Genomic DNA, 71,547 nt, shown 5'->3' with positions numbered 1-71,547 from the left:
CAAGCTGTAGACCCAAGAACAGGTCCAGCCCACAAGTGCGGGCACCAACCCTGCCATGCTCCCTTCCCTCCTCTGCGTTCCCCATCAACAAGGAGAGAGAGCTAGGCATGGTGGCTCTTGACTGTGATTTTACCAGTTGAGAAGTGGGGGCGAAAGGGTCAGGAGTTCAAGGTCAGCTTCCTCACTTACAGGAGGCCAACCCAGGCTGCACGAGACCCTGTCTCAAAACAGCCAGACCAAGTAAGCAAATAAAAACAATAAAAGGAGCCAGGAGATGGTGGCGCACGCCTTTAGTCTCAGCACTGGGGGTGGGGGAGTGGGGGGAGGGGACAGAAGCAGGCGGATCTACAGGAGTTCTAGGCCAGCCTGGTCTACAGAGTGAGTTCAGGACAGTCAGGTCTACACAGAGAAACCCTGTCTAAAAACAAAAAACAAAAACAAAAACACACACAAAAAAACAAAAGCCAGCCAAACAAATAAGCAAACATTAACAATTTTTAAAAATGAAATAGGAGCCGAGCGTGGAGGAGCACGCCTTTAATCCCAGCACTCGGGAGGCAGAGGCAGGCTGGTTGCTGTGAGTTCGAGGCCAGCCTGGTCTACAAAGTGAATCCAGGACAGCCAAGGCTATATAGAGAAACCCTTCTCGAAAAACCAAAATAAATAAATAAATAAAAATAAATAAAAATGAAATAAAAGGAGCCAAAAGCTGTTCAATTTCAGCTCCTGTAGGCATGGCAGGCCACATACCGAGCCTAAAACACAGAGTAGCCATTTTCTGGGAATTCCAATAGCAGATAACCCTGAGGCCGGGACAGCCACTGCGTTTGAGGCTCACACAAAGCACAGTAGCGTTACTGATGGAGTACCGTGCGCCAAGCCTGTGCAGGGGCTGGGTATACTTGCAGCAAAGCTGTAAGCCAGAAATTATTTTCATTACCATTTATTTCAAGTGGATTCGAAAGACTTACATAACAAGATCACCCACACAAAAATAACAGGGCAAGTTTGAATTCCTTTCATCCTCTGTCTATCCCATACTCTGTGTGTGTGTGTGTGTGTGTGTGTGTGTGTGTGTGTGTGTGTGTGTGTGTGCAAACCTCACCTATCAGTCCTCAGCAACTCCCACCTTGCCTGACTGGCCTGGAACTTTGCCAAGTAGTCTAGACCAGGCAGCCAGGGACCTGCTGCGCCCATCTCGCTGTCCTCGGGATTACAAGCGCAGGACGCATTCACTCTGGTGAACTTAACTCAGGTCCTCATGGGTGCAAGACAAGTCAGTGCCTACCCACTCCTCCTTTTTCTTTCTGTGGTGCTCGGGATCGAACCCAGGGCCACGAACAAGAGACCAGCTTACCACATCCCCACCCACCCACCCCCCCACACCTCAGAGAGGGAATTTGAATCCAGTTCTACTGTTCTTTAAAAAAAAAATCAGGGACTGGAGAGTTGGCTCAGTGGTTAAGAGCACTGTCTGCTCTTCCAAAGGTCCCGGGTTCAATTCCTAGCACCCCTAGCACCCACATGGCAGCTCACAACTGTCAGTAGCTTCAAGATCTGATACCCTCACACCAATGCATACAAATTAAATAAAGATATATCTTTAAAAAAAATCAATTAAAAGCTGGGCAGTGGTGGTGCACATCTTTAATCCCAGCACTCGGAAGGCAGAGGCAGGCGGATCGCTGTGAGTCCGAAGTCAGCCTGATCTACAAAGCAAGTCCAGGACAGCCAAGGCTACATAGAAAAACCAAAATAAATAAATAAATAAAAATAAAAATAACTTTTTTTTTTTTGGTTTTTCGAGACAGGGTCTCTCTGTGTAGCCTTGGCCGTCCTGGACTCACTTTGTAGACCAGGCTGGCCTCGAACTCACAGCGATCCGCCTACCTCTGCCTCCCGAGTGCTGGGATTAAAGGCGTGCGTCACCACGCCCGGCTTATAAAATTAACTTTCTAAAACTTCATTTTCTAACATACACAAAGGCCTCAGAAACTGGTATATGAGTGAACTTACTTACACCCATCACCAAGGTACAATAAACATCACAGGGACTGCTCTTGCCTTGGGCTCTGCCCATCCACCGTCTGTCACCACGCTGACACAGGTACTAGACAGCATGTTATTTCATCTGCAAATAGCTCAGAGCACATCTCCCAAGGGTGAGGACACTCTTCAACCTCTCAGAATTATGATCAGACATGAAATTTACCAAGAAAAGATCCTGTTGTTCTTTGAAACAGAAAGTGTGTGCAATTTCTGTCATCCCGGAGGATGGTGGCTCTGGAGGCAGTTAGCACAAGTGTGGTGGCACAGCCAGTGTCCACTGAGTTCAGGAATGGCCATCTGGCAGCCCCATATCCCATGGCCCTGTCCACCTAGCCATGCAGGACAGCTCTGTCCTTCACGTTATCCCCAGGCAACACTGACCCACCCACAAAGGACAGTCCTTTTACACTGTTGGCTGTGACACCTTCTCAGGTATGCGTGGAGTCACACTGACATTGACTGAACAGATCACGATGTTCCAGACACCGAGCCAGGCACTTCCATACGTGCCAGTAACACAGCCCTTAGGTTTTCAATGTTGATTCAATTGTTGTGGCTTGAGTTTCCACTTGACTAGGAATTTCATCCTACATTGGATTGGAATGCCACGGAAGGCAGTAAACCACTTTGGGGCCGAAACCCTCAATCAGTGTTAAGGAAAGTGTGTGTCTGGATATGCATGCTTCTAAACCGCTCTAGGAATCATCCTGGACAGTGTGACTCTCTCAGGTCTCGGATAGGGTGCCTGTCCTGTATCACCCTACCTCCTCTCAGTAGACAACAGCACCCCAAATCCAACAATCACCTCCCATCTCCGTGCTTCAGGGCTTGAAGACTTGAAAGGGGGTGGGGGGGGGGGGCGCGGCAGGCATGGAGGACAGAGTAGCTCTACAAGGCAGAGGCTAACAACTGGCAGGGCAGATGTGGACCAGCAAGAGCAAGTAAGGGAAGGTAAAAGAGATGAGCAACAGGGGTGGCGTGGGAGGCAGAGCAGTAGGGGACACACAGGAGATTTCCAGGGACTCTGTTCACTCCACAGGTGTGCACATATCTTGGTGTCACACACTTGGCTGCTCTCCAGCTTCTGACCATCACACTGGCCATGGCCTTTGTTGAGGTGGCTGGCTTCGTTCTTATCTACCTTCTTGGACAAGCCCAGGGCGTCCAAGTTCTGGGCCGTCTGCCTCATTGGGCAGGGGTCTTGTTGCTAGAGAAGACACAGCTGGATGTGCTGTGGCAGAGGGTTTGCTCGTTATGGGTTTTCTATTGCCGAGAATGAAAAGGGGATGTCCTGTTGGACAGAAGGGTCACCTCTGCTGGGGACAGACCCACAGTTAGGCTGCTGACAGGCAGCTGTGCCAGCTCTAAGAAGCAAGGTGCAGGGACGGGAATCGGATGTTTTCATAGACCTAGAGGGTGGGCTGTGATGGAGGGTGGGTGGGCTGTGGTGTGTGGTGGGTGGGCTGTGGTGCGTGGTGGATGGGCTGTGGTGGAGGGTGGGCTGTGGTGGAGGGTGGGCTGTGGTGGAGGGTGGGCTGTGGTGCAGGGTGGGCTGTGGTGCAGGGTGGGCTGTGGTGGAGGGTGGGCTGAGGTGGAGGGTGGGCTGTGGTGGAGGGTGGGCTGTGGTGGAGGGTGGGCTGTGGTGCGGGGTGGGCTGTGGTGCGGGGTGGGCTGTGGTGCAGGGTGGGCTGTGGTGGAGGGTGGGCTGTGGTGCGGGGTGGGCTGAGGTGGAGGGTGGGCTGTGGTGCGGGGTGGGCTGTGGTGGAGGGTGGGCTGTGGTGCAGGGTGGGCTGAGGTGGAGGGTGGGCTGTGGTGCGGGGTGGGCTGTGGTGGAGGGTGGGCTGTGGTGGAGGGTGGGCTGAGGTGGAGGGTGGGCTGTGGTGCGGGGTGGGCTGTGGTGGAGGGTGGGCTGTGGTGGAGGGTGGGCTGAGGTGGAGGGTGGGCTGTGGTGGAGGGTGGGCTGTGGTGCGGGGTGGGCTGTGGTGCGGGGTGGGCTGAGGTGGAGGGTGGGCTGTGGTGCGGGGTGGGCTGTGGTGGAGGGTGGGCTGTGGTGCGGGGTGGGCTGAGGTGGAGGGTGGGCTGTGGTGCGGGGTGGGCTGTGGTGGAGGGTGGGCTGTGGTGGAGGGTGGGCTGAGGTGGAGGGTGGGCTGTGGTGCGGGGTGGGCTGTGGTGGAGGGTGGGCTGTGGTGCGGGGTGGGCTGAGGTGGAGGGTGGGCTGTGGTGCGGGGTGGGCTGTGGTGGAGGGTGGGCTGTGGTGGAGGGTGGGCTGAGGTGGAGGGTGGGCTGTGGTGCGGGGTGGGCTGTGGTGGAGGGTGGGCTGTGGTGCAGGGTGGGCTGTGGTGCGGGGTGGGCTGTGGTGGAGGGTGGGCTGTGGTGGAGGGTGGGCTGTGGTGCGGGGTGGGCTGTGGTGGAGGGTGGGCTGTGGTGGAGGGTGGGCTGTGGTGGAGGGTGGGCTGTGGTGGAGGGTGGGCTGTGGTGGAGGGTGGGCTGAGGTGGAGGGTGGGCTGTGGTGCGGGGTGGGCTGTGGTGGAGGGTGGGCTGTGGTGGAGGGTGGGCTGTGGTGGAGGGTGGGCTGAGGTGGAGGGTGGGCTGTGGTGCGGGGTGGGCTGTGGTGCAGGGTGGGCTGTGGTGCAGGGTGGGCTGAGGTGCAGGGTGGGCTGTGGTGGAGGGTGGGCTGAGGTGGAGGGTGGGCTGTGGTGGAGGGTGGGCTGTGGTGCAGGGTGGGCTGTGGTGCGGGGTGGGCTGTGGTGCGGGGTGGGCTGTGGTGGAGGGTGGGCTGTGGTGGAGGGTGGGCTGAGGTGGAGGGTGGGCTGTGGTGGAGGGTGGGCTGTGGTGGAGGGTGGGCTGTGGTGCAGGGTGGGCTGTGGTGCGGGGTGGGCTGTGGTGCGGGGTGGGCTGTGGTGGAGGGTGGGCTGTGGTGCAGGGTGGGCTGTGGTGCGGGGTGGGCTGTGGTGGAGGGTGGGCTGTGGTGGAGGGTGGGCTGTGGTGCGGGGTGGGCTGTGGTGGAGGGTGGGCTGTGGTGGAGGGTGGGCTGTGGTGGAGGGTGGGCTGTGGTGGAGGGTGGGCTGTGGTGGAGGGTGGGCTGAGGTGGAGGGTGGGCTGTGGTGCGGGGTGGGCTGTGGTGGAGGGTGGGCTGTGGTGGAGGGTGGGCTGTGGTGGAGGGTGGGCTGAGGTGGAGGGTGGGCTGTGGTGCGGGGTGGGCTGTGGTGCAGGGTGGGCTGTGGTGCAGGGTGGGCTGAGGTGCAGGGTGGGCTGTGGTGGAGGGTGGGCTGAGGTGGAGGGTGGGCTGTGGTGGAGGGTGGGCTGTGGTGCAGGGTGGGCTGTGGTGCGGGGTGGGCTGTGGTGCGGGGTGGGCTGTGGTGGAGGGTGGGCTGTGGTGGAGGGTGGGCTGAGGTGGAGGGTGGGCTGTGGTGGAGGGTGGGCTGTGGTGGAGGGTGGGCTGTGGTGGAGGGTGGGCTGTGGTGGAGGGTGGGCTGTGGTGGAGGGTGGGCTGTGGTGGAGGGTGGGCTGTGGTGGAGGGTGGGCTGTGGTGGAGGGTGGGCTGTGGTGCGGGGTGGGCTGTGGTGGGGGGTGGGCTGTGGTGGAGGGTGAGCTGTGGTGGAGGGTGGGCTGTGGTGCGGGGTGGGCCGTGGTGCGGGGTGGGCTGTGGTGGAGGGTGGGCTGTGGTGCGGGGTGGGCTGTGGTGGAGGGTGGGCTGTGGTGGAGGGTGGGCTGTGGTGGAGGGTGGGCTGTGGTGGAGGGTGGGCTGAGGTGGAGGGTGGGCTGTGGTGGAGGGTGGGCTGTGGTGGAGGGTGGCCTGAGGTGGAGGGTGGGCTGAGGTGGAGGGTGGGCTGAGGTGGAGGGTGGGCTGTGGTGGAGGGTGGGCTGAGGTGGAGGGTGGGCTGTGGTGGAGGGTGGGCTGAGGTGGAGGGTGGGCTGAGGTGGAGGGTGGGCTGTGGTGGAGGGTGGGCTGTGGTGGAGGGTGGGCTGTGGTGGAGGATGGGCTGAGGTGGAGGGTGGGCTGAGGTGGAGGGTGGGCTGTGGTGGAGGGTGGGCTGAGGTGGAGGGTGGGCTGTGGTGCGGGGTGGGCTGTGGTGCGGGGTGGGCTGTGGTGCGGGGTGGGCTGTGGTGGAGGGTGGGCTGAGGTGGAGGGTGGGCTGAGGTGGAGGGTGGGCTGTGGTGGAGGGTGGGCTGTGGTGGAGGGTGGGCTGTGGTGGAGGGTGGGCTGTGGTGCGGGGTGGGCTGTGGTGCGGGGTGGGCTGTGGTGGAGGGTGGGCTGTGGTGCGGGGTGGGCTGTGGTGCGGGGTGGGCTGTGGTGCGGGGTGGGCTGTGGTGGAGGATGGGCTGAGGTGGAGGGTGGGCTGAGGTGGAGGGTGGGCTGAGGTAGAGGGTGGGCTGTGGTGCGGGGTGGGCTGTGGTGGAGGGTGGGCTGAGGTGGAGGGTGGGCTGAGGTGGAGGGTGGGCTGAGGTAGAGGGTGGGCTGTGGTGCGGGGTGGGCTGTGGTGGAGGGTGGGCTGTGGTGGAGGGTGGGCTGTGGTGGAGGGTGGGCTGTGGTGGAGGGTGGGCTGTGGTGCGGGGTGGGCTGTGGTGGAGGGTGGGCTGAGGTGGAGGGTGGGCTGAGGTGGAGGGTGGGCTGTGGTGGAGGGTGGGCTGTGGTGGAGGGTGGGCTGTGGTGGAGGGTGGGCTGTGGTGGAGGGTGGGCTGTGGTGGAGGGTGGGCTGTGGTGCGGGGTGGGCTGTGGTGCGGGGTGGGCTGTGGTGGAGGGTGGGCTGTGGTGGAGGGTGGGCTGAGGTGGAGGGTGGGCTGTGGTGGAGGGTGGGCTGAGGTGGAGGGTGGGCTGTGGTGCGGGGTGGGCTGTGGTGCGGGGTGGGCTGTGGTGGAGGGTGGGCTGTGGTGCGGGGTGGGCTGTGGTGCGGGGTGGGCTGTGGTGCGGGGTGGGCTGTGGTGGAGGGTGGGCTGTGGTGCGGGGTGGGCTGTGGTGGAGGGTGGGCTGAGGTGGAGGGTGGGCTGAGGTGGAGGGTGGGCTGAGGTAGAGGGTGGGCTGTGGTGCGGGGTGGGCTGTGGTGGAGGGTGGGCTGTGGTGGAGGGTGGGCTGTGGTGGAGGGTGGGCTGTGGTGGAGGGTGGGCTGTGGTGCGGGGTGGGCTGTGGTGGAGGGTGGGCTGAGGTGGAGGGTGGGCTGAGGTGGAGGGTGGGCTGTGGTGGAGGGTGGGCTGTGGTGGAGGGTGGGCTGTGGTGGAGGGTGGGCTGTGGTGCGGGGTGGGCTGTGGTGGAGGGTGGGCTGAGGTGGAGGGTGGGCTGAGGTGGAGGGTGGGCTGAGGTGGAGGGTGGGCTGTGGTGCGGGGTGGGCTGTGGTGGAGGGTGGGCTGTGGTGGAGGGTGGGCTGTAGTGGAGGGTGGGCTGTAATAGAAAGTGAGGGGAGAAATAGCCTTTGGCTTTGGAAAAGCCTGCTGGAGCACTTTGTGCTGAGGACTTGCACTGAGGAAGGGACTGGCAGAACTATCACAGGGTCTAAGCAATGTTTCCCTGGCACAGCAGAGAGCAGGGATTGCAATGGAGGAGCAGTGGAGGCCAGGGAGAGCAGGTGGCAGGCCCTGAGCCGATGCTGCTATAGTCGCTGCTTGCTTCTGGATGGCCCTATTGGAGAGTGAGCCGCTTCCTGGCTCTCGGCATCCTGGGAGCAGCCATGTAGGACAGGGGGATTTTTCATTTCCCAATGCTTGGCACAAAGTAGGTGCTCAGTACATATTTGTTGCTGGAGGCTGTGGAGATGGTTTAGAGGAGAGATAATGGAACAGCTCTGCAGGACAGTGGCAAGTCAAGCTCAGCGGCCAGAGGTGCCTTAATGAGAGCACCCACTTGGCAAGAGGCCGAATATACAACAAGAGCATCTGATGACCAAAAAAAAAAAAAAAAAGACAGGGCCAGCTGAGCGCAGTGATGCACACCTGTGATCCCAGCACTCGGGGAGGCAGAAGCAGGTGGATCTCTGTGAGTTCGAGGCCAGCCTGGTCTATAAAGCGAGTCCAGGACAGCCAAGGCTACACAGAGAGACCCTGTCTTGAAAAACAGAACAAAACAAAAAACAATGACGGGGCCATTAACAGAAGTAACCAGAGCAGGAGAGGAAGTGGACGCGTGGGAAAAGGCAGTGAGCGGATGCTTCCAGGTTCAGACAAGGCCACTAAAAACATCTACCCAGCGGCTGGACGCGCACGTCTCCAGCTCCTCTAACCTTGTGGCCTGGGAGATGTCCTACTTTCATTTCTGTTGTTGTGATAAAAGATTCTGGCAACAGTCAATTTAGGGAAAGAAAAGGCTTATTCATAAGTGTAGTGAATGAAGTGAAATAATCCTTCATTTCAGGAAATTCAGCAGGAGGAGGGTGGGGGGGGGGGCTCGAGACAGGGTTTCTGTGTAGCTTTGGCTGTCCTGGACTCGATTTGTTTGTTTGTTTGTTTTTGGTTTGTTTTTTTTTTTTTTTTTTGGTTTTTTTTTTTTTTTGGTTTTTCGAGACAGGGTTTCTCTGTGTAGCCTTGGCTGTCCTGGACTCACTTTGTAAACCAGGCTGGCCTCGAACTCACAGTGATCCGCCTGCCTCTGCCTCCCGAGTGCTGGGATTAAAGGCGTGTGCCACCCCGCCCGGCCTGGACTCGATTTGTAAACCAGGCTGGCCTCAAACTCACAGAGATCCATGTGCCTCTGCCTCCCTGAGTGCTGGGATTACAGGCGTGTGCCGCCACCACCTGGCAAGGCAGGAATTTCTAAAGTATCACACCCACAGTCAACGCAGAGAGAGAATAAACTGGCCGTGATCTTATTCTTATACAGAATAAGCTCTGGATCCCCCCCACGCCCCAAGCAGAGGATGATGCCTCTCACTGTGGGCAGGGTCTTCCAGCCTCAATCAACAATCAAGGCACCCTCCACAGACAGGCATGTAGGCCAACCTGATCTAGATAATTCTCCAGTAAGGTCTCTTTCCAGAAGTGCTGGAGAGATGGCTCAGCAGTTACGATCCTGCGCTATGTATTACTCCTGCAGAGGACCCAAGTTTTGTTCCCAACACCCGTGTCTTAAAAAATAAAAATGTAAAAGGGTTCGGTCTGAGATGAATCAGGGCTGTGTTAAGTTGAGAGTAAAAACCAGAGCAAGCCAGGTACGGTGGCACACACCTTTAATACCAGCACTGGAGAGGCAGAGGCAGGTAGATCGCTGTGAGTTCGAGACCAGCATGATCTATAAAGTGAGCCTAGGACAGCCAAGGCTACACAGAGAAACCCTGTCTTGAAAAAAAAAAAAAACAGAGCAGGAGGCGTATGTAAAGAGGCACCAGTGGTGTTGGGGGAGGGGGAGGCCACGCAGAGAAGAGCAAAGAGGAGAGGCTCTAGGTGGAGCCTTGAACCAACATTGATGAGCAAAGAAACAAAAAACAGCTGTTGGGGGGAAAGCAAAGGAGAATCAGGCAAGTGCAGAGTCAGAGGAGAAGTGGCTCCAGTCAGGGGATGCCCCAGAGATGCAGGGAGCAAACCTGGGCTACCACCCAATATCAACAAGAGGACCCTGTGACTAGGCTGTGGGATGGGAGGGCAGCATCTAGACTGTTTTGGTCAACAAAGAAGTGGGTGTGAGGGCTGAGGAAGCCAAGGAAAGCACTCTGGGAAGGGCTCTGGCCGGAGGAGGAAAAGAAAAGAAAGTCCCAGTTCCGGTGGAACTGGGGGGTGGAGAGGCAAGCAGGGGTTTGTAAACAGAAGGGAGGGTGAGGTGGGGGTCAGAAGGAGTCAAAGGGTATTTGATGCTGCAGAGAAGGCCAGAGAGCGTGCAGTCAGACTTATGACAGATAGGTTAGCATACGCCTAGTTTATGTCAGAACCTGGGTTTCGTCCCAGAACCGCAACAATAGCATAAAGGCACGCAGATCAAAGGAGCAATTCATTTAGTGAACATAGTAAGCCCTTATATTTGAGAAGCGGAGTGCAAACTACATAGCATTATTGTGTGTTTTATTTTTATTTCCTCTTCATAAAGATCTTATTGTTTTCACTAAAATGCAAGAAAGTTAAGTGGCTCACCCAAGATCACATAGCTTATCAATAGATGAACTTGAGATCGAGGCATCAGTTAAGAGAAGCTCATAGGCTGGACACATAATTCAGTTGGTAGAGCGCTTGCCCAGCAGGCATGAAGCCCTGGGTTGGATCCCCAGTACTGCATAAACTGGGTGTGGTGGCTCACGGCTGTGATCCCAGCACTTGAGAGATAGAAACAAGGAGGATCAGAAATTTAAGGTTATCCTTGGCTATATATTGAGTTAGAACCCACCTTGGGCTATGTGAGACCTGCCTCAAAGAGACAGACAGACAGACGGACGGACAGACACAGACAGACAGGCAGAGACAGAGATAGACAGAGAGAGAGATGCTAGGTGCCAAAGACCCAAAGTGTGCAGGAAGTGGCCTCTTGCTCTCACAGACTCACAACTGAGCTCCGTTCTACCAACAAATATGCTCCAAGACAGAGTCGCTCAGAGGATGTGTCAATAAAAATGTTTGCCAGGTTTACCCTGGGGAAGGGAGAAGATGCAACAGGCGGAGCAGTTCAAGAGGAGGTGACATCTGACCTGGGTCTGGAAAGGCCAGAAGGAAAAAGTTGGCTGGCAAGTGAGCAAACGTTCCCAACAAATAGGATTAATATGCACAAGCCCAAGGCTCCGGGGACTGTGACCAATTCTCTGTTCCGGAACACAGGGTAGGTGTGGCTGGGCACAGGAGAGCAGCAGCCTGCCAAGATGGGGGTGGAGGAAAGTGGCACACTGTGCTGAAGAATTGTTAGGTTTTTCCATTGATGGTCGAGCAAGGAGGAAGTGTGAGGTTTGCATTCTAGGGCAAGAACGTTGCTGGTCCCCTGGGGGGCAGCATGGAGAATGAATGAAAGGAGAATCGTGAGAGTCCAACAAACCTGTGATGATGCAGTATGGCAGCCTAGGCAGGAGCGGACGGACTGGGGCAAAGGCATTTGTAATACAATAGAGAATGGGTATATATATTTATATATGTGTGCAAACACAGTATTTGTGTGTGTGTGTGTGTGTGTGTGATACATATCCACAGTGTGGTGGTTTGAAGGAGGCAGCCTCCCCCCCCCCCCATTTTCTCAGACGTTTGAATACTTGGATCTCAGTTGATGACGTCATTTGGATAGGTTTAGGAGGCGTGGCCTTGCTGCAGGAAGTATGTCACTAGGGGTGGGCCTTGAGGTTTCTACGCCTTGTGCCATGCCCAGTTCACTCGGCTTCCTTCTCGGGGTTCAAGATGTGAGCCCTCAGCTCCCAGGTCTAGCCACCATGCCTCCACTCTGCCACCATGGAATCTTTTTTTTTTTTTTAAGATTTATTTATTATTATGTCTACAGTGCTCTGGTCTACATGTACATCTGCAGGCCGGAAGAGGGCACAGATCACATTAGAGATGGTTGTGGGGCACCATGTGGTTGCTGGGAATTGAACTCATGACCTCTGGAAGAGCAGTCAGTGCTCTTAACCGCTGAGCCATCTCTCACAGCTCCGCCCCCCCCCCCGCCCCGCCCCTCGCCACCATGGAATCTTACACCTCTAGAACTGCCAGCCTAAATAAACCCTGTCCTTTCTAAGTTGTCTTGGTCATTGTGTTTTATCACAGCAAAAGAAATGTAACTGATACACACAGATACTCACGTACATACGAAGCACACACACATATATATGCATATATGAAGAGGCATGTAAGCTGGTATGTGGTAGTTCACTCCTGTAATCTTAGCACTTGTGAACAGAAGCAAAAGATCACACTGAACTCAAGGCCAGCTCAGACCACAGAATGAGATCTTGTTTCAAAACTGACAGACAGACAGGCAAGCAGACAGACAGACAGACAGAGCCTGATTCCCAGGTCTGGCTGACTGAAAGAGAATGGGGACGCGGATAGGAGTGGGGGTTGGGGAGAGATAAGTCCAGGACCTCTGGTAGGGAAGCCTACAGGTACGCCGCCGCCGCCGCCGGAGCAAGCGTCCAGCAGGCGGGCGGGTGGGCGAGCGGGAGCCGGTGGGTGTGAGGACCTAGAACTAACTCACTCACGGGAGAGGCAGAGCAGCACAGGAGTCAGTATCCTAAGGTGGCGATTGGAGCCACTTGTCGGGGGTGGGGGTGGGGGTGGGGGTGGGGGCAGACAGCAGAGGGCCCGCCCACATTCTGAGCAGCAGCGGCATTTTATCCGGTAGGTAGGAAAGAAGAGCCCTGAAGACTGACTGACACGAGAAGGGGAGGCTGAGAGGTGGGAGAGGGAAAGAAGAAAAGAAGTCCTCTGAAACACAGGGATCACACGACAAGGGAGTCCCACGCTCACCTGCTGCCTAAGAAGGGGAGGAAGCAATGCAGTCTCTCCCCTCCCCCCCCCCTTTCTTCTCTCCTCTGGGCTATGTTTGCTTGACTCTTGCTGCAATGAGCAGTACATTCACAGAAAATAAAGCATGGTATTTAACTCAAGGCAGCGAGTAAGATGTTCCAAATGTTTCCACTGTGCACTTCAAGACTAGACAAATGGAGACCATCCAATGTGATCACGCTGTCCTTTAAAAACGTTCCTCTGATAATCATTCAACTGTTCTGTTTACCAGAAATGTTAACAAGGAAAATAAACAACAGAGCCATTTAGGAGAATTCCAAAATTGAGGTTTAAGCCATAAGAGAAAGCAAGAACAGAGAGAGAGAAAAAAAAATTAACTGCATAAACACTGCAGACCTTGGCTGCCCTTGAGTATTTTTCTCTGCCTAACATTACATAAATCTTCATCAGCTATCAGTCTCAGATGCTAAAATTCACAGTGTATGTGTCATACTTAAGGAACAGAATATTGAAAAGAAAACAATACAGCTGGGTGATGATGTCACACTCCTTTAACCCCAGCCCTTGCAGAGACAGATAGGTGCGCATCGAGACAGGCCAGCAGAGTCTACAGAGTGAGTCCCAGGGCTACACAGAGAAACTCTGTCTCGGGGGAAAAAAAAAGAAAGATAGACAGAAAGAAAATCCAGTAATGAAAGGCACATTAACAGAGTAAGAGATTAGGGGAGCCTAAGTCAAAACTGAATAGCCCTTCAAGATGTTTTTAAAAAACATCTCCTTCAGTTCAAGGCCAGCCTGGTCTAAATAAATAAATAAATAAATAAATCTTTAAAAATATTTACATTTTTGTTTCTATGAATGTGTATACCTATCTGCCACCTTTGTGAGGGTGGGTGCCCACAGCGACAGAGGGCATCAGACCTCCTAGTTGAAAGCCACAGTGTGGGTGCTGAAAAGCAAACCCTGGTCCTCAGCTCGAGCTGTATGTAGCCTTTGACAGCTCCCCAGCACCCTTCATAATTCCAAAAGAAATGGAGAAAAACCAGAGGAGGAAGGGAGACAGCTAAGGTTGGAGTGTAGAGGTCAGAGGTCATTTTGTAAGAGGTCCTGGGGATCGAAGGCAGGTCAGGCTCTGCAGCAAAGGCCATCACCTCAGAGCCACCTGCTGGCCCATTATTGATGATCTTTAGAGACACGCCTTTTTTTGTTGTTTTGGTTTTTTTTTTTTTGCTTTTTGGTTTTTTGAGACAGGGTTTCTCTGTGTAGCCTTGGCTGTCCTGGACTCACTTTGTAGACCAGGCCGGCCTCGAACTCACAAGTGCTGGAACTAAAGGAGTATGCCACCACACCCAGCTGAGGCATCACCTTTTTTAAAAAGATAAAAACAGGGACAGTTGAATTTCAGTACTGTGCTGACATCATAACAGCATGGCAAGAGCAACATAAGAGTCAGAATTAAAGAAAAAAAAAGCCATACCTTTTTCCTTTGTTTATTTGTTGTCTTTTGGTTTTTGTTTTTAAAGATGTCTTTATTTATTATTTATACAGTACTCTGCTTGCATGTGTGCCTGCACAACACAAGAGGGCACCAAATCTCATTATAGATGATTGTGAGCCACCATGTGGTTGCTGGGAATTGAACTCAGGACCTGTGGAAGGACAGCCAGTGCTCTTAACCTCCGAGTCATCTCTCCAGCCCATCTTTTCTTTTTTCAAAACAGGGTTTCTCTGTGTAACCCTGGCTGTTCTGGAACTCTCTCTGTAGACCAGAACTCTCAGAGATCGACCTGCTTCTGCTTTTCCAAATACTGAAATTAAAGGCATGTGCCTCCACTGCCTGGCAAAAAAATGTCATTCTTAATATATGACATGGCTTTATAGTGCAGATCTCAAAGAGTCTACGGATATGTTATTGAATAAAATAATTTAGCCAACAAATGTATATGATCAATACACAAAAAGCAAGGAACTGGGGAGGTAGCACGGTGCTAGGGCACCGAAGACTGTGGATTGGACCCTAGTACACATGCATTTTTATATACCATCCATTAATAGAAACTTTAATTTAAAAGAGGTGTGGTTTTTAGACTTATTTTATTTTTTATGTGCATGAATGTTTTGGCTGGATTCCACGGTGCGTGCGCGCATGCGTGGGTGCATGCCTGTGCGTGGGTGCGTGCCTGTGCGTGGGTGCGTGCCTGTGCGTGGGTGCCACCCTTGGAGGTCTGAAGGAGATGTAGGATCCCCTGGAACAGATGTCTATAAACCACCATGTGGGTGATGATAACTGAACCCAGATCCTCTGAGAAAGCAACAACTATTCTTAACTACGGAGCCATCTCACCAACCCCTAAAAGAGGTGTCTTTAGGGGTCTGGAGAGATGGCTCAGTGGTTAAGAACACTGACTGCTCTTTCAGAGGTCCTGAGTTCGATTCCCAGCTACCACATGGTGGCTCACAACCATCTATAATGTGACCTGATGCCCTCTTCTGGCCTGCAAGTGTGCATGCAGGCAGAGAATGTTTACATAATAATAAATTAATCTTTTTTTTTTTTTGAAGGTGTCTTTAAAGCTGGGTGGTGGTGTGGCACACACGTCTAGAACTGCAGATGCTTGGAAGGGTGAGGCAGGAAAATTGCTTTTGAGTCCTGGAGTCCTGGGACAGTGCAGACAACTTAAGAGAGCCTGTCTGGGAAAGTATAGATCCTTTCTAATTGGGTAAGAACTACAAAGTCGTGGCTGAGGATCAGCTCAGTGGTAGAGCATTTCACGCAGCACGCACGAGGCCCTGAGTTTTATTTCCAGTACTGAAAGAAGTGTAATAAAAGATGTACAAAAGCTGGACGTAGAGACTCCTGCCTTTAACCCCAGCAGAAGAAGCAGGTCTACGCCATGCCTCAAAACACTCTAGGTGACGTGGTACACCCCTGTAACCCTAGCACTCAAAAGGAGGGTCAGGAGTTGAGGCCGTCTCTAGCAACACAGGGAGTTCAAGGCCAGCCTGAGCTAGCTGAGACCCAGTACCAAAAGGAAAATGAATGAACTAATTAAAAATAAATTCTGGGGCTGCTGATATGGCTCAGAGGTTAAAAGCACTGCCTGTTCTTTGAAAGGTGCTGAGTTCAATTCCTAGAAACCACATGGTAGCTCACAACCATCTACAATGAGATTTGATGTCCTCTTCCAGCCTGCAGGCACACATGCAGACAGAATATTGTATAAATAATAAATAAAAAAGAACTTTAAAAAATTTTTTAAAAATTTAAAAAATTAATTCTGGAGGCAGAGGCAGGCACATCGCTGTGAGTTCAAGGCCAGCCTGGTCTACACAGCGAGCTCAGGACAGCCAAGGCTAAACAGAGAAACCCTGTCTTGAAAAACCAAAAATAAATAAATAAATAAATTCTGGCTAGGTGGGTAGTGGCTCATACCTTTAGTCCCAGCACTCTGGGGGCAAAGGCAGGTGGATCTCTGAGTTCAAGGCCAGCCTGAACTACAGAGCTAGCTCCAAGAAGGCCAGGGCTACACAGAAAAACCTTGTCTCAAAACTAACCAACCAACCAACCAACCAATCAATCAGTCAATCAATCAATTCCAGGAGTAGTGGCACATGCCTTTAGTCCTAGTATTTGGGAGGCAGAACTCTATGAGTTCAAGGCCAGCCTGATCTTATATAGTGAGTTTCAGGACAGCCAGAGCTATACAGTGAAACCCTGTCTAGAAAAAAAAAAATCCCAAAACAAAAAATAAATAAATAAATAAATAAACAAATGCCAGACACAGTGGTGCAGGCCTGTAATCCCAGCACTTGGGAGGCAGAGGCTGGATCTCTGCAAGTTTGAAGCCAGCATGGTCCACGAGGCGAGTCCAGGACAGCCAGAGCTACACAGAGAAACTCTGTCTCAAAAAATAAAATAATAAAATAAATAAATGAAGATTTCCCAGATCCAGCCTCTTCAGAATAACGACACTGGAACAAGGAGCAATGAATGACAGGCACGCAGTGCCCCATGGCCACTTGAGTCTTGTAATTGAGTGGGGTAGATAGAGGAAATTTTTCCCATAGGGAAATACAATAGGATTGGCACCCTACTTTTCACTGTTCTCCTCCAGGTAAACCGAAGAAGCAAAGGTGAAAAGAATAAGCAGTTTTATCCCTATGTATGCGTGTGTCCATGTGTAGTGTGTTTGCCATCTGTATCTGGGTGCCCAAGGAGGCCAGAAGAGGGGGGTTGAATGCCCAGAGTCACAGGAGGATGTGGACACTAGGAGCCAAACCTGGGTCCTCTGGGAGCAAAGCATGCCCTGTTAACCACGGAACCATCTCTCCAGCCCAGAAAGATCTTAGAAGAGGATATGACGTCAGAGGAGATGAGCAGAGCTCAAACCTGGGGCAGAGGCCTCTGGTTACCAGCTCCCCCCACCCCGGGGTTCTCTCAATCAGGGCAACCTGGTTCCTCCTTCCAAAGGACGTCAGCCAATGTCTGGAGGCATCTTGGGTTGTCACAGCTTGGCCCAAGGTATGCTTTTTGGTATTTAGGAGAGAGGCTGGGATGCTATGAGCTTCCTGCAGTGCACAGGACACCCACCGTCCTATGCATACCAGAGTTAGTCCCACAAATGGCAGGGTTAGCAGGACTGAGAAGTTCTGATGCAATAACCTTCATAGGTGTCTGTTCCTCAGCACAGACCACTAAGAAACTACAGAGTAAAGCTGGAGATGACTCAGTCGGTAAAGTGCTAATTGCTCACGTGTGAGGACCTGACTTCAGTCCCAAGCACCCACATAAAAAGCAAAGCATGGTGGTCACACCTATTACCCCAGCACTAGGGAGGATGAGACAGGAAGATTCCATGGGCTCTCTAGGAAGCCACCTTAACCTAGTCAGAGACCCATAGGTCAGTGTGAGAATCTCCAATGTTAAAAACAAAAATCCAGCGCTGGAGAGATGACTCAGCAGTTAAGAACATCAATTGCTCTTCCAGAGGTCCTGAGTTCAATCCCCAGCAACCACATGGTGGCTCACAACCATCTATAATGTGATCTGATATGCACTGTATACATAATAAATGTATCTTTCTAAAAAAAATTCTCCAAGATGGATAGTGTCTGAGGAACACAAAAGCAAGACTGTGGGCTCAAAACTAGTAAGGCTTTTAATAATAATAATAATAATAATAATAATAATAATAATAATAATAGCAATAATAATAGTAATAATAGCAAAAATAATAACAAAATAATAATAAATCATATTAAGCAAGGCCGTGGTTGGTGCACACCTTTAATCCCAGCAGAGGCAAGGCAGATCTATGAGTTTGAGGCCAGCATGGTCTATAGAGTGAATCCAGAACAGCCAGGGCTACACAGAGAAACCCTGCCTCAAAACAGCAACAACAAAAGTATTTAAAAAGAGTTTAGGAACTGAAGAAAGGGCTCTGTGGTTAAGAGCACTTGCTGCTCTTTCAGGAGGACCTGAGTTCAATTCCCAGCAGCCTCTTCAGGCAGCTCACAACCACCTGTAGCTCCCACTCCAGGGGATGCAACATCCTTTTCTGGTTCTCAATGACACCTACACACATGTGGCATACACTAATGCAGAAACACACACACACACACAATCTTTAAGCAAAGCCGGGCGTGGTGGCGCACACCTGCCATCCCAGCACTTGGGAGGCAGAGGCAGGCGGATCTCTGTGAGTTCAAGGGCAGCCTGGTCTACAAAGCGAGTCTAGGACAGCCAAGGCTATACAGAGAAACCTTACTTTAAAAAAAAATTTTTTAAGCAAACAGAAAGAGAGAGCTGGAAAGAGTCTACAGGAAGTCCCAGTTATTATTAGTGTGTGTGTGTGTGTGTGTGTGTGTGTGTGTATGTGTGTGTGTGTGTTGGGGGGGAGTGCATATACACACCCACTCGTGCTCACTCACGTAGACACATGTGCTATGGCACGCATGTGGAGGTCAGGGAACAACATTTTAGGCGTTGCCGCAGGGCAGAGCATTGAAAGCAGTTAAGATGATGAGGTTTATGTCATGTGTACTTTCCCGCTATAAAAATGGTTAATATAAAACCACAGGCAACAGTCATCTCGGGATAATGGAAGGCGATGCGGCTGCTGATACAGACTCCCGTGACTCCCCAGATGTTGCTGGTGTTTGCTCTCTTGGCTGGCCACTAACTCATTTGTGTTCACTTTACTGCTGGTTTTAAAGCAGTCCTTTGTCTAAGACAAGGCTGCGTAGCCCAGGCTGGCCTGCAGCTCCTGTCCTATTTCCTCCCACCTCTTCCTGCCTGAAATGCGGAGATTACAGGCTTGCCTCACCATGGCCAGCCTTTGCATACCTTTTTTTTTTTCATGTATTGTTCAATATACATGTTGCACTTCTGCTGCTATTTTTGTTTCATTTTAGAGCTTTGGGTTTGTTGGTTTTTTTAATTTTTTTAATTTTTAAAAATTTTTTCGTTTTTCAAAATTAGGGTTTCTCTGTGTAACAGAGCTGGCTGTCATGGACTAGCTTTATAGACCAGGCTGGCCTTAAACTCACAGAGATCTGACTGCCTCTGCCTCCCTGAGTGCTGGGACTACAGGTGTGTGCCACCATGCCTGACTTTTTTTTTTTTTAAAGATTTTATTTATTATGTATACAGTGCTCGAAGGCCAGAAGAGGGCATTAGATCACATTATAGATGGTTGTGAGCTACCATGTGGTTGTTGGGAATTGAACTCAGGACCTTTAGAAGAATAGCAGAACAGTCAGTGCTCTTAACCTCTGAGCCATCTCTCCAGGCCCCCCCCCCCCAGGCTGGCTTTTTACTCACAGGGATCCACTTGCCTTTGCCTCGCAAGTACTGGGGTTAAAGGTGTATGCCTCCATGGCCAACCTATTGCCACCAATTCATTCCCTCCCTCCCTCCCTCATTCATCTAATGTGTGGCTTGCCTGCCTCTGTGCCTTTGCACCACATCTGTGCATGGTGCCTTAGGAGGTCCAGAGAGGCATCAGCTCCCCCACAGGACTGGAGTTACAAACCCACCCAGCGATCTCCGTCCTGCGAAGCCAGAAAAGACATTTTCAATACTATGAGTTGACAGCTCTGTCTATTAAACCAACTCTTCCTTGCTCGTTGCCCTGACTAAAGGAGAACCCATCCTCTGGTGCTCCGTTAGAGTCTCGGGAAGGCTCCCTAGCACTACAAACCGAGCCGCTCTGTCCTCCGGCTGCACTCAGCCCATTTGCTTTCTCTGGGGTTTTTTTTTTTCCATCGATACATAAAACCCAATCACATAAAAAAAACAGCCTGTTATCTTTAACAAGGAAGACATTTCTAGGCTAACGCACCAAATATCTCAGACTCTTATTTTAGAAAGCGAGTGAGGCCTGGTTATCATGGGATCTCACAGAGAGGCCTGGCTGACCCACATAGTCACAACAGGCCTCAAATTGAGATCTTAGCACTTTGGTAATGCCTGAGTGGTACTTTGATTAGCGCACGTAAGGCTGCGCACAAACAAAGCAAAAAAAAAAAACCCTTTAGATAACTGACTATGGTTCTCCTCTTCCCTGGGGGGCAGTTGGACCCCCCACCCCGCCCCCAAGGCAGGAGGTACAAAAGTCGAGGGGCAGAGTTTGGAAGGCTGAAAACACGACAGAGATCGAACGCTCTGGAAACCACTTCAGGGGAGCTATAGCTGAACTTTAGTCAGGGAGCTATACAGTCCCTGGGGAGTGCATAGGGGGTTTCCAGGATAGGTGTACATAATAGGTTGAAACCAAGTGCTTTTAGGAGGCTTTCTTTGCATCTGGCAGCACGCCCCTACCATATGAACAGGAACACAGTAGCTAATCACCCTATAGGGCAGGGAGGGGAGAGCTAGCAGGGAGCTGTGTCAAGGTCTCTATACCATATGTGGTTAGGGGCCTCTGTGTCTAAAGACACTCTCCAGATAGAGTCAGGCAGAGAGCAGGAGGCCCTGCTGGGGAGAGAGAGAGTCCTGCAACCTCAAACAGCAGGGTCCTTCCAACAACTGACCTCACATCCAGTGAGGTTACAACCAAAACAAGCTAAAACAAAGATACTTGTTACACAGACTTAAGGACACGTGCGAATACCAGACCCCACGCTTCCTCTTGTGTCCTGTAGATCAATAGCTGACAAATCGAGCAAGCAGAAATGCAGAGCACTAGGTTAATTTTAATTTCAGGTTTACAAGAAACAAAACAAACAAAAACCATATCATTTAATGATGACTCTCAAAAAGAAAACAGAAGTCAGGAGGCTAAGGAAACAGGATCAATCTGCATTCAAAGCCAACCTGGGGTACAGAGTAGCATTCTGTGTCAAAAAAGCAAAACCAAACCGAGCCAGGCATTGGTGGCGCACACCTTTGATCCCAGCACTCGGGAGGCAGAGGCAGGTGGATTAATGTGAATTTGAGACCAGCCTGGTCTACAAAGCAAGTCCAGGACAGCCAAGGCTTCACAGAGAAACGCTGTCTCGAAAAATAAAAACAAACAAAAAATAAAATAAAAATTAAAACCAACCAAATAAACCAGAAACGGTAGATGAATAGTAGGCCAGATAGGGCTTCCTATTAAGGCTTTATCTCAAAAACAACTAAAACAAAACCAAAGCCAGGCAGCCTCTGCGGGCAGTTTCCTCCTACATTAAGGAGGTTATGTGTCTGAGTTTCCAGCCCTTTGGAGTCCACCCTTCAGGAGAACGTCTTTCCTACGCAGCGCTCTTCTGCCACCTGCTGGACAGGATGCGGCAGCTCCCTCTGATGCTGTGGTCCGTTTATTTAGCGGCTTCAGCCAATCAATGAGAATTTACTGTGTTCCGGGTCTTCCATCCTTCAGCGTTTCTAGTTGGTAACTTGTTTCAAGTGAGTCAAGTCTGAACTTTGGCCATCTGGAAACTTACAGTTTTTCCCACACTGGAATATTTTTCATACTTGGCTGATGTCTTGCAGTGACTATCCTGCCAAGTCGACTCAAAGAATTTGTTCTAATAATCTACAAGAACAAGAAAAAAAAAAGCTGTTTAAATTCTATGTTGTTGTTTTGATGTAGGACTTCACCGGGTGGGTGTGGTGGTGCACACCAGTAACCCCAGCACTTGGGGAGGCAGAGGCCAGCGGAACTCTGTGAGTTTAAGGCCAGCCTGGTCTACAAAGCAAGTTCAGGGCAGCCAGGGCTATCCTGGGAAAACCCCATCTTGGGGAACGGGGAGAAAGACATAGGGCTTCATAATATAGTCCAGGTTGGCCTTAAACTCACAGCAATCCTCCCGCCCCAGCCTCTCAAGCAATGAGATTACAAGCATGCAAATGCACAGCTGTCTTTAACTAAGCTTTGAAAGATTTCTGGAGTTTAGCCTGGTGGTTCAGCCTCTGATTCTAGCATTTGGGGAGCGGAGGAAGGGGAAACCAGAAGTTACAGGCCAGCCTGGGCTACATTGTGAAACTCAACCTCGAGGCCAACAAAAATTTTGGAAATGCGTTTCTGGTTGTTGTTGTTGTTTCTTCTTCTTCTTCTTCTCCTTCTTCTTCTTCTTCTTCTTCTTCTTCTTCTTCTTCTTCTTCTTCTTCTTCTTCTTCTTTTTAAATCTATTTTACCATTTCCTCAAGAGGTTGAGGTAGGAAAATCAGGAGGTTTAGAAAGACTGTCTCAAAACACTAGAAAAGAGGAGAGAGAGAGAGAGAGAGAGAGAGAGAGAGAGAGAATATGAACAAATGAAAGAAAAACAAAAACAAAAAAGACAGACAGAAAGAAGACAGACAGAAAGGTCAAGGCCAAACTGTCTTCCTAAGTGGGAAGATAGCAACAAAGAGAGAGAGAGAGAGAGAGAGAGAGAGAGAGAGAGAGAGACCCTTCCCAGATCTCTGTGAGTTCGAGGCCAGCCTCGTCTACAAAGTGAGTTCAGGGCAGCCAAAGCTACACAGAGAAACCCTGTCTTGGGAGGTTGGGAGGAGGGGGGAAGACCCTTCCTGTTGTTTCCACATCCTCTGGACATTTGTGTTATTTATCAGTGTTTGGGAGTTTGGCCAGTCTAATAGGTGTAAATGTATTTCATTCTCCTGTAGTTTACATTTTCTGTTGCCCCCCCCCCATATGTATAGGGGGGTGTTTTTGTTGGTGGTGTGTGTGCATGTGTGTGTATGTGTTTGTAGAGAATACATGTCAACATTGGGTATCTTTCCTCATCTTTCTCTGTCTTTATTTCCCAAGACGGGGCATCCAACTAGACCTGAAGGGTTGGGCTAGGCTGGGTAGACAATGCTTCAAGGACTGACCTTTCCCCAAGCCCTCATCTCTCATCCCCAGCCCTGGAGATGCAGGCGTGCACTGCACAACGGGGCTTTTCACAAGGGTTCTGAGGGTCCCAACTCAGGTCCTCATGCTTGTAAAGGACACTTTATTGAATGAGTACCTTAAACTTAACATATGATATAGATCATTTTTTCATGTTCATTTGCCATTTATGTATTTTTTTTATTTTTTTTATTTTTTTTATTTTTTTATTTTTCAAGACAGGGTTTCTCTGTGTATCCTTGGCCATCCTGGACTCACTTTGTAGACCAGGCTGGCCTCGAACTCACAGCGATCCACCTGCCTCTGCCTCCCGAGTGCTGGGATTAAAGGCGTGCGCCACCACGCCCGGCTATTTTTTAAAGTTTATTTAATTTTATTTGCATTGGTGTGAGGGTGTCAGATCCCTTCGAACTGGAATTACAGACAGTTGTGAGCTGCCATGTGGGTGCTGGGAATTGAACCTGGGTCCTTCAGAAGAACAGAGAGTGCTTTTAACCACTGAGCCATCTTTCCAGCTTCCCATTTGTGTATTTTTAATGAGATAGGTGTCTGTTCAGGTCCTCTGTCATTTTTAAAAATTATATTGGTCATTTTGTGGGTTTTTTGTTTTGTTTTGTTTTGTTCTGTGTGCGTGTCCTATATGCGTATGTGTGCATGTGTATACAAATGTGTGCTCCTGTGCACACATATGTGGAGACCGGAAGTCAAAGTCAGGTATACTCTACTGCTTTCCACCTTGTTTTCTTTCTTCCTTCCTTCCTTTCTTCTTCTTCTCCTCCTCCTCCTTCTTCTTCAGATTTATTTATTTATTTACTTTTTATTTTTATGTATGAGTGGTCTATCTGCATGTACACCTGCAGGCTAGAAGAGGGCATAAGATCCCAGTATAGAGGGTTGTGAACCGCCATGTGGTTCCTGGGAATTGAACTCAGGACCTCTGGAAGAGCAACCAGTGCTCTTAATCGCTGACCCATGTCTCCAGCCTTCCACCTCATTTTCTGAGTCAGGGTCTCTCAGTGAACCTGGAACTCACCATTTGGGCTGGCCAGCCCCCCAGGATCTTATGGGGTACTGGGAACCCAAACTCAGAATCTTGTGTTTATATAGATAGCAAGTGTTTTACCCAATCAGGCATCCTTGTTTTTGTTTTTGTTTAGGTAGCCTAGTGGCCTTGAGCTCACTATGTAACAGTTTGACTTTGAACTCTTGATGCTCCCGGTTCCACCTTCCAAACGCTGAGGTTACAGGCAGGTACCACTGAAGGGACTCCAGCCCGCCTGAGCGTGGCAGATAGGGCTTTAGCAGGCTTTGCCCTTCTCCCCCAATCCCTCTGCCTCACTAAAAACCATTAGATTGCGTTCCTAAAGCTAGCCACCGAGGTCCATTTCCTTATTTGGCCACTTCCTCCTTCTGAGGCTGACAACCAAGGTCCAGCTATCAAAGTATTGAAGTCCAGCAATCAAAGCCCCCTATGGCTCACCTAATTAACATGCTTAACAAATCAAACTGAAACATCGCATCCTAACTCAGGTTTTCCCCTTTTACCTCTTATAAACTTCTGTTTTCCTATGGGCCACATCTGTCTCATCTCTAACGAAAGACAGATCATGGTAGTTGTCATGTCCCATGTCATGTGTGTCGCTTGTTCGTGTGTGTGTGTGTGTGTGTGTGTGTGTGTGTGTGTGTGTGTGTCCCTCCAGTACCACGTTCCCTTTATCCTCTTGTCCCTTGTCTGCTAGCTCATGTCTTTGTCTCTTATTCCCTGTATTTTGTCACTCTGGGACAAATAAATCTCCTTTGTGCTGGTTTTGAGGTATCCTGAGCCTCTGCTGTTCCCACACCCAACCACCACACCCAACTAGTTGTTCTAAGGTGGGTTGTTGTTGTTGTTGTTGTTGTTTTCTTTTCTTTTCTTTTGTTTCATTTTGCTGTTGTTGGTTTGGGGGTTGTTTGTTTTTGTTTTGAGACACAGTCTCTCTACACAGCACACCCAGTTCCCGTGGTCTATACGTTTTCAAATAAAACCCGCCTGGAGTAGCGGCATATGCGTGTACTCCAAACACTTTGGGTGCAGAGCCAAGTGGACCTTGTGAATTGGAGGCCGGCACAGTTTACATAGTGAGTTTCAGGGCAGCTAAGACTACATAATGAGACTCTGTCACCAAGAACACACCAACCAACCAACCATCAAAACAAACAAAAAACCACTTCCCAGAATTCCCACCGTAGTGCTAAGATATAAAATGAGTGAATGGATGGATGGACAAATGGATGGACAGACCAATGAATGGATGGACAGACGGGTGGATGGATGACAGACAGATGGATGACCTGCCAGCTCAGCTCCTGAATTTCCCATTGCCTCTGGATCTTGTTCGGCTGCCTTGAACTTGAGGTGACATAGAGAGTTATAAGATCCATACTCTGTGCTTTTCTAAAAATGTATGTTGGCAAGGGATTGAAAGGAAGTGAGGAAAAGCCTCTGGGAAAGCAAGCAACACTCGGTGCCCACTCACTGCTGTGCTACTTGTCCCCACTGCCTCGTAAATTCCCAGACTGCTGTCATTCGCCTGCATATTTTAATACTTTCATTTGTTGCCGTCTTTTAGTTTATGATGACATTCACTTAAAAATATCCCAAAATACTTCCCTTACCCTTCCCTACTTCTTCCATTTGTGGTAATGTACAACCGAACATAGTTTAAATATTTTTCCTAATAGATAAAACGCTACGGGCTTGGGAGCGAGTTTAGACAACTCAGACGTGAAGAGCGGAAAAAAACATAAATCTCTCTTACTCATTCCGTTTGTGGATTTTTGGTTTGCTTTGTTTGTTTTGTTTTTAGACAGGGTTTCTCTGTGTAGGCCTGGATGGAACTTGCTTTAGACCAGGCTGGCCTTGAATTCAGAGACCTGCCTGCCTCCTAAGTGTGTGGGGGTGGGGGGTTGGGGGGGCCGTGCCTCCTGAGTGAGGTGGGGACTACCAGCACATTACAACTATAAAATAGTATGTACAGTGGTACACTGCCTAAGGCTTTGGTACTCTAAGGCTCTGGATACACCAGTCTCACGTCCCATGTTTCTAGTTGTTGTTGTTGTTGTTGTTGTCGTTGTTAGTGTATGGCCTTATGGACTTTAACGCTGCTACATATTGCTAAAGCCACTGCATACTGAAAATATAAGGTCAGGGATGGAGAGATGGCTCAGCACCTTGAAGCGCCAGGGCTGCTCTTTCAAAAGACCTGGGTTCAATTCCCAGCATTCACAGGGCAGCTTACAGGTTTAACTCCAGTTCCAAGGGATCCAACACCACCTTTGGGCTGTGTGGGCACCAGGCACACAGCTGGTACACAGGTATACCTGCAGGCAAAACACCTATAAAAAATAAATTAAAGCCGGGCGTGGTGGCGCACGCCTTTAATCCCAGCACTGGGGAGGCAGAGGCAGGCAGATTGCTGTGAGTTCGAGGCCAGCCTGGTCCACAAAGTGAGTCCAGGAACAGCCAAGACTAACAGAGAGACCCTGTCTTGAAACAAAACAAAACACCAAAACAAACAAACAAAAAGAGTGACAAAGACAGGAGACAGAGGGTGAGGGAGATGGGGAAGGAAGTATTTGCCCTGGAAGGACAGAGGGCTGCCTCTGGATAAAGAGGAGTCAGAGGTGGCCCAGAGGCAAACAGCACTTCATAAAGGGAAAGGGAGGAACCCCACCTTAGGATGAGGGGGGTTCATTTTAATCAGGCATGTTAATTAGGTGAGCCAAAGGGGGAGCTTTTGATAGCTGGACTTCAATACTTTGAAAGCTGAGCCTTGGTAGTCAGCCCAGGAGGTAGAAATAGCCAAATAAGGGACTGGACCTTGGGGGCTAGCTTTAGGGATGTACTCTAACGGTCTTTAGCAAGGCAGAGGGAATGCGGGCAGGGCAAGGCCTACCAGAGCCATGTTCGCCATGCTAGAGCCTGGTTAGTATGCACTTGCAACCCCAGTGTTGAGGAGGCATGGACAGATAGATCTTATAGATCCACATATCACTGGCCAGCCCACCCTATTTGGTGAATTACAGGCCAGTGGGAGACCTGTGTCATAAAACAAGGTGGATGACACCCGTAAACATGACATTTATTTGCCTGATGTAATTGTCATCTCCCTCTGCTAACCTAGGCCTAGTTCTGGAAGCTTCTACCCTTCACACAATCTCACCTAGGCCCAAAATAAAGTCTCAGCCTTTGAGACTTACTGCTGAGTAAGTTCACCTTATCTAGTTCTTTCTGAACTCCCGCTGGCTGGTTCAACTCAGCTGTTCTGGCTCAAACGCCTCTCCAAGCTGACTGATTTCAACTGGCTTCTCTCTCGGCCTCTGAATTGCTCTGCTTGGCCTCAAACTAACTGCAGGAATCTGTTCTAATCTTCTGGCTCCTTCTCACTCTCTGTCATTCCGTCTGTGCCTAGCTTGTTCTCCCTTCAGCCTCTCACCTCCCAAGCACTTCTGTCTCCACCTACAAACTCTCTAGTTGTGCAGCCAACTCTGCGATCCTTTCAAAAATGAGAAAATTGAATGGCACTTCTGATTTTCTGATTTCATCCCTTTTTTTTTTCTGTTTTGTTTTGTTTTGTTTTGTTTCTCACATCCTTCCATATCCACTCTCAACTTTTCCAATTGTTCAACCATTCCCCCAACTTTCTTAAAAAAAAAAACAGAATACAGGAAGAAGACAAAGCAAAAACTGAAAATCTCCTCTGGAAGCAAAACAACAGAGAACCCAGTGGCAGAAGCCCCAGTAAACCTTTTACCCATCTCCTGAACAGTATGTTCATTTCTTTGTATCCTGCTGTTTCCTCTATGGCACTAGAAACCAGGTTTTTTTTTCATTATTCTTTTTTTAAGATTTATTTATTATTTATACATCTCATTATAGATGGCTGTGAGCCACCATGTGGTTGCTGGGAATTGAACTTGGGGCCTTTGGAAGAACAGCCAGTGTTCTTAACCTCTGAGCCATCGCCCCAGTCTAATTTTTCATTATTCTAAGCCCTACATCCAGGTGCCACTTGTAGGCACTGGTTTTTCACTCTGTTTTGTGTTCCTTATGCCTCTTCCTCCCTTCTTTACCCTTTATCTGCCATAATACCTTCCAACCCCCAACACTTGGTAGGAGAGAAAGGTTAGTGGGGAGAGGAGGTGGGGTTTTCCTTAGCTACTTCCTGCTGGCTAGGGTCATTAGGTTCCTTGTGAAAATACCAATCTCGGTGGTCAGGGTACCAAACAGTCCAGTAACAGTGAAGGACAAACCTAGAAGCAGGAAGAGCCAGTAGCCTTCTTCTTCCTCTGCCTGTCTCCTTGAAGCCCTCGCTTTCTCTCTCTCTCTGGGATGTTGTATTTATATTCTCCCAGAGTCCTCAGAATTCCACAAACTCCAGCTGGCAAAGGCCACACCCTTCTCCAAGCCCCACAAGGCAATTATCAGCTGTGGACAAACTAAAGCAGTCCCATATCCCATACTTGGGAGTAAAACAAATATATATATTTACATAACATAACCGAGTTTTTAAAGACACTAAAACCTGCTACACATGGCTATTCTGGAACTCCATGCATAGTCCAGGCTGGCTTTGAACTCAAAGAAATCTTGCTCTCAAATGTTTTGATCAAAAGCATGAGATACCACACAGGACCTAAAAGATAACAGTATTAGCTGGGTGCAGTTGCGCACACCTGTAATCCCAGCACTTAGGAAGGCAGAGGCAGCTGGATCTCTGTGAGTTCTAGGACAGCCTGGTCTACAAAGTGAGCCCAGGACAGCCAAGGCTAAACAGAGAAATCCTGTCTCGAAAAACAAAAAAGACGAAGGAGGAGGAGGAGGAGGAGGAGGAGGAAAGAAAAAAGACAGAGAAGGCAGTTTTACCTGGACAGTTGTCCAGAGACAGGTTGCTGAGAGAGAACAAGCTGGACACAGGTAAAGACAGAATGAGCCAGAGAATGAGAAGGAACCAGAAGATTAGAAGAGATTGCTAGAGTTAGTTTGAGGCCAAGCAGAGCAATTCAGGGAGAAACTGAGAGAAGCCAGATTGAACCAGTCATCCTGGAGAGGCACTGGAGCCAGAACAGCTGAGTTGAACCAGCCAGCCAGAGTTCAGAAAGAAAGGGTGAGCTTATTCAGCAGAAAGTCTCAGAGGACTGAAGGCCTAGATTAGATTGTACAGAGGCTAGATGCTCCCAGGAGTAGGCCTAGGTTAGCAGAGGGAGGCAGCAAGCCTCTGAGCTGACAGTTCTGGAGAATAAAAGTTACTGTTACAGCGGGGCATGGTGGCACATGCCTTTAATGCCAGTAGGCGGGAGGCAGAGGATTACTGAGTTTGAGGCCAGGACAGACAAACAAACAAACAAACAGGGCTGGAGAGATGGCTCAGTGGTTAAGAGCGCCGCCTGCTCTTCCAGAGGTCCTGAGTTCAATTCCCAGCAACCACATGGTGCCTCAAAACCCCATCTATAATGTGATCTGATGCCATCTTCTGCAGATAAAGCACTCATATACAATAAATAAATCTTAAAAAAAAAACTTAAAAAAAAAGAAAACTTGCAACCTTAAAAAAACAAACAAACAAACAAACAAACAAACACGTTACTGTTACATCCCAACCCAGGGGAAGTCGGGGTATTTTGTTATTTGTTGGTTATTTCTATGTATATGGATATTTTTCCTGAATGTAGGCCAGCATCCTTGAGGAGTCCAGAAGATGTATCAGATTCCTTAGAACTAGAGTTACAGCTGTGAGCCAATCAATATATGGGCATTGGGAACCCCAAGCCTCTGGAAGAGCAAGTGTTAATAGATGTTGATCCATCTCTTTAGCTTCCAAAGTTTGTGTTTATGAATTAGAGTGTAGGTTCCTGCTAGGGTCCACGGGTATCAGAGACTATTGGAGCTGAAATCACAGACAGTTGTGAACTGCCCAGTGTGAGTGCTGGAAATTGGACAAAGGTCTTCTGCAAGATTGGTGTATGTTCTCAACCACTGATGTATCTCTTCAGCCTTGTTAAGTGGCTTTGGGTGCCTGGTACTGGCTTTGTACACCAACTGCCTGGAACTTGCAGAGTCCACAGAGATCAGCCTGTTTTTGCTGAGATTAAAGGCATGTTCCCAGCTCCAATACAGTTTGATTTTTTTTTTTTCCTGTGCTAGAAGTGGAGCATGGCCCAGTCACATAGATTAAGCAAATGAGTTTCCTGTAGCTCAGGCTGGTCTTGAACTTACTAAAAGCAGCCAAAGATGGCCTTGAATTTCTGATTTCCCTGTCCCTGCCTCCTCGGCACTGGGAACACAGATGGGCACCTGCACTACAACCAAATTTAGTTGTGAATTTTAAACTCAACCTTTAAGTCATTATGTGGGTGTGTTGTTTATACATTAAGAACTTTTGTTGGCTATAATATGGAGCTGTTCCCCCCGCCCCAAATAGAACCCTTTCAATCATGCTATCTATCTTCCTTCACTACGTCTAACTTCTCGGCTCTCCATTAGGTTTTCAAATCAAATATCACCCTCCTCAGACACCTTTATAACCCAGTTCGTCTATAGTGGCTCCTCCTCCAACACACGTCAGTCTCTGTTGCCTTATTGTCTCTATAACACTGTGTTAATTTGAAGCTACTTTGTTCATTGTTTGTTGTGATAGTTTTAAATAAAATCCCTTAAGGCAGGAAACATATGTATCGTTTTTTGTTGTTGTTTTTTTTTTAATGGTATCTTTAAGGCCTCCTGGTCAGCCTGCCGCTCTGTAAGTTTCCAAAGACACTGAATCAAGGCCCACATATTGGGGCATGCCTATAATCCCAGCACTCTAAATGGTTTATGCAAGAGAGGCAAAGGTTCAGGCTAGCCTAGGCTACCTAACGAGACCTTGTCTCCAAAAAAAACAAAAGAAAAAGTCATAGAATCTATAAATGTGTGAATAAAAACTTAATATTAATTTGGGGGGACAGAGGGGAAGGCTTGAAACAGGCTCTCAAACAGGCTCTCAACGTAGCTCAGGTTTAGCCTGGTTTGGTCTCCATTTTCTCTGTGTCGGGATTGTAGGGAGGTGGCATCACGTCCGGCATCCAACAGCTTTTTTTTTTTTTCGTGACAGGGCTTCTCTGTGTAGCCTTGACTGTCCTGTATTCACTTTGTAGACCAGGCTGGCCTCGAACTCACAGCGATCCACCACCCGCCTCTGCCTCCCGAGGGCTGGGGTTAGAGGCGTGCAACAGCTTTTGATAACAAGTTCCTGTGACATATCCTGTGACAAGCACGGGAGGGGGCGGCGACCGGGGGTGGGGGAGGGGGAGAATCGAAAACGGCCTTAAAACTTGTGTGTAAAAGAAGGAAGTGGAGAGGTAGGTACGTGACTCCACCAAGTTTGAGTTCTCCGCTTACACTCTGCAGGCCCAGGACCATCATGGCTCCCCGCACCGTCCTGTGTTTAAAACGGTGGTGGCACTGCCTAGGGCTCTCAGGACCTCACTCTGAGAGATACTACTCGGTATCTCCGAAGGGGCGTGGCCTCCGGGGGCGGGGGTGTTATCCTCGGAATGTTCTAGAAATTCATGAGGAGAAAGGCAGAAGAGCCTTGGCTTCTCGATAGGGGCAAGGGGGGCGGGGCGAGGGGGCGGGGCCTCCTCCCGCGGGGGCTCCTGGGAGGGCTCGGAGGATTCGTGAGGGAAGGGCTGAAAGGCCGAAGTTCCTTGATATTCCTGAGGGGGCGGAGCCTCCTCCCGCTGGGACTCCTGGGAGAATTCTACAGTCTACTTGAGGCGACGGGGGGCGCCCGAGAGCTGAGGACGCAACTCGGGAGCGGAGCGCAGCGGAGCGGAGCCGAGCCGAGCCGAGCAGGATCCTCCTCCATTATCTGGCGGGAAAACCCTGAGGAGATTATCATTTTTAAGTGTTATAAAATCTGATGGTGGGGCAAGACGACTAATCCCCACATTCCTCTGATACTGTAGCCGGAAAACTGTCGAAATCTGTGGTAAAAAAAAAAGTGTTTTCATCTTCCCCGATACCCCCTTTGTGGAAATAATTCCGTGTTTTTTTTAGCGCCTCCTATTTAGCTTTCATGTTGGCCCCAGTGTATTCTATGGTCCCCTAGGTGACGTCTTTAGAGATATTTTGACATAAGAACGTTAAAACAAATCCCGTTGGTTTTGCTAGGTTCCCCCCTCCGGAAGGGGGTGCGCGCGGGGGGGGGGGTAGGGATGAAGTCGGGGGCCCTAGACCCTCCCACCCCTTCTCCCAGTGGGTGGGACGGGGTAGTGCTTGCCACTTACCAGGCTCTTTGAAGGCTGAGTTAAGCTTAGCAGTCAAAAACAGGGAAAGGTATTTTATTTTTATTTGGGTTTCTGAACTTCATACCCTAGAAGACAAAGAGGAAACCAGAAAATAGTGTAGTAGGAAATAGTATTTTCTTTTTCTCCCCCCCCCTGCCCTTTTTTTTTCTTTTCCTGAGACAGGGTTTCACTGTGTAGCCCTGCCTGGTGTGGACTCACTCTGTAGACCAGGCTGGCCTCGAACTCACAGAGATCCTCCTGCCTCTGCCTCCAGAGTGCTGGGATTACAGGCGAGCGCCACCACTCCCAGCGTTAATATTTAAAACAAACAAACAAACACACCAAAAAACCTGTTCTCCACCCTAAAACAAGTTTGAGAAAAATAAGACACTTAAGTTGGTTTTTTAAAAAATAATTTATTTATTTTTATTGTATGTAGCATTGGTGTTTTGCCTGCACGTATGTCTATGTGAGGGTGTCAGAGCTTGGAGTTACACAGTTGTGAGCTGCCACGTGGGTGCTGGGAATTGAACCCGGGTCCTTTGAAAGAGCAGCCAGTGCTTTTAACCACTGAGTCATCTCTCCATCCCCAAGACACTTAAATTGCTGTGGTTTGTTTTTCTTTTTCTTTTTTTTCTTTTTTTTCTTTTTTTTTCTTTCTTTCTTTTTTTTTTTTTTTGTATGTTCCTTTTGTTTTTTTCGAGACAAGTTTTCTCTGGGTAGCCCTGGCTATGTAGACCAGCCAAGCCTCAGACTCAGAGATCCATCTGCCCCTCTTCTCAAGTGTATGCCACTTCTGCCCAGTCAAGTTTGTTTGTTTGGTTGGTTTGGTTTTTCTGTGACCAGGCTGGCCTCAAACTCCACCTGCCTCTGCCTCACGAGAAGACTTAAGTTTTGAACTAACTGAGATCAGTTATTTTTTAGTTCTCTCAGAAGATTTAAATTCTGTTAAAAGTTAAAATTAAGGTGGGCACGCCTTTAGTTCCAGCCCTTGGTAGGCAGAGAGGCAAGTGGATCTGTGAGTTAGAGGCCAGTAGGCTCTCTACAGAGTGAGTCCCAGGACAGACAGTGTTTTCACACAGAGAAAACAAACAAACAAACAAATTGAAATGAAAAACAACCTTGTTGATTAAGTTGACCAGAATTCTTCCACTTAGAATTACAGGCAGATTAAAATATGTATTCCTGCAGAAATACATGTATTGGGCATAAAATTAAATTGTAGCAAGATTAATTTTTTTTAAATATAAAAGCCAGGCAGTGGTGCTGCACACCTTTAATCCCAGCACTCGGGAGGTAGAGGCAGGTAGATCACTGTGAGTTTGAGGCCAGCCTGGTCTACAAAGTGAGTCCAGGATAGCCAAGGCTACGTAGAGAAACCCTGTCTTGAAAAACAATAAATAGAGCTGGGAGGTGGTGATGCAGGCCTTTAATCCCAGCACTCGGGAGGCAGAGGCAGGTGGATCTCTGTGAGTTTGAGGCCAGCCTGGTCTACAAAGCGAGTCCAAGACAGCCAAGGCTACGCAGAGAAACCTTGTCTTGAAAAACAATAAGTAGAGCTAGGCAGTGGTGATGCAGGCCTTTAACCCCAGCACTTGGGAGGCAGAGACAAACAGATCTCTGTGAGTTCAAGGCCAAGACCCAAGGCTACAGAGAGAAACCCTGTCTCAAAACAAAACAAAACAAAACAAAACAAAAAACCAATAAATAAATAAACTCTGGAAGAGGGCACCGGATCTCATTATAGATGGCTGTGAGCCACCACCATGTGGTTGCTGGGAATTGAACTCACGATCTCTGGAAGAGCAGACAGTGCTCTTAACCACTGAACCATCTCTCCAGCCCATGTGTCATTTCTTACTAAAAGTCCTATTCTATCTAAGAATAGGTAGGCTACCAGAAAGTGCTTATGATTTAAAAGATTTTTAAAAAAATAATGCTGAGATGGAAAAAGAGACTCTATTGATGAGTATGACATAATTAGACATTATGGTAAATATTTTGTAATGTGGAAAGATAGATGTTGCCCATCAAGATGTGCACCTTGGGCTGGGGCTATACCTCACTTCATGGAGTGCTTGGCTGGCATGCTTGAGGCCTGGCTTTGATCAGCAACAGAAGAGGGGGAAAAAAACAGAAAGTGTGACTCTTGAAGGGAAACTCCATTGCTTTAATTTTCTTTCTTTGTGTCTTATGCTTTATTTTTCTAACCAGGATAAATTTGCAGGATAAGAAAACATGGCGTCTAGAGTAAATACAAGTTTCACTTTGGTACCCAATCAAAAATGTAGACGTACCAATCATCAGTCCAGCTATATCTGCAACATCCTTGATTCAGATCCTCAACTCTTGTCTACACTTGGGAATTTTAAAATCTTACCATTGGAAATATTCCACATAATTTTAAGATATTTATCAGGTGAGGTTTGGTATCTTAAAGTAGGCTATATAAGATATTAGAATATTATAATATTCCCTAGTATTAGTTTGTCCTCCTTATTTGGGCTGTGTTAATGCCATATGGGACTATTAATAACATTCATATTGAGTTTCTTTTCTAAGGGTCCACTAGCCACTTCTTTGCCTTTTGGTTAAAATTAAGTGTAAAGTTCCATATTTGTTCACTCTCCCTTTTCCTTTGTTTCTCTCCTCTCTCTGTCTTTTCAACAGAAAAATTTACTCAGTAGACTACAGGAGGCAGCCAGGTTGGCAGTACCCCGAGCACTGCCTGCCGTAATATTCAAATTCTGCATAGATACTGTAGGCACACACCAAGGTTGCTAAGGCAAGGTCACAAATATCAGGCCAGCCTGGCCTACATAACAAGATCCTGTCAAAAATACAAAAACAAAAATTAAACAAAAACAAAAACCCTTTTGTGGTGGTGCTTGCTTTTAATGCCAGCACTTGGGCGGAAGAAGCAGGAGTGTGTCTTTGAGTTCCAGGCCAGTCTGGTCTACAAAGCAAGCTCCAGGACGGGCAAGACTGTGTACAGAGTGACCCAGTCTCAGAACAGCAACAGCCTTTAAATCCAGTACTCGAGGTAGAAGCAGGCAGGTCTCTGAGCCCAAGGAAAGCCTGGTCTGCAGAGGAAGTTCCAGAACAGCCAGGGGGACACAGAGAAAAAAAAAAAAAAGAAACAATATAAAATCACCAAAATTACTACCACATCTAAAAATAATCTGGACAGTAATAATATGGTAACTTGATGGTTATTTTGCAACATGCTTTTAACTATTGAGAACTACATTTAAGACAATATTAAGATCTTTTTTATATTTATTTATTTATTTACTTTTGTTTTTTCCAGACAGGGTCTCTCTGTGTTAACCTTGGCTGTCCTGGACTCGCTCTGTAGACCAGGCTGGCCTCGAACTCACAGCGATCCGCCTGCCTCTGCCTCCCAAGTGCTGGGATTAAAGGCGTGCGCCAGCACGCCCGGCTGTTTTTGGTTTTTTGAAACAGGCTCTCATAGTCTAGGCTATTCTAGAACTTCCTCTACAGCTCAGGCTGGCTTTGAACACCTAGCAAGCAATTTGCCTCCCTCAGCCTCCCAAATACTACTGAAATTACAGGTATGATTACACCTGAGTACATACCTAGCACTAGGTTTATTATTAATAATAATTAATTAAATATCTTTTTATTTATTTTTACTTCATATCAGTGTCAGATCCTGGAGTTACAGACAGGTGTGAGCTGCTGTGTGGGTTCTGGGAATTGAACCTGGGTCCTCTGGAAGAACAACCAGATAGTCTTCACTGAGCCATCTCTCAGCCCCTAGGTTTATTATTAATAAGTTAACATATAAGTGAGTAGACTGTACAAATGGTGACGCTTTTGTATTTAAGTCATGTGTATTATTAGTGAATTTGTATAAGTTAATAGAATATTCTAACAGTATTTTAATCATTTGCACTCATAAATTTATTTCTTTTTGATAGTGAAGGATATTGGCATGTTAAGTATGGTATCCAAAACGGTCAGCCAGTTCATAATTAATTATATCTCAACCTCATCTGGAAGTAAAAGACTTTTACTACAGAATTTTCATGACCTTGATCTCACTGACACAAAAGAGGACGCTGCTCTACTGGAACACTACAGAGCTCTAGGTAATTTATGAAATGCAAACTGCAACAAATAATGCCAGCAACTGTGTTTTGTTATATAATTCTGTAAGGCTGGAGGTGGTTTATAGAATATTTTCTGTAAATTTTTCTCTTTTCTATGGTTTGTTTATTTATTTATTTATTTATTTATTTTTTTGTTTTTGAGACAGGATTTCTCTGTGTAGCCCTGGCTGCTTGGACTCCCTTTGCAGACCAGGCTGGCATTGAACTCACAGTGATCCACCTGCCTCTCCCTCCCGAGTGCTGGGATTAAAGATGTGCGCCACCACAATGTAAAGACCTTAACAGTAGTCCTACATACTTTAAAGATGAAAGCTGAACATTGCCGCTCACACTTATAAGTCTAGCATTTGAAAAACCAAACCCAGAGAATCCCACTGTGAGCCCAGCCTGCAGCCCATAGTGAGTTCCTATGTTCCAGGTCAGCCTGGACGAAGGTGTGAGAGTCTGTCTCAGAACCCTCTGTAGGCCTGAGAATGTAGCTCAGTAGGTTGAGTGCTGGCCTAGCGTTCATGAATCCCTGGGTTTCATCCCTACTACCATATTTATTTGTTTGTTTGTTTTTTAGAGAGAGGGTTTCTCTGTGTAGCCTTGGCTGTCCAGGACTCGCTCTGTAGACCAGGCTAGCCTCAACTCACATTGATCCACCTGCCTCTGCCTCCTGAGTGCTGGGATTAGAGGCGTGCACCAGCACACCCCAGCCCTTAGCACCCTATAAAGTAGGTGTTTGTGGTACTTGCCTGTAGTCCTAGGGCTTAGAAGTGGAGGCAGGAGGACTAATTAAAAATAGTAATTTTTAACAGGCTGGAGAGATGGCTCAGAGCTTAAGAGCACTAACTGCTCTTCCAGAGGTCCTGAGTTCAATTCCCAGCAACCACATGGTGGCTCACAAGCATCTACAACCTGATCTGATGCCCTCTTCTGCCCTGCCGGTGTACCTGCAGCTAGAGCACTATATACATAATAATAAGTAAATCTTTAAAAATAATCATTTTTTATGTAAAGTGCCTGTCCTCGTGATTTTACATGGGTATAGTGTAACTTATGCTGTTGCTTAGGAAATTGATGTCTTTTCTATTTCTTTTGCCTGTGTACCTTGTGACTTAGAGGTTCTTTGGGTTTTTGTTTTGTTTTGTTTTGAGACAAGGTTTTTCTGTCTGGAATTCATTCTGTAGACCAGGCTAGCCTTAAACTCACAGAGATCATCCTCCCTCTGCCTCCTGAGTGCTGGGATTAGAAGCATATGCCACCAGACCCAGCTAAATTTTATTCTTCACTAATATTCCTTTTCAGCCATAATTAGTCCTTAAAAGTATAAATTTAAACACACTATAGATCACTTTGGTTTTACTAGAATCTGTGATTTTCTTTTTAAAGTATGTTACACATCTATAATTAAATTGACCTCATCAAAGAAACTACTATACCATTTTCTTTCCTTGATATAAAGTAATTTGTAGCTTTTACTCCATTCATTGATTTCATTTTCCCTAGAGCACTAAAAGAAAATTCTAGTTTCAATATGACTAAGGATACTAATTTTAACTATGAAACTAAAATATAATTAACCAATAGCATGGCAATAAAACCAAGTATCAGGATGTTGTTGGGATTTAAATGATAATAAGTTGAGTGACACTTGCCTTTTAGAAACACAAGAATGCCTAGCTTTAAAGAAACAAAATAATATGTAAATTCCTTAATAACAATTTGTGGTGGAGGCCTGTAATAACAGCTAATTAGAATAAGGCAAAACGATTGTGAATTCAAGGCCTGCCTGTGCTGTAGAGTTCAAAGTCAACCTGAGTAATTTAGAGAGACTCAGTGGCAAATCCTGTCCTGGCATACATGAGATGAGGACCTAGGCTCTCCAAAAAAAAAAAAAAGAAGAAGAAGAAGAAACAAGGAAAAAAAGAAAGAAAATAGTCTAGGGCTGGAAAAGTGGCCCAGAGGTTAAGAGTACTGGCTATTCTAGCTGGGTGTAGTGACGCACGCATGCATTTAATCCCAGCACTCGGTAGGTAGAGGCGGGTGGATCACTGTAAATTCGAGGCCAGCCTGGTCTGCAAAGCAAGTCCAGGACAGCCAAGGCTACACAGAGAAACTCTGTCTCAAAAAAAAAAAAGAGTACTGGCTGTTCTTCAGGGGACCTGGGTTCAGTGCCCAGAACCCACAACCCTTTATGTAATTTGTTTTGTTTTGTTTTGTTTTGTTTTGTTTTGTTTTTTGGTTTTTTGAGACAGGGTTTCTCTGTCCTGGACTCACTTTGTAGACCAGTCTGGCGATCTACCTAACTCTGCCTCCCAAGTGCTGGGATTAAAGGCATGTACCACCACACCTGGCCCAATTTTTTTTTTTTAAACAAAAGAAAATAGCCTGAGAACAGTGTGATTGGTTTTAGTATTTATAAGTAGGTTTAGTAAAGCCTGGAATATAATATGGCAAATATTTGATAATTGTCTTTTGGGCTTGGTCTAAAGTTTGTTGTTGTTTTTTTTTTAATCAAATCTCAGCTGCTTAAGCAAACCCAGTTATATTGTCTGGAAACAGAGGCCAGTGGTAGATACTTGCCTAGCTTATAGCCCAAGCTTATGAATCACAATACTGTAGAAGTAAAGGCAGTAGAATGAGAGGTTCAAGGCCAATCTCAGCTACATAGTGAGTATGAGGCCAGCCTGGGCTACTTGAGAGCCTCAAACAAAGAAACAAACAAGGACCATGTTTCCACCTTCAACACAATATTCAAACCAAAAAACAACAATTCCATAGATAATTTGATTTAAAAATATAATCATTGATCTTAACACTTAATCTTCAAAAAAGGTTTGATTAATTTATTAGCTTTAATTTTCTAGCTGGGCATGGTGGCACATTCCTTTAATCTTAGCACTTGGGAGGCAGAGGCAGGTGAGTTCCTCTGTGAGTTCCAGGCCAGCCTGGTCTACAAAGCGAGTCCAGGACAGCCAAGATAACACAGAGAAACCCTGTATTGAAAAACAGAAAGAAAAAAACCAAAAAACAAACCTGTTCATTTTTTTGTAGACACCCGTCTTATGACTGATTCTTTTGGCAAATGTTTGACATATTCAGCATTTTCCCATGCTTCTTTTCCTATCTGATCTGTTCCCGTCTTCAGATATTAAAATAACATTTTTAGAATCTTAACTTTGAAGATTATAAATTTTAATTTGCATTTTCTACTGAGCAGAGCAGATGGCAAATGTGAAAAGAATATTGCATCTGACATTATTTTACTTCAAGAACTTAAAAGAAGCTGGTCTTGCCAGGTGGTGGTGGTGCACAGCTTTAGTCCCAGCACTCGGGAGGCAGAGGCAGGTGGATCACTGTGAGTTCAAGGCCAGCCTGGTCCACAAAGTAAGTCCAGGACAGCCGAGGCTACACAGAGAAACCCTGTCTTGAAAAAAACAAAAAAACAAAAAAACAAAAAAAAAAAAGAAAAAAAGAAAAAGAAGAAGCTAGGCTCTGAAAATAACTACCTGTGTTTAGAAAAGAAATCCGCTAAATAAAGGGTTTTATGGTAAACAGCAACTCTTAAAAATAGATTTGCAGCCAGGCTTGGTGGCACACGTCTTTAATCCCAGCATTCGGGAGACAGAGTCGGGCCAATCGCTGTGAGTTCGAGGCCAACCTGGTCTACAAAAGGAGTCCAGGCCAGCCAAGGCTACACAGAGAAACCGTGTCTTGAAAAACCAAAACAAAACAAAACAAAAAAACTTTAAAAACATTTTTAAAAGGAGATTTGCAATAGAAAAGGCAACCAGTATGCAATTTTATCTTGCAGTCCCAGCTATGATATAACATGAGACACAATGCCAAAACATGAAAGGAAAAGAGCTCAGACTAAAGCCGAACACTGAAAATAACTTCTTATAAGCAAAAATAAGGAGGATTTATGTTTAAAATTCAATTCTAGTCATGTGTTACCCAAACATAGCAGCTTCTAAAAATAAACTTGGCTCCTATAGATTCTTTGGGATTATATAATCATTTTATTATGTAAAGAGTAAATGTAGAGAAATGTGGTTATATTATATAAAGAGTAAAAACTGGAGAAAGTGGTGATATTCAAGTGTATCTTTCTTTGCCATGCATATCATTTTTAGTTGAATGCCATTTGTCCTTACAGGAATGTTAATAGTGAATTACCCTTTTTGGAAAACAGAACTTTTTGGAAAACAATACTTAGGGGAAATAAATCACACACTATAGATCACTGTCACTGTAGTTCAAAGAACGTTTTACTGAGAACTTGGAAGGTTTTTCTTCTTTTTTTCAATGTTATAACACAGAATTCTACACTTTTTTCTTTTCTTTTCTTTTTTGAGACAGGGTTTCTCTGTGTGGTCTTGGCTGTCCTGGACTCACTTTGTAGACCAGGCTGGCCTTGAACTCACAGCGATCCACCTGCCTCTGCCTCCTGAGTGCTGGGATTAAAGGTGTGCGCTGCCACGCCCGGCTTTATGCCTTATTGTATCATTTTAAATCGTGCTCTGACATGTGTCCTATATTATCTATATCACAAGTTTTCGGCTTTTTCTAAAGCTAGACGGTCATCAGTACTACTTGGTAACTCATGCAGTATACATTTTTTTCTCACCTCCCAAATATTTGTATAAAAAAATATAATCCACAGTGGTACAGCATACTTAATTTTCAGGGAATGCTATACTATGCTGTTGATAAGTTTAATTTCATTTTTGTCTCTTTTTTTCCTTATGTCTCTTTTCCTTTCTTAGGTCTACTATTTAAAAGATGCACCTTGCTGCTTCCCACCAAGGAAAGACTAAAGTACATTCACAAGATACTCTCAGAAGTAAGGTCATATGCCATAATTAGTTCACAATCTTTAACTCCGGTAAAGAGAATTTATCATGATTGTCATATATTATTTATAAGCCTGTATTTCTAAATATCTGTATATATGAATGTTTTACCTGTATGCATGCATGTGCATCATATGAGTGCTGGTGCCCATGGAAGCCAAAAGAAGGCATCAAATCCCCTGGGACTGGATCTACAGGCAGTTGTGAGCCACCATGTGCATGCTGGGAGTCAAACCAGGGTCCTCTGCAAAAATAGCAAGTGCTCTTGACTGCTGAGTCATATCTCCAACTGCAATCCTATCTTTTAAAAATAGGATTTATTTTTTAATTATATGTATGTGTGTGTTTCTGTTTGTAGGTGCCTATTGAAGCCAAAAGAAGATATCAGATCTATCTCCTAGGCAGTGGTGGCACACGCCTTTAATCCTAGCACTTGGGAGGCAGAGGCAGGTGGATCTCTGTGAGTTCGAGGCCAGCCTGGTCTACAAAGAGTCCAGGACAGCCAAGGCTACACAGAGAGACCTTGTCTTGGGGGAAAAAATGTCAGATCCTCTGGAGTAACATAGGTGGTTGTGAGCCACTTGATATGAGTGCTGGGATCCAAATCCAGATTCCTTGAATGAATAGCAAGCACTCCTAACCACTAAACTATCTCTCCAGCCCTAAGTCTATAGCTTTGGCTATCCTGTAACCAACTGGCTCTGTAAACCAGGGTGTGGCCTCAAGCCCAGACATCTACCTGCCTCTGTCTCCTGAGTGTTGGGATTAAAGGCATGTGCCACCACCACTTGGCTCCCTAAACCTGTAATTATGGGATTTCATGAATTAGCACCAAAAATTGACCAATTATCATCTAATACTTTTCTAATAACTCATAGAGTATATTACAAGAAAATATAGTAATCTCTTTTGTCCATAATTTCAGTTACCCACAAGCAACTTCAGTGAAAATATGAGAAATGCTAAACAGAAAGAATTCACAACTGTTATACTGTGTACCATCATGAATGGTTGTGTTCTTTCTTTCTTTCCTTCTTTCTTTCTTTTCTTTTCTTTCTTTCTTTACTTATTTATTTTGGCTTTTGAGACAGGGTTTCTCTGCATAGCCTTGGCTTCCTGGCCTCACTTTGTAGACCAGGCTGGCCTCGAAGTCACAGAGATCCACCTGCCTCTGCCTCCTGAGTGCTGGGATTAAAGGTGTGCGCCACCACTGCCCAACTGGTTGTGTTATTTCTTGTCAGTATATTTTGTTCCACCTGAGATGTGAACCATCACTTTGTCCAGTGTGTTCCCACTGTTTATGCTATTATCCAGTTAGTAGTCATCCACTATTATCTGTTATTATCAGGTCTATTGTTGTTATAGCATAGTGCTTATATTCAGGGAATCTTACTTTTTTGTTGTTATTGTTGTTGGTTGGTTGGTTGGTTTTTAAGACAGGGTTTCTCTGTGTAGCCCTACTTGTTCTAGAACTCACTATATAGCCCACTCAGAGATCTGGCCGCCTCTGCCTCCTGGATGCTGAGATTAAAGGCACACAGCAGCACTGCTTGTACTTAGTAATGGTCCCAAGGTGATGAGTAATGATGCTGTCAATTTTGTAAAAATTTATTATAATATTCTATATTTTTTTTAGACTAGTCAAGTGCAGTAGGGAGAAGTGGGGAAGTTAGAACAGGAGTTCAATCTGTAACTGACTGTGAGCAATCAATTATGCCACAATCAATTAGGCCAGCCTAATTATTCTATTATTGTTGTTGTTCTTTATATGTCTAATTTATAAATTAAAGCATATCATAGTTATAACATTTAGCAAAAACATAAGGAGAGAGATGGCTTAGTGGTTAAGTGTGACTACTACTCTTGTAGAGTATCCAATTTTGGTTTTTAGTACCCTAGCGGGGTAACTCACAACCTTTTGTAACTTTGATCACCTATAATGGGCATATGATCCAATACCTTTGGCCTCTGCAGGCACCTGCACATACCCACACACATACAGATAGTTAAAAATAAAATTGGGCAGTGGTGGCATATGTCTTTGATCCCAGCACTTGGGGAGGCAAAGGCAGGTAAATCTCTGAGTTCTAGGCCAGCCTGTTCTGCAGAACTAGTTCCAAAAGAGCCAGGGTTACACAGAGAAATTCTGTCTTGAAAAAACAAAAAACAACAACAACAACAACAACAAATAATAATAATAATAATAATAATAATAATAATAATAATAATAATAATAATAATAATAATAAAATCTGGAAATCAGAGCACACTTCATGGGAAGTCCTTTTTCTTCTTATGTGTTTCTGGGTTGAATCCAGGTCCTCTGGCTTGTGAAACAAGCGTTCTGTCTTCTGACTCACCTCTCTTTCATAGCTTCCAAAGTTGTTTAAAGCGGTAGCTCAGGATCTGGGGCTGCAGCTCTGTTGATACATTGTTTGTTTAGTATGAGTTGATCCCTAGCGCTTCCTACCCAGCTCAGTGGCACAGGCCAGTAATCCCAGCAGTCAAGAGACAAAGCCTTGAGGATCAGAGAATCAGTCTTCTCTCCTACATAGCCAATTCAAGGCCAGAGTAGACTACAGGAGACCTTGTCTCAAAAAATCAAACAAAGCACTCCTTATTAGACATCAGGAAATTTGGCTGAGGAGTGAGAAAGGTACAGCTTTTCTTCTTCTGTCCCCTTTCTCCCAGAACCTCAGCAGCCTTTTTTAATACTTTGGGCTGCTTCCCCATCCCCTCTTTTTTTTTGTCATTTTTGTTTTTGTTTGTTGTTTTTTGAGACAGGGTTTCTCTGTGTAGGCCTGCCTGTCTTGGACTTGCTTTGTAGACCAGGCTGGCCTCAAACGCACAAAGATCTACTTGCCTCTGCCTCCTGAGTGCTGGGATTAAAGTGTCGTGCCACTGTGCCCAGCTGCAAGATTTGGGATTTTTGTTTTGTTTTGCTGTTCTGGGAATGGAACCTCAGGCCTCTTGTATGCTGTATAACAGTTATATTGAGTTGTACCCTCAGGTTGAGAATCTTTTTCGAGTGAGTGTGTGTGTGTGTGTGTGTATCTGTAGGTTCATGCCAGGACCACAAGCTGATGTCAGAAAATGTCTCTACATTATTGTTGTTGTTATTGTTATTAAAGCTGGCCTCAAACATAGAGATCCAGCTGCCTCTGCTTCCCAAGTACTAAGATTAAAAGTATATATACCACCAAACATGACTATCCACATTATTTCTTTTATTTATTTATTTATTTTAGTTTTTGGGGGGGGGCTTTTCAAGATAGCAATCTGCCTGTCTCTGTCTCCCAAAGGATTTATTTTTTATGCATATGAATATTTTGTCTGCATGTATAATGTGTGCTGTGTACATGTCTTTCGGGTGCAGAAGTCAGAAGGAGGTATAGGCTCCCTGGAACTGCAGCCTATGGTTGTTTGTGAGTCAAACTGTGGGTTCAGAAACCAGGTGTGGTGGCGCACGCCTTTAATCCCAGCACTTGGGAGGCAGAGGCTGGCGGATCAATGTGAGTTCAAGGCCAGCCTGGTCTACATAGGGACTCCAGGCCAGGCAAGACTACACAGAGAAACCCTGTCTCGAAGAACAAAAAACAAACAAACAAACAAACAAACAAACAAAAAGTGCATTCTGGAAGCTGAACACAGACAGGCCCTCTACAAAAGTGCTCTAATCGGCTAAGCTCTCTCTCCAGACCCTTTATTTTATATTTTTATTGCTGCTTTGAGAGGGAAGTTGGTTTTTTTTGTTTTGTTTTGGTTTTGTTTTTGTTTTTGAGACAGAGTCTTAGTAAGTAGCCTTGAGTAGCCTGGAACTCACTATGTAGACCAGGCTAGCCTCAAACTCATGGAGATCAGACTGCCTCTGCCTCTTGAATGGTGGTACTGAAGGTGTGTGCATCTATGCTTGGCTCCACCTTATATTTTGGAGACACCTCTTGCTGAACCTGGAGCTTCAGCTTGCTGTTTTAGCTAGTCTGGCTGATCTGAGCGCCTTGGAGATCCACTTGTTTTGCTCCAAACCCATCCCCAGGCTCACATTACCACACTCAGATGTTTTTCCATGGATGTTGGGGATACTGCCTGCTTCTGCCTCACAAGAGCTGGGATTAAAGGTGCCTCTTGTGTGGCAGAGGGCGGTGGATCTCTGAGTTTGAGGCCAGACTGATCTACAGAGTTAGTTTCAGAATAGCCAGGGATACACAGAAAAACTCTATTAGTGGTAGTTTTATAAATGTGTTGTGGTTTTTCTCTTAACCCAGCTACTCTCAAATAATTGAGACTGGACTATTGTATTTATTTAATGAGCTTTATGGCACAAATCCTGAGCAATGTTAATCTGTTTTAACTGTCTAACCTAATCTGGCTTCCTTTCAGCATAAATCCCCAAGATACTTTCATTTTATGGCTGCTCTTTCCTGATGCCTCTCTGACCTCTGCCTGTGGCTGAGTCCCCACTTCTTCTCTCTCCTCCTCCCTTGGCTTGCAGAAGTCCAGCCCTATTCTCCCTCCTGTTCAGTCACTGGCTGCTAAGCTTCTTCATTGACGTATCAGGGAACAATTGGGGAGCGATTGTTTATACAACATTGTGATGGGAGATTCTCAGAACAAGGATTGCAACCAGATATGGGGACACAGAAATCAGCATTTAAATCTTTACACAGGGTATAATAACATTACACCTACAAAACTCTGTCTCAAAGAAACCAAAAGAATCAAAAACAAAAACAAAAAGCAGGTGTGTGCCACTATGCCCAACATAATTTTTCTTAAATTAAAATATAATTGTCACTTTCTTTTTCTTTTATTGAACACACACACACACACACACAATTGCTAATTATATGAATACAACCTACTTAGTCCATATACTATTATTTGTATATACATTATTTCCGAGCTGATCATTTGTTATTGGATAACCAGTTGGGTGATTGTTCCCCCAAGGAAGATTGTTTCTCCTGCTCTCGTCTTCCTTAGTTGCCTGTTGTTTTTTGTCTAGTTTTGGGTCCCCATGAGATTTCTCCCTTCCATGCCAACATGTCTGTTGGCTCTTTAGGTAGCTATGCTGATGAGACTTCATGAGTATACTTTCCCTGACAATCTCACAGCAGATTCCCTGTTCCTCTGACTTTTTTTTTTCCCAAATAAAAATCAAATGTTATGCCGGGCGTAGTGGTACATGCCATTAATTCCAGCACACGGGAGGCAGAGGCAGGTGGATCACTGTGAGTTCGAGGCCAGCCTGGTCTAAAAAGTGAGTCCAGGACAGCCAAGGCTACACAGAGAAACCCTGTTTCGAAAAAAAATCAAATTTTATTAATTTGGGGTTTTTTATTAAATATTTCCACTCCTCTGACTCTTAACAATCTTTCCACCCCCCACCTCTGAGCCTTTGGTGCAGGAATTGTGTTGTAGATGTGTCAGTTGGGGCTGGGCACTACAGAGTCACTAGTTCTCCACATTTGTTGTTGTTGTTGTTATTGTCATTTTTCCAGACAGGCCTCAAACTCACAGCGATCAACTGCCTCTGCCTCCCCAAGTGCTGGGATTAAAGGTGTATGCCACCACACCCAGCTTGCTCTCTGCACTTTAATCTGTTGAGGTATTCTGCAATAGTCTTTGTTGCAAAGTTTCTTTCTTTTATGAGAGGTAGACCCTGTCTCAAGATGTTTCCAGTCTCCAGGCCTGGTAGTACACACCTTTAATCCCCGCAGAAGGAGGTAGAGGCAAGTGGATCTCTGAATTTGAGGCCAGCCTGGACAGCACTGCTATGCAGAAAACCTGTCTGGGGTTGGGGAGAAGACTTCTCCAATAAACCTGAGTATCAAGTTAGTAAGTGTATAGATCTACTAACAGTTGCTCTCTTTATAGGTTTCCTGTTTTAAATTCAATGGCTGTTCAGCTCCTTTGCAATGTTTAGGATTACCATGTTACGGCATGTTCTTACAGGTATGTTCTCTAATGAAAGAAGGAAGAAATGATTTTGAGCTGTTAACAAGTAGAGCATGGAATCCCTGTGTGCACTAATAGATGCTATAATCATTTTTTTTGTTTGTTTTTATTTTTCGAGACAAGGTCTCTCTGTGTAGCTTTGGCTGTCCTGGACTCGCTTTGTAGACCAGGCTGGCCTCGAACTCACAGCGATCCGCCTGCCTCTGCCTCCCAAGTGCTGGGATTAAAGGCATGCGCCACCACGCCCGGCCTGCTATAATCATTTTAAGGCAAAGTAACATTGTGAAAATTTGTTAACAGTATGTTTGGTTTCCTAACTGCTTAGCACTATTTACTCTACACAAGTGTATGTTTGGTATTTTGTGACCTAGAGACTGAATCTAGGTCCTTAGGAATACTAGGTAAGTGCTCTACCACTGAACTGCAACCCAAGCTCCTAGCCAGTTTAAGAGACTAAAGGTGGTATCTGTGTACATGTGTTTATAATGTTTTATTTGTTTGTTTTTTCTCACTATGCAGCCTGGCTGTCTTGGCACTCATTATGTAAACCAAGATGGTCCCAAACTCAGATTTGCTGCCTCTTCTATCCAAGTGCTGGGATTAAAGATGTGTGCCACTACACCTGGCTTTTTTTTTTTTTTTTTTTTTTTTTTTTGGTTTTTCGAGACAGGGTTTCTCTGTGTAGCCTTGACTGTCCTAGACTCACTTTGTAGACCAGGCTGGCCTCAAACTCACAGCGATCCACCTGCCTCTGCCTCCTCAGTGCCTGGCTTTCTTTTAGGTATATTTTGAGTTTAAATTTGTGGACTTGTTTTCTGAAATGTAATTTTAGAAATCAATCTATTATTTCAAGAATATTTACTAATCTTGGGCCGGGCGTGGTGGCGCACGCCTTTAATCCCAGCACTCGGGAGGCAGAGGCAAGCGGATCGCTGTGAGTTCGAGGCCAGCCTGGTCTACAAAGTGAGTCCAGGACAGCCAAGATTATACAGAGAAACCCTGTCTCAAAAAAAAAAAAAAAAAAAAAAAAAAAAAAAAAAGAATATTTACTAATCTCTTATAAGCAAATAAAAATGAAAAGTACCATTTGTTAAGCCTTATACTATCTACCAGACACTGCCCTAAACAATCTATATGACTTATCTAATTTAAAATTTATAGGCACCTAGCTGGGTGTGGTGGCGCACGCCTTTAATCCCAGCACTCAAGAGGCAGAGGCAGGTGGATCACTGTGAATTCGAGGCCAGCCTGGTCTACACAGGGAGTCTAGGACAGCCAAGGCTACACAGAGAAACTCTGTCTTGAAAAACCAATAAATAAATAAATAAATAAATAAATATAAAGCCACCTCAGGCTCTTCCCACATCCCTCAGGGCTGCACCAGAGAGTCTTATGCTGTATCCCAGGGTACCAGCCACCAGTTCCTATGCACCCAGGTTCCAGCACTTCCCACTAACACTCTTCTAAGACAGATTTTTTTCCCCATTTGTTTTGTGCCTTCTATCTTTGGATTAAGTATTAAGATATGTATTCATGTAAAATTCAAAAGGAACAAAATATATAAAGTAAAAAGCCTCCCTCCCAAACCTGACTCCCATCTACTGATTTCCTTTTACCAAAAATAATCACTGCTTGGCAATTTCTCTCATTTTAGAAGAAATAGCCAAGCGATGGTGCTGCATCCCTTTAATCCCAATATTCAGGAGGCAGAGGCAGGCAGATCACTGTGAGTGAGATCAAGGCCAGCCTGGTCTACAAAGCAAGTCCAGGACAGCCAAGGCTACACAGAGAAACCCTGCCTCAAAAACAAAAAAAATACATTTAGCACATTAAAATGGGATCATTACCAATTGTAAACAATATCAAAATGACAGGTGTAAGAGTCTTAGAAGTACTACTGTAGGGGCTGGAGAGATGGCTCAGTGGTTAAGAGCACCGCCTGCTCTTCCAGAGGTCCTGATCAATTCCCAACAACCACGTGGTGGCTCACAACCGTCTATAATATGATCTGATGCCCTCTTCGGCAGACAGAGCACTCATATATAATAAATAAATAAATCTTAAAAAACAACTAAAAAAAAAGAAGTTCTACTGTAAAACTAAGCCACAGAGGCTAAAAAGATAGTCTAGTAGGTAAGAATATTTGTGCAAATATGAAGACCTAAGTTCAAATCCCTAGCACCTGAGTAAAAAGCTCCCATTGCCTTACTGACCTGTAACCCCTACTGGCTGCCAGCATAGCCAAAAACTACAAGTTCTAAGTTTCATGAGGGAGTGTCTCAAAGGTATAAGGAGCACATAGAGGAGGGCACCAGACATCCTCCTGTGTTGTGGCCTCCATGATCACATGCACTCTCACACACAGCCACAAAATAAATTAATAATTGATTTAGTTTAGTTTAATTTAAAAACTAAGTCATACAAAAAACCAAAAACAACTGAGTCATGCTAGTGTGGGGGGGTGGCGGGGGTTGCACATCTTTAATCCCAGCACTCAGGAGGCAAAGGCAGGCGGATCTCTATGAGTTCCAGGCCAGCCTGGCTTACTGAGTGATTCCAAGTCCTATACACAGAGAAACCCTGTCTCAAAAAAGCTTAAAAAAAAAAAAAACCTAAGTCACCAAACTAGGACTACAGTTCCATTACTCAGACTTGATACAAACAGATGTAGGGTTTGAGGTAGTACAGTAGTGAGTTAGAGGTCCAAACTGACAAGGTTATTGACATGGTTCATCAGTTAAAAGTACTTGACCTTGCAGAGTAGCTCCAACTCTTCTGGCTTGGAGCATATAGCATATATGCTCATATAGCATAACCTCACAGAGACACATTAACATAAATCAAAATAAATTTTTTTTCTGGTTTTTTTTTTTTTTTTGAGACAAAAGTTTCTCTCTGTATCTTTGGCTGTCCTGGACTTACTTTGTAGACAAGGCTGGCCTTGAACTCACAGTGATCCGCCTGCCTCTGCCTCCCGAGTGCTGGGATTAAAGGCGTACACAACCACTATTCGGCTATGAATTTATATTTTAAAAAGTTAAAATTTTCAGACTGGGCTCAGGGGCACATGCCTTTAATCCTAGCACTCAGGATGCAGAGGTAGGCAGATCACTGTGAGTTCGAGGCCAGCCTTGTCTACAAAGTGAGTCCAGGACAGCCAAGGCTACATAGAAAGACCCTGCCTCAAAAAACCAGGGGGAAAAAAAGGTAAAAATTTCTGGGTGGTGCTGGTACATGCCGTTAATACCAGCATTTGGAAGGCAGAGGCAGGTGGATTTCTGAGTTTGAGGCCAGCCTGGTCTACAGAGTGAGTTCCAGGACAGCTAGAGCTTCATAAAAACCCTGTCTTGGAAAAAAAGAAGATTGAACTAGGAGTGGTGGTGCATGCCTGTAATCCCAAACTTGGGAGGCAGAGCCAGGCAGATTTCTGTGAAATTGGTTTTGTTGTTGTTGTTGTTGTGTTTTGTTTTTTGAGACATGGTTTCTCTGTGTAGCCTTGGCTGTCCTGGACTCACTTTGTAGACCAGGCTGGCCTCGAACTTACAGAGATCCACCAGCCCTCCTGAGTGCTGGGATTAAAGACATGCACCAGCACACCTAGCACTAAAGATTTATTTATTTTATAGTATTCTGTCTGCATGTACACTTGCATGTCAGAAGAGGACACCAGATCTCATTATAGATGGTTGTGAGCCACTATGTGGTTGCTGGGAATTGAACTCAGGGCCTCTGGAAGAGCAGGCAGTGATTTTAACCTCTGAGCCATCTCTCCAGCCCTGATTTCTGTGAATTTGAAGTCCGCCAGCCTGGTCTATAAAGGGAGTTAAGGACAGGCAGGGCAACACATAGAAACCCTGTCTCAAAAACAAACAAAGTAAGGGTGCATGCCTTTAATCCCAGCACTCTGGAGGCAGAGGCAGGTGGATCTCTATGAGTTCAAGGCCAGGCTGGTCTACAAAGTGAGTCTAGGACAGCCAAGGCTACACAGAGAAACCCTGTCTAGAAAAACCAAAAAAGAAAAAAGAAAGAAAGGCCGGGCATGGTAGCACACGCCTTTAATCCCAGCACTTGGGAGGCAGAGGCTGATGGAGCGCTGTGGGTTCGAGGCCAGCCTGGTCTATAGAATGAGTCCAGGACAGCCAAGGATACACAGAGAGACCTAGTCTTGAAAAACCAAAAAAAGAAAAATTTTCTCTTAAAAGATACTTCCATGCTGGGCATGGTGGCGCACGCCTTTAATCCCAGTACTTGGGAGGCAGAGGCAGGTGGATCTCTGTGAGTTCCAGGACACCCTGGTCTACAAAGTGAATCCAGGACAGCCAAGGCTACACAGAGTAACCCTGTCTCAAAAAAACAAAAAAAAAAAGAAAGAGAGACTTCCTTCCTCCCAACCAAAAAGATACAAGATTTTGGAGATTTTCTAGGTTGTAAACGTATGCTGATTTCTTGTGAATTTGAATATCTCTAGAGAGAGTAAAAATTGTACATCAGGTAGGTCATATACTAAAAACAGCTTGTTTATATTAGGGAGTAATGGCTTGCCCTTGCATTTTGTGTCTGAACTTGTGCACTGTTTCTTCTGTTTTCCTTAGACCTTAACAGCGGGCTGGGATGAACTCGAATGTCATCGTGTTTTTAACTTCTTATGTGAGATGACTAGTCTCTCTCGTAAGATGCAGACCGTTGTCTGTAACAAACCAGGTAAAGAGCGTCAGTTCAGAGATAGCGTTGTATAGAGAGGAAATGTGAAGCAGAGGTAGAGTTTAAAGTATATGCAAAGCAAGTGGTGGAGGGGCTGGGCTGCAGCTCAGTTGGCAGTAGGCTCCATCCCCAGCACCACATAAACTGCATACTGTATGGGTGTCATCTGTTTCCTATTGGTTGTTTCTCTGGAGAACCCTGCCTGACTAACATAGAAGAGACAGGGACCAGTCCTAAATCCAAGGTGGTAATTCTTCTGGGGAGAGTGATTGGAATTAATAAACATTTGTACTGCTTATTTATTTTATAAATCAAGAAACAAACAGAAAAGTGTAAAGCTTTGGATAAGCTACTTGATTTGTATGCTCTGTTTGTTATTATATTTTTATTTTTCTGTTAGCTTGAAACATTTCACCATAAAAAAGTTATGGATAAAAGTGCAGATGTATTTATGTTCTTGCTGGATGGGGGAGCTGCTGAGGGTTGGACTGAGGGCACTGAGTGTGGTGGGCTCTACCACTGAGCTGCATCCCCAGCACCTGGAGTCTCAGGCCTCTGGCCTAATATATAGGCCATTCTAGCCTCAAATTTAGATTTCCAGGAGCCTCAGCCTCATGGAAAACCCAATGAAAACTAAATGAAACCATTTAGAAACCCAGTGACCTGATATTTAAAAAATTAGCATGTCTTTCCTCTGATAAAAAAATTCTGAGCCGGGCGTGGTGGTGCATGCCTGTAATCCCAGCACTCGGGAGGCAGAGGCAGGTGGATCGCTGTGAGTTCGAGGCCAGCCTAGTCTACAAAGTGAGTCCAGGACAGCCAAGGCTACACAGAGAAACCCTGTCTCGAAAAAACAAAAAACAAAACAAAACAAAAAATTCTGTTAGCTTCCTAAAATACTCAAAACAAAATCTAAGGTAAATAAACTAGTCTTCAGATTCTGGTCCCCATCTACTTACTCTTTAAAAATCACTGCATGGTGTGTGCACCTTTAGTCCTAGCACTGAGAATCGAGGCAGCGAATCTCTGTGAATTTGAGGCCAGGCTGGTCTACATACTGAGTTCCGGGATAGCTAGAGATACATAGAGAGAGTGTATGTCCAAAAAAACAAAACAAAACAAAACAAAACAAACTTACTGTCCAGTGTATTAGTTTGACATCAGCATATTGTTCTCTACTCACTGTGTCTCCAGTGCCCTTTATGTGTCTGTATCTCACTAGGAACCTTTATTTTCTCATTTTCCTGAAATATCTTCTTTCTCTCTCATGGTTTAACACTTGGTTTGCTGTCTGAAGCTGTTATTTGGATTGTAGTTGAGTACTTTCCTAGCATGCCCCAACACTGAATGAAGCTGATCATGGTCACACAGGATCAGCACTTTAGAGGAACCAGGAGGACCAGAGACTCAAAGTCATCCTTGGCTAAATATTGAGTCCAAGGCCAGCCTGGTATACAAGAGACCCTGTTTGAAAAATATTAAATAAATAAATACAGGCCTAGCTCATACTTGTGACCCCAGCATGGAAGAAATGGTAGAAATGTTAAGGGTTCAAGGCTCGTCTCAGCTATATATATAGAATTTATAGACATTCTGGTCTATATTAGATCCAGTCTCAAAAATGTAAAGTTGTGGCTGTTTGACTTGACAGGTAAAGGTATTTGTACCTGAGTTCTTCAGATCCACATGGGGTGGAGAGGAGAGAACTGACTTCCATATGCCTGCCATGGCAGATGTACACACACATAGGCACACCCAGAGAAATTTAAAATGTAATAATTTTTAAGCACACATACGGTACACAGACATATATGCAGTCAAAACACTCATACATAAATAAAAATACAATTGAAAAAATTTTAAGCCAAAAATATAAATCATATAACCTTTTTTTGTTTTTGTTTTTGTTTTTATGTTTCAAGACAGGGTTTCTCTGTGTGGCTGTCCTGGACTCATTCTGTAGAGCAGGCTGGCCTCGAATTCACAGAGATCCGCTTGCCTCTGCCACCCTGAGTCCTGTGATTCCAGGTGTATGCTACTGTGCGAGGCTTTTCTTTCTTTCTTTTCTTTTTCTTTTTCTTTTTCTTTCTTTCTTTTTTTTTTTTTTTAGATTTTATTTATTTTATGTATGAATGTTCTATCTGCATGTGCATCTGCAGGCCACAAGAGGGCATCAGATCTCATTATAGATGGTTGTGAGCCACCCTGCGGTTGCTGGGAATTGAACTCAGGACCTCAAGAAGAGCAAACAGCACTCTTGTCAGCTGAGCCATGTGTCGAGCCTACCTATTCAAATTTTTATGGAAGAAAGTAAAGTACCACATTTAGTATAAATCATATTGATTGATGATGTGTGTCTGGTCTTTCTTTATACTTACTTCCTTTTAAACCCGAAATCCGTTGAGGATGCAGTTGACTAAGAGCACCTACCACCACATAAATGGACACACCTGTACCCCAGTATTTAGGAGGTGGCAGCAGGAGGACCTGAAGTTTAAGGTCAGCATTGACCACAGAAGGAGTTCAAAGTCAGTCTGTGACACATGAGACTGGATCAAATAATAAATCTAAATGTATATAAGATTATGGTAAAATTGAGCACAGATTTTTATTTACCTCTTATTCAAATTACTGAAGATAAATAGGGAAAGTAAGCACAAGAAGATAGTCAAAATATAAAGTTAGGGGCTGGAGAGAAGGCTCAGTGGTTAAGAGCACTTTCTGCTCTTCCAAGGTCCTCAGTTCAATTCCTGGCAACCACATGGTGGCTCACAACCATCTATAATGTGATCCTATGCCCTCTTCTGGCTTGCAGGTGTGCATGCAGATAGACCACTCATTATGTATATATACATATATGTGACTCCCTGTTTATACACCCAGTTTACTATCTCTCTCTATATGACCACTGTTTTAATACCTGACTCTGATCACTATCTAGTATGTAACTTATCTTTCTAGAAAGATGATTTATAACTCCTTTTTATTCATAGGAAGTGCTCGAAAACTAGAGTTAAGGATTAGACTGTTCTGCAGGAATGTCCTACTTGATCACTGGACACATCGAAGTGATTCTGCATTTTGGTTGACTCGAATATTAAAACCATGGCCAATGGTAAATCAGGCAAGATTGTTATACATTATCTTTGGACCAACAGCTTCTCATGATGGTAAGCACTATTTTTTTTCAGGCATGTGTATTGTTGAAGGGTTAGTATTTAATATTGAATTATTATTTTAGTGAAATTAGCGGTTACTCCTTAACCAGCTTTATACCCAAATAACCACACAGAGAGACCAGGATCTAGTTAATTAGCCTATAGCACAATGCTGCGCAATAATTACTCTATCGTAAACCTTCATACTAGGATAGCTTTTTTATATTCAGATTTCCCACATTATACTTGTTTTTCAATCATCTTCTAGGCCTGGTTCATTTTTCTTGATGATTTCTTGTCTTTTCCTTGTGGCTCCATCCTATCCTTCCTTCTCTTTCTCCCTGAACTTTCTTAGAGAAAGTATGGAAAACTGGTCTCACCATTAAGTACATTGCCACCATGTCCATTACAACAACAGCCAAAACAAAGCCAGAAAAGATCCAAGGACCCTCTGCCGTTATGCTTTTATTCTAGGTGAAGTTTTAGACCTGGCTTTGTTTAAAAGGTTGCCTGTTTCCCTGTTCATCGCTCTAAGCCACCATGTGTCCATAGCTACCTCACTGACCTGTGAGAGCTGAGATGAAAGCACCAGCTGGTTTTGTTGAGTTCACTGCCATCTTGCCTTTTGCTTATAGGCATCCCTATTAGAGACATGTAGAGACAGGTCTATTGTTTGTTGGTTGGTTGGTTTGTTGTTGTTGGGTTTTTGTTTTTTGTTTTTTTGGTTGGTTGGGGGTTTTTGGCATATATATATATATATATATTATTTTTTAGGAGACAGTTCTTGATCTGGGAGTTTTAAAATTTTAACCTTGGGTTGTCTTGTTGGGAGCTTATTTCCCCTGTTAAGCTATGATAAAATATTATTTTTAAGGATATGGATACTTGAATTTAGTTGGATGCCATATGTTGAAGATTATTCAATATTTTTTATTTTTATTTTTTGGTTTTATAAGACAGGATTTCTCTGTGTGTAGCCATGGCTGTCTTAGACTGGCCTTGTAGACCAGGCTGGCCTTGAACTCACAGCAATCTACCTGCCTCTGCCTCCCGAGTGCTGGGTTTAAAAGCGTGTGCCACCATACCCACCTGAAGATTATTCAATATTAAATATTCATTTAACAGTATATTACACACTCAGCTGATTGATTGTTTTGCTTTAGAAAGGCTTTTTAAAAACTTTACTGGTGCTGGGCATGGTGGCACAGGCCTTTAGTTCCAGGATTCAGAAGGCAGAGGCAGCCTGGTCTACAAAGTGAGTTCTAGGACAGCCAAGGCTACATAGAGAAACCCTGTTTCACAAAGCTAAAGCCAAACAACACTCCCCACCCCCCTCCCACCCCCCTCCCACCCCCCCAAAAATCCAACTGGTTGGTACACTCTTTTTCTTTTTTTTTTTAAAGATTTATTTATTATGTGTTTTGCCTGCATGTATGCCAGAAGATAACACCAGATGACATTATAGATGGCTGTGAGCCACCATGTGGTTGCTGGGAATTGAACTTAGGACCTCTGGAAGAGTAGCCAGTGTTCTTAACCTCTGAGCCATCTCTCCAGCCTGGTTAATGCACACTTTTTTTGGTTTTTTGAGATAGGATCTCTCTGTGTAGACTTGGCTGTCCTAGACTCACTTTGTAGACCAGGCTGACCTCGAATTCACAGCAATCCACCTGCCTCTGCTTCCCGAGTCCCGAGTGCTGGGATTAAAGGTGTGCGCCACCACGCCCAGCTTGGTGCACACTTTTAATCCCAGCACTCAGGAGGTAGAGTCAGTAGATATCTGTGAGTTCAAGACCAAGATGGTCTACATATGTTTACTGTTCCAGAGGTAGTGAGACCTGGAAGAATGGAGCCTAAAAACACAGCTAACTAAAGCCTCATGCAATAGCCAACTTTATTCAGCGCATCAGACAGTTTATAACTCTAAGAGTTAAGAAAAGTCACATGGGAGCTGGGTGTGCTGCTGCTTGCCTTTAGTCCCAGCACTCATGAGGAGGGGCAGGAGAATCTCTGTGAGTTCGAGGCCAACCTGATCTACAAAGTGAGTCCAGGACAGCCAAGGCTAACGTGGAGAAACCCTGTCTCAAAAAACAAAACAAAACAAAAAAAGAGTCACATGGGACTAGAGAGATGGCTCAGAGGTTAAGAGCACTGGCTGCTCTTACAGAGGTCCTGAGTTTAATTCCCAGCAACCAAATGGTAGCTCACAGCCATCTATAATAAGATCTGCCCTCTTCTAGCATGCACATGTACATGCAGGCAGAACACTGTATACATAATAAATAAATATTAAAAACAAAAGCAAAAAAGAAGAGTCACAGCCGGGCAGTGGTGGCACACACCTTTAATCCCAGCACTCAGGAGGGAGAGGCAGGCGGATCGCTGTGAGTTCGAGGCCAGCCTGGTCTACAAAGTGAGTCCAGGACAGCCAAGGCTACACAGAGAAACCCTGTCTCAAAAAAAAAAACAAAAAAACAAAAACAAAAACAAAGAAGAGTCACATGAGTAAAGTGTCCAATCAGAAGGCTAAGTGGCATGTGGCAAAAACATGTTTTTCCATAGAGGCATATAAGTAATAACAGTAGGCAGCTGTAATGAATACCCTGAAGTAAACTTCCTCCTAACTGCTGTACCTGGGAGGAGCATGAAAACACATACCAAGAACAATTCTGTGTTTTTGCAGAAAACTGAGGTCACAGTACTCTTATCTTGTTTTTTTGGAGTTTTCTCACAAGAATTCAGAATTCTCAAAGGACTCCATTGTTGGACTGTATTCCAACACATATCAAGTTCCGGACCAGTCAGAGATACATAGAAAGTCCTGCTTCAAAAATAAGTAAATAAACAAACATTTATTTTATTGTGCATGTAACATGGCATGTCTGTGGAGGTCATAGGATAATTTGCAGGAATCACTTCTCCCTTTGTACTGTGGGGTTCTGGGGATGGACCAGGCTTGACAGCACTGGTGCACCTTTATCCACTGAGCCATGTAGCATGCCCAAAGGCCTTTTGTCTTTACTCAGCTTCATCATTGCTAGTGTTTAAAATGTGTTTCATGGTTTCAGACACACCACATCCACTTCTGCATACCCTGAGCTTCCAGAACCAGATATATTCCTGTCATCTCTTATTTACCTAAAGGCTGCTTTTCCATTTCAAATATTAATGAAGCTCAAAGTTATGGTTGTTGCTGGAGGGGACTAATGATGTTAAGGAACAAAATAGTGGCCTAAATCAGTGATTACTTAGTAGTCTTAGATTTTCAGATGCCGGGCACGCCTTTAATCCCAGAACTGGAAGGCAGAGGCAGGTGGATCACTGTAAATTCAAGGCCAGCCTTGTTTATAAAGGGAGTCCAGGACAGCCAAGGCTACACAGAGAAACCCTGTTTCGGGGAGGGAAAAAACAAAAATGATTTTCAGATTTAATCTAAATCTAATCTGATTTTTTGTTACCTAATTGTGACTAGATTAATGTTAAAACTTATTGTACATTTCTTTATTTCATCTTTATCAATAGATAATCAATTTTAATTGATTAATTAATTAATTAATTGATTGGCTAGCAGCCAGGAACTTCATTTTGAAATTAAAATGTTACATATGCACCACAGAGAAGATTGTTGATGGATGAACAAATAGAAGGTTACTGAATTGCTCTGGCGAAATAGAAATGTTTAAAAGATGATGATAGAAGCATGTTCCTTTCTAGAAAGATGTCAGTAGATTTTACTTGATTTTAGTAAAATTATAATAATTGATATTTCTATCTGTAGTACAGGATAATGTCATCTTTGAACTTACAGTGATATTCTTTGAGGTTGGGAAATAGTTCAGTAGGAAATGTGCTTGCTGTGCAAACATGAAGATCTGACTTTGATCCCAGCACCCAGGTAAAAAGCTTGGTGTAGTGGGTTGTGCTTGTAATGCCAGCACTGAAGATACAACACTTGGATATCCCTGGGGCTCTCAGCCATCTTACCCTTTAAGTGAGCCCCAGGTCTCAGTGAGAGACTCAAAAATTCCTAAAGCGGATAATTCCTAAGGAATGACACCCTGGCCTCCACATGCATGCACACTCACACATGAAAAGGATAAAATAAATAATAAGTAGCTAAGAGTATTCTTTCACCAGGCATGGAGGTGCATACCATTAATCCCAGCACTCAGGAGGCAGAGGCAGGTGGATCTCTGTGAGTTCCACGCCAGCCTGGTCTACAAAGTGAGTTCAGGACAGCCAAGGCTACACAGAGAAACCCTGTCAAGAAAAACTTCTTTAAAAAATTCTTTCTTCCCTATGAAGCAGATTTGGGGCTTAATAAAGATGTGTTAATATAGAGGGCTGGAGAGATGGTTCATTAGTTATGAGCACTGGCTGCTCTTCCAGAGGACCTAGGTTAGGTTCTCAGTCCCCACATGGTGGCTCACAGCCATCTGTAACTCCCATTCTGAGGGATCTAGGCATGCACATGACACACACACATATACGCAGGGAAACATTCATACATATATAATACAAAACAAAACCTTTATTGTTCCCAATAACAAAAAATTAAATTAAAAAGATATGTTAATATAGGCTCAAGCAGGGACTTGAAGAAGTCTTTCTCAAAGTAACATGGCAGCATGGGTGTGGGCTTCTTAAAGCAGAGCTGTCAAGAAGAAAACCTACCACAGTGCAGGTACAAGCTCTTCAGGGGAGAGTCACACGGCACCGCTCCTCATGTTCAAACTACTTCAGTTACTTGGTTTAGATATTGTTGCTGTGTTTCATCACAGTCAGTGAGAACTCAAATTTATAATGCTATCAGAATTGACATTTTATGGTGAATGTAGCTTATATAAGCAATGGACTTGTATAAACAATCCTGAAGTCTTTATCACAAAACCATCTACTCTATCATGGCCTACTTTTTGTTTCAATCCAGGGCAAGTGATTTGGCAGGAAATGACAGAAGGACCTACAAATGAATCAAGTCTGAAAGGTTTAGCTAATGCCATCAAGTTATTATATGACACAGGTAGCAAAGAGTGGACAGCAGATGATGTTATCAGTCTTTTAGATGAACTATCAGGTAAAGTATGTATTTCCTAATATAGAGTAATAGAAATGTCTTTTTTTAAGATTTATATATATATATATATATATATATTTTTTTTTTTTTTGGTTTTTCGAGATAGGGTCTCTCTGTGTAGCCTTGGCCATCCTGGACTCACTTTGTAGACCAGACTGGCCTCAAAGTCACAGCGATCTGCCTACCTCTGCCTCCCGAGTGCTGGGATTAAAAGCGTGCGCCACCACGCCCGGCTTATATATATATATTTTTTTTAAAGATTTATTTATTATGTGTACCGTGTTCTGCCTATGTATGTGCCTCTACTCCAGAAGAGGGCACCAGATCACATTATAGGTGGTTACAAGCCATGTGGTTGCTGGGACTTGAACTCAGGACCTTTGGAAAAGCATCCAGTGCTCTTAACCTCTGAGCCATCTCTCCAGCCCTAGAAATTTATTATTAGAATACAGTTATAAAGTTATATAGACAATTCTTTTTTATTTTTTAAAATATTTTTATAGACAATTCTACAGGTATCAAAGAATGTATGAGAAATCACTAATTGCAGCTGGGCAATTAACTCTAGCACTTGGGAGGCAGAGGCAGGCAGATGATCCTCCTGCCTCTCCCTCCTGAGTGCTGCATTAAAGGTGTGCACCACCACGCCCAGCCTGAGCTTTCATTCTTACACATGAAGCCACTTTACCTGCTGGTATGTGTAGATCTGCTTTGACTAAGCATCACCACAATGGTAAAGGCACCATAACATGGAGGGGATTGCAATCTCTGGTTGAATGCTGTTTTTGAAAAACTAAAACTTTCCAGGCATGGCAACCCATGAGTTAAATCCTAGCACTCAGGAGGCAAAGGCAGGCAGATCTCTAAGGCCATCCTGATCTATAGAGTGAATTCCAGGCCAGCCAGCACTACACAGAGAAACCGTGTCTCAAAAAAAAAATATATATATAGAATGTATTTTAAAATGTTTACTACAGAACTGTGTAATTTCTCACTAAATACTGTTCTTCCTCTAATAAAAGTGGTTCCCCGGGAGTGGCTTCTGGAGAATAATGCACGCCTCCTGATCCTGAGTGGGAACAACATTTGCTTCACTTTCATGGCTAGTAAGGCTGTAAATGGACGGGCCATTGAGCTGGCAAGGCTCATAGTCTTTTTGGCTTTGGTAAGTAAAAACAAAGTTTTTCTCTAGTGGGTTATTTAGCATTCCACTGTGCCCAGGAATAGTGCTGCTTCCTTAGTGCTTGCAAAGCCCTAGGTCGGTTAGTCTGTCAGTCGGTCAGTGACACACACACACACAACACACAGCCTACCAGGAACTGAGATACACAGAAAATATTTTTAAAAAATAAGTATTAAAGTACATACTTCATTATGTAGACAAGGTGACATTGAATTTCTGAGTGCTGGGGTTACAGGCATGTACCATCACACTCTGTTTTATTCACTTACTGAGTTCCCATTTACAGACTTAGTGGGGTGCCCTATACAAAAAAACTATGCTACATCATAAGCTGTCATTGTCACTGCTGTTTTCAAGCCCTACAGCTTCCTTCACATGAATCTGACAGTAGTGCTTTGTGCCTCTGAACCAGGTGTGTGAGAAAGAGCTATACTGCATGGACTGGACAGTTAGAATGATGCAGAAAGTCTGTAAGGTCTTTAACACCGCAGCAGAGAGAAAGAGCTTCCTACAGAGCGTGGCAAACGCCTTTGCCTGTATCACAATGGAAATGCTGCAGCCTGTCATGTCTGGTAAGTGGGAGTGACAATGGTCCACAGGAGTCAGTGGTAGTGCCCTCCCCTTCCCATGCAGCTAGCTGGGCTTGGTGCTCTATACCTGTAGTCCTAGTATTTGAGGCTGGGCAAGAGATCTGAAATTTGAGCCAGCCTGGGCTACATAGTGAGATCCTGTCTGGGTGTTTGATTTTGTTTTTGTTGAGACAGGATCTCTCTATGTAGTCCTGACTGACCTGATACTCCCTATGTAGACAGACTAGCCTCAAGTTCACCCGCTTCTGCCTTCCAAATACTGAGACTTAAAGGCATTCACTACCACACTGGGCCTTACATAGTTTTTAACAGATATTAGTTTAGTTTACAAGGTGGCCAACATAATTAACCCTGTTTTGTTGTTGTTGTTGTTGTTGTTGTTGTTGTTTTTCGAGACAGGGTCTCTCTGCGTTAGGCTTGGCTGTCCTAGATTCGCTTTGTAGTCCAGGCTGGCCTCGAACTCACAGTAATCCACCTACTCTGCCTCCCGAGTGCTGGGATTAAAGGCACGTGCCACCACACCCAGCCGCTTGTTTTGTTTTTTAAAGATTTATTTCTTTATTATTATGTATACAGTACTCTGCCTGCACACCAAAAGAGAGCATCAGATCACCTTATAGATGGTTGCCCGCTGAGTCATCTCTCCAGCCCCTTGTTTTTTTGTTTGTTTGTTTAAGCTTTAGGTGGAATTCACAGAGAGCCATCTGCATCTGCTTCCCCAGTGCTCAGATTAAAGGCATGCACCACCGTGTCCAGCCCTTTAAATATTTTTAAATTATTGTTTTTATTTTCTCTGTACCATGTGCATGTATGATAGAAGTCAGAAGAGGGCTTCAGATCTACCACTAGGTGCTGAGAATAGAACCAGGGTCCTCTGCAAAAGAGCACTGGGTAGTGCTGATGAGCTCTTTATTATCCCTGTCTTATAGATGGGAAAAAGCAAACATAGACATGACCTGACTTGCCCACAGTCATAGAGTTAAGATACTGAAGCTTAAACCCGTGTGCCCTCTCTTGTTTTCCCTCCAGTGTCTAATTTCATGCCTGGCTTTAAGATCACCAACAGAATTTTTTGTTTAAATATTATTAGGATCACTTAGACCATCTTACATACCTAGACCATGTGTTCGAAAAAGGTTTAGGGCTGGAGAGATGGCTCAGAGGTTAAGAGCACTGCCTGCTCTTCCAGAGGTCCTGTGTTCAGTTCCCAACAACCACATGGTGGCTCACAACATCTATAATGAGATCTGGTGCCCTCATCTGATGTGTAGACATATATGCAAGCAAAACACTGTATATATAATAAATCTTTTTTTTAAAAAAATGGTTTTAGCTGGGTGTGGTGGCTATAGTTGGGAGGCAGAAGCGGAATGGATCTCTGTGAATTCAAGACCAACCTGGTCTACTAAGAGAGTTCCAGGACAGCTAGGACTGTTACACAGAGAGACCCTGTGTCAAAACAAAACAAAAACCAAACAGGTTACTGAGAGTAAAGGTGCGAACCACCACACCTTTTGTTTTTTGAGTGTTAAAATGTTTAACTTTTCCTTTTCCCTGCTGTCTGTTCTTATGTATCACAGGAGAGCGTGATGATGATGACAGAGGCTTCCTGAATTTGTTCCATCTTCTACATGCTCAGGCAAACTTCCACAAAGAGTTGCTGTATCTGACCATGAATGTTCTCTCTTCCTAAACCAGGAAGCTTGTCACTTAAAGAATGTCACCAGACTGGCACTTAGGAGAGTAATGCTTTTCACATCCAAGGGTAGTACCTGTTGAACTTTTGAGAATCTAGTTAACCAAAAACACCAACTGCACAGGGTTGAAGTTATTTTTATTTTATTTTATTCTATTATTTATTTATTTATTTATTTATCTTTTTTTGTTTTGTTTTGTTTTTTGTTTTTCAAGACAGGGTTTCCCTGTGTAGCCCTTGGCTGTCCTGGACTCTATTTGTAGACCAGGCTGGCCTTGAACTCACAGAGATCCACCTGCCTCTGCCTCCTGAGTACTGGGATTAAAGGCGTGTGCCACCACTCCTGGCTTTATTTTATTTTATTTGGTTTTTGTTTTTGTTGTTTGTTTGTTTTGTTTTTTCAAGACAGGGTTTCTCTGTGTTAGCCTCTGGCTGTCCTGGACTCACATTGTAGATACATATATATGTGTTTGTGATATACAAATAGACATGTGTGCATATATTTCCTGCAAGATAGTCGTACAAAAGGTCTAAAAATAGAGGAAAGGTGTGTGTATGTGTTATAGTCTTCAGATAATGGAATCATCTTGTAACTTCCCTGGGGATTAGAGAAGAAAATTGCAAGCAGGGAAAAACAAAAACAAAAACAAAAACAAAACAACGTAATGAAAGCAAGTAGCTCTTCTGCTGCCAGAATAGTCTTCACAAGTTTGTGGACCCCAGGACCCCAGGCCCATTCAGTAGACCCTACCTGCCTGCCTCCACCTCCACTGGCTGAAGGCAGCTGTACTGCAGGCCCTCCCCTCTGTCCAACCCGGGGCTTTGTATAGGTCTGCAAGCACTTCATCACTGGCTCCTCACAGGCAGGCTGCCTCCCCAGCTCACTGTCACCTTCCCGCTGGACTTCTCACAGGTTGCACTTCTTTTCCTTGAACACTGAGAGATGGGGAAATCACTTTTAGCAGTGGGCTATAAAGAAAATCCATGAATTTTAACAAAAAGGCTCAGTGAAAATTTGTTAGAACTCAGGAGCCATGAAAGTTGTGGAGAAATAAAAATTGTAATAACACCGGGTATGGTGGCACATGCCTTTAATCTCTGCGCTCAGAGGCCAGCCTGGTCTACAAAGCAAGTCCAGGACAGCCAGATTACACAGAGAAAGCCTATCTCTAAAAACCAATAGAGAGAGAGATGTGATAGCAAGATTTTACTATGTTTCAATAGCAAAAACACCTTTAAGCCAGGCGTGGTGATACACACCTTTAAGCCCAGCACTTGGGAGGCAGAAGCAGGAGGATCTCTGAGTTCAAGGCCAGCCTGGTCTACAAAAAGAGTTCCAAGACAGCCAGGACTATTACACAGAGAAACTCTGTCTTGAAAAACCAAACAAAAACAAAAAACAAAACCTTTAATATGGAAGGATCAAAATTGTCTTTTATTCTCCAACTATAATTCTACTAGTGGGAAGACTTTGTTTTTTCTCCAGAGTTTATCTGAAGACATTCTTGCTTTTATCCTCATTTAATTTTCTTCTGCTCAGGTGAAGAATTGATCTATAACAAATATCCAGGGCAACCTATAGTAACAGCAAATAGTAGAGTGCAAAGTTCCTCTGACACTCCTATACCCACTTTGGAAAGGTTGCTTGGCTTACCTATCTAAACACTAATGACATTATCTTGGAGAGAAAGAAAAAAAAAAATCAAGGGGCTGGAGATGTGACTCAGCAGTTAAGAGCAGTGACTGCTCTTCCAACGGATCTGGGTTCAATTCCCAGCACCAACATGGCAGCTTACAACTGTCTGTAACTCCAAGATTTGACACCCTCACATAGACATGCATGCAGGCAAAACACCAATGTACATAAAAAATAAAAATAAAAAACTGTAAAATATATAATTATATATTTTTATTATTTATTTTTGTTTTATTTTTGGTTTTGGTTTTTTTGTTGTTGTTGTTTTTTGTTTTTTGTTTTTTAGTCAGGATGTCTCTGCATACCCCTAACTGTCTTGAAACTCACTATATAGAAACAAGCTGGCCTTGAACTCACAGAGATTCACCTGCCTCTGCCTCCCTAGTGCTGGGATTAAAGGTGTGCACCACCACATCCAGCTCTAAGGGTCTTGATAAATAGATAAGTTCACTAATAGTGCTATTCACTGCTCCTACAGAGAACCTGAGTTCAGTCTCTAGAACCCACATGGCAACTTAAAGCACCTGTAACTCCAGTTCTAGGAACTCCTTGCCCACCTCTGGCCTGTGCAGGCATGCCAGGATGTGCTGCACATCCACCCACCCATCCAGGCAAAATACCTATACACATAGAAAAACTATAAACCTTTTTTAAAAGATAATTTCACTTTTTAGAGAAAGAAATATGTCATCATGAAATTTGCTTTGAATAACATAAGACTCCAAAAAAGTTATTTTTAGAAACTTTACAAAAGAAGCATGTTTTGTTTTTTTATTTGTTTGTTTTTTGAGACAGTGTTTCTCATGTAGCCTTGGCTGTCCTAGACTCACATCGTAGACCAGGCTGGCCTCCAACTCACAGGGATCCACCTGCCTCTGCCTCCCGAGTGCTGGGATTAAAGGCGTGCGCCACCACCGCCCAGCAAGAAGCAAACAATTTATTTTCTGTACTACTGGGAATTGAACTCAGAGCCTCATAACACTTGCTATGTAAGCATTCTACTACTGAGCTATAATCCCAGCTAATTTAAAGTTTCTTTCATTGGGAATTGACTATATCTTTGTTGACATAATGTGGTTTTAAAATCACATAATTTGGATTTGTTTTCCAATTTATTTAATTTTATGTGCATTAGTGTGAGGATGTCAGATTACTTGGAACTGGAGTTACAGACAGTGTGAGCTGCCACATGAGTGCTGGGAATTGAACCTGGGTCCTTTAGAAGAACAGACAGTGCCTCTAAACCACTGAGCAATCTGTCTAGTCCTGTCATGTAATTTTATTAATCCTGGTTATTATCCTTTCTTCTCCAGAGTTTTGATCTGAAAGAAAATTTAGCCCAGCCTTTCTTCCTTCCATGACAGGGTTTCTCTGTGTAGCCCTGGCTGTCCTGAAACTTGCTGTACATGTAGACCCCGCTGGCCTCAAACACAGAGATCCACCTGCCTCTGCCTCCTGAGTGCTGGGATTAAAGGTGTGTGCTATTACTGCCAGCTCCTTTTTACTGTCTCTAAAAAGTAAATTGACAAATTATTCATTTACTATTAATAGATAAAATAAAATTGGGGACAAATCTACAGTTTCTACAATTCAGTGATCCACATTGATTTTGCTGAGTACATTTGTCATAAAAAATAAGGCAGTTTTGAGTTTTCATTGTTTTTATTTTATTTTTATAATTATTATTATTTGGTTTTTAGAGATGGGGTTTCTCTGTGTGTCCTCTGCCTCTGCCTCTGCCTCCCTGAGTGCTGGGTTCACAGGTGTGTACCGCCATGCACAGCTATGATTTTGAGAATTGTTTTTTGGTTTTTTTCAAGACAGGGTTTCTCTGTGTAGCCTTGGCTGTCCTGAACTCACTCTATAGACCAGGCTGGCCTTGAACTCAAAGAGATCCATCTGCCTCTGCCTCCCTGTGATTTTGAGTTTTAAAGAGGGACATTAACTTGAAAGAAATATTTGTACAGAGGTTTAAGTAACAGTCTGATTAGCCACAAAACGATGGACAATTTAAAAATTACTTGATTAAAATTTTAGAACTGACTAGAATTAACTAGATTAGTCACCAAAACACTGCAGACTTTCCACTAAACAGATTATTTCTCCTGTCTTTTTCCAAGTCAGATCAGTCTCCATGATCACTGGAGACCCAGGCTCCCAGGACATCTCCTTCTGTGGTGCTACCCTTGGCTTTCCTTGGCTTTCTTTATAGGGTAGATGTTCCTTTTACTAGAAGGGAAAGTCAACGGCACATCGTTACATTGCTCATTATTGTTGTTTCTGTACATACAACATACCATGTTGCTACTGCTTTTAGGAACTAAAATTTATATCTTGTGAGGACTGTTTTAACCATGTGAAACCATATCCCACTGCTGTGTGTGATGCCATCTGTCCCCTCAGTCTGTAAGTAGTAGTGTGTGAGTTCCAGTGGCAAGTTCCTGCATTGCTCATCAGGCACCTGCTCAGAAGGCCCTTCTCCTGTGCCCATGCTAACTGTTGCACTTCCAGGTATTTGTTAATAGCAGAGACTTTGTTGCTAGGGTAACTGTTCACTTTTGGAGAATAGAGCAGGCGGGAGGTGCCCAGTAGAGTGCGTGATGGCAGAACCATGTTATGTTTAAGATATAAACACTACTCTCTTTGTGTGATTAGTCTCAAGGTCAGCATCGTTATGTGATAGTACTCAGTCACATGGTGGCAGATTTTTACACACCTACCACAGCCTGTGTGCTTACCAGAAACCTTACTAGCCCTAGCAATGTGCACTGTTACCTCAAAAGCATAGTGTTGTGCTAAACATCTTTGAAACCTAATATTGTATTTGCTAAACTTTATTCAATTTCTTACTTATTTTAATAAAGTTTAAACGAAATATTTGTAATATGTTCAGAGTTGTTGTTCTATTAAGCTGTGTTCTCTCTCTCTCTTTAGATAGGGCCTCACTGTGTATCCCTGGCTGTCCTGTAACTTACTATGTGGACTAGACTGGCCTCAAACTCACGGAGAGCCACCTCTGCCTCCTGAGAACTGGAAGGAACGCCTTGTGTCACCATGCCTGAATAAACTATCAGTTAAACTCTACAGTGGTTTTTAAAAATGGATTGTCAGAGCTAGTTACATGCTCTTGGGAAGTAGGGGCAAGGGCAGGAAGAGTGCTGCTAATTTGAAGCCAGCCTGTTGTACATACTAAGTTTCAGGCCAGTCAGAACCGCAAACACAGCAAAGACCTTGTCTCAAAGGCCGGGTGGTGGTGGCGCACGCCTTTAACCCCAGCACTTGGGAGGCAGAGGCAGGTGGATTGGATCGCTGTGAGTTCGAGGCCAGCCTGGTCCTGAGTCCAGGACAGCCATAGCTACACCGAGAAACCCTGTCTCTAAAAACAAAAAACAAAACAAAACAAAAAACCCAACTGTTATCTCTTAGTATGTTATTGCATGGGTGTGTAGGCACAAACTAACAATTCTGCAAAGTTTATTTCTTGCAACTATGGAGACAACTGATGAGACAACTTAGTGGTAAAGGGGCCTGTGTCTGCCACACCTGAACACCTGCTTGATCCTCTAGATCCACATGATGTAAAGACAGAACTGACTCCTCATAAGTCGTCCTCTGACCTCCATGTAACAGGCTGTGGTGCCCACATACACACCACATACACACACACAAACACACACACACAAACTGGTTTTTTATTTTTTATTTTTATTTATTTATTTATTTATTTATTTATTTGGTTTTTCGAGACAGGGTCTCTCTGTGTAGCCTTGGCTGTCCTAGACTCACTTTGTAGACCAGGCTGGCCTTGAACTCACAGCGATCCGCCTGCCTCTGCCTCCCGAGTGCTGGGATTAAAGGCGTGCGCCACCACGCCCGGCTCAAACTGGTTTTTTTAATTACCATATTCTATAAATAACATTTTTTAAAAGATTTATTTATTTATTATTATGTATACAGTGCCCTGTCTGCATCTACACCTGCAGGCTAGAAGAGGGTGTCAGGTCACATTATAGATGGTTGTGAGCCACCATGTGGTTGCTGGGAATTGAACTCAGGACCTCTGGCAGAGCAGATAGTGCTCTTAACCACTGAGCCATCTCTCTAGACTCCTAAATAACATTTTTTAAAAAGGCTAGTCTGGGGCTGGAGAGATGGTTCAATGGTTAAGAATATTTCATATTTAATGCGCCGGGCAGTGGTGGTGCACGCCTTTAATCCTAGCAGAGGCAGAGGCAGACGGATCACTGTGAGCTCGAGACCAGCCTGGTCTACAAAGGGAGTCCAGGACAGCCAAGGCTACACAGAGAAACCTGTCTTGAAACCACCACCCCCCCCAAAAAAAAAAGAATATTTAATGCTGTTGCAGAGAAAACCCAGATTCAGTCAGTTCCCAGAATCCACAGGGAGGCTCACCACCATCTGGACTCCAGTTCCAGGGGATCTGACACATTCTTCTGACTTCCCTGGGCTCTGGCAGGAATGGTGCACAGACATACACTGTGCATACAACATAAATACAAGATAAAAATTATCTGTATGAGGTTAATTTTTCTGATCTTACATTGTGCCCACGTGTGGAGGCATATGTACCTGCTATATAACTGAAATCTGCCTCTTTGCCCTCTTACAGAATTACTGACACGTTTCAGTTTTATATTGATATGGACTAAAGAACTTCAGTTTCCTCGAACTTCAGAGTAAACTTGATTAGAGACTACGCCATAAAAGATTTAACCACCATAATTAACTCTGTACTTTGGATCCTTTCAAATCTTGCTACTTGCTTAGGTAAGGGTACAGAACTGCTGTCTTGGTAGAAAGTTGTAGTTCGTGCCAGGCATGGTGGTGCAGGCCTGTAATCCAAGCTCTTGGAGAGGAGAGGCTGACAGGATTTCAAGTTTGAGGTCAGCGTGGGCTACATAAGAACCACACACACACACACACACACACACCCCACCCCCAAAGTAGGGAAGGAAAGAGGGAGGGAGGGGAAGAAAGAAGGAAGTGGAGTATGAAATAATAAGACTATGCTCTAGAGTCAGAGAAATACTTAAGAGGAAAATGTCAAGGTGCCCTCAAAGATCACCCCTAAACATACTGAAACTCAGCACCATGCTTATTGCGTTAGTGAATCTGGCAATTCTTGTCTTAGGTCTGTATTGCCACATCATATTATATTTGTTAACATATCCTAACACCTTAGACAAATTACTGGCAACATATATTTTCAGTAAATAAATACATTTTTCTCCTCAAATTTGTCTTGGAGTTGAATTTTCATTATAAGGTACTGTGTTAAGGTGGATACACACCTGTAATTTCATCACGTGGGCTGATGCAAGAGGAATATGAGCTTAAAGCCATCCTGGGCTCCACAGCAAGACCCTGCCTGGAACAAAGAAAGCCATTTGGTAAACCACTAAGTGTGGGCTTCGACCTTTTTCAACCCTACTTTATTTGAGGTTCTTTAATGCTTACACCTCCCTTCCAACCCACCTACCCTAGCTAGATAGGAGAGAAAAGAGGTTAATGGGAACAGAAATAGACCTTTTTGGACTCAGTTCCTGGGAGTGATCCTCTGGCATAGTTGGCAGGATTTCAGCAGACCAGCAATTTAACCAAAGTTGCTGCTGGAACCTGGAACAGCAGCCAGAATGCGGAGTCCCGAAGTGTTCTCTGGAGCGGTTCTTTCTAGGAGTGTCTTGAAGTGGATCGATGAACAGCCAAACACTACCAAGACCCAAAAAGCCCCGCCTCCTGTTTTGGGCTCATATGTTTATCTCCTCTCAGAATTTGTACTAAGATGTGTTTCAGCTGGCAAAAACCAAGACCCCACACGAGGTGGTTCATCTTCTAGTGGATAAACATCACCTGATCTCTCACAAGGCTGTTCCCCACCCCACACTTGGGATCAAAACAAAAACATGTTTATAGCTACTTAGAGCTGTCTAGGCTTACTTAGCCTAGAGTTTTAGAATTTTGTTTGGTTTGTTTCCCTGTGTAGCCCTGACTGCCCTAGAACTCACTTTGTATACCAGGCTAGCCTCAAACTCAGAGATCTTCCTGCCTCTGCCTCCTGAGTGCTGGGATTAAAGGCGTGAGCCACCACGCCCGGCCTCTGGCAATTATTCTTATTATTGGGACAGGGTTTCTCTGTGTAGCACTTGCTGCCTTGGAATGTGCTTTGTAAACCAGGCCGACTTCGAACTCATAGATATCCACCTGTCTCTACCTCCCCAAGTGCTGGGATTACAAGGGTGCACCACTGTGCCTGGTTTTTGGTTTTTTGTTATAATGGTATTTTCTTTCTTTCTTTCTTTCTTTCCATTTTTCAAGACAGGGTTTCCTCTGTGTAGCCTTGGCTGTCCTGGACTTGCTTTGTAGACCAGGCTGGCCTCGAACTCATAGTGACACACCTGCCTCTGCCTCCTGAGTGCTGGGATTAAAGGCGTGTGCCACCACGCCTGGCTGGTATTTTCTTTTT

The 71,547-nt window shown here is 45.1% G+C and overlaps 1 protein-coding gene across 1 annotated transcript; it reads left to right on the top strand.

Moving 5' to 3' along the window:
- The first annotated feature begins 31,446 nt into the window (after window positions 1-31,446).
- On the top strand, window positions 31,447-63,486 carry FBXO47 (F-box protein 47). Its single transcript, XM_084751115.1, has 11 exons — window positions 31,447-31,729; window positions 34,242-34,446; window positions 35,972-36,142; window positions 40,918-40,994; window positions 46,882-46,959; window positions 51,555-51,663; window positions 54,657-54,833; window positions 59,752-59,898; window positions 60,921-61,063; window positions 61,494-61,653; window positions 63,252-63,486. Exons 2-11 carry the CDS (start codon window positions 34,266-34,268, stop codon window positions 63,362-63,364), a joined length of 1,356 nt encoding a protein of 451 aa, XP_084607241.1. The 5' UTR covers window positions 31,447-31,729; window positions 34,242-34,265; the 3' UTR covers window positions 63,365-63,486.
- Window positions 63,487-71,547: the final 8,061 nt, after the last annotated feature.

This window comes from Acomys minous, assembly GCF_964271855.1.
Source record: "Acomys minous genome assembly, chromosome: 12".
Classification (NCBI taxonomy): domain Eukaryota; kingdom Metazoa; phylum Chordata; class Mammalia; order Rodentia; family Muridae; genus Acomys; species Acomys minous.
Note: the sequence above shows the minus strand (reverse complement) of the source record. Positions and strands in the feature narration are given on the sequence as shown.

Bases quoted from the DNA above. Each gene is read 5' to 3' on its own strand.
- FBXO47 (XM_084751115.1), top strand. From the start codon at position 34,266: ATGGCGTCTAGAGTAAATACAAGTTTCACTTTGGTACCCAATCAAAAA. The intron at 40,995-46,881 runs GTAAGGTCATAT...CTCTCTTTATAG, and splicing joins TTCACAAGATACTCTCAGAA to GTTTCCTGTTTTAAATTCAA. The intron at 46,960-51,554 runs GTATGTTCTCTA...TGTTTTCCTTAG, and splicing joins GTTACGGCATGTTCTTACAG to ACCTTAACAGCGGGCTGGGA.